At 42.9% G+C, this 72,089-nt stretch overlaps 2 protein-coding genes across 2 annotated transcripts; one reads left to right on the plus strand and one right to left on the minus strand.

Moving 5' to 3' along the window:
• Positions 1–25,228: 25,228 nt before the first annotated feature.
• SOX21 (SRY-box transcription factor 21) lies at positions 25,229–27,531 on the minus strand. Its single transcript, XM_081214489.1, has one exon. The coding sequence runs from the start codon at positions 27,436–27,438 to the stop codon at positions 26,608–26,610; it is 831 nt and encodes a 276-aa protein (XP_081070615.1). The 5' UTR covers positions 27,439–27,531; the 3' UTR covers positions 25,229–26,607.
• Positions 27,437–29,745, plus strand: LOC308605043 (uncharacterized protein; the record flags this gene model as incomplete). Its single annotated transcript, XM_081214703.1, has 4 exons — positions 27,437–27,725; positions 27,846–27,986; positions 28,288–28,829; positions 29,069–29,745. 4 exons carry the CDS (start codon positions 27,437–27,439, stop codon positions 29,360–29,362), a joined length of 1,266 nt encoding a protein of 421 aa, XP_081070829.1. The 3' UTR covers positions 29,363–29,745.
• Between the last annotated feature and the right edge of the window lie 42,344 nt (positions 29,746–72,089).

A 72,089-nucleotide genomic window follows, 5' to 3' on the forward strand; every position in this document is an offset into this window, starting at 1 on the left:
TGTCATGAGGAGGACTGGAGGGGAAGAGCAGGTCAAAGTGGGAGAGAGGATCAAAGGTTCAATTTGGACATGATGCTTGAGATGCCTATGAGCTGTGCAAAGAGAGAGAAATGTCGGGCAGAACACTGGATAAACAAGTCTAAGTTCTGGGGACGCGTCAGGGCTGGTGACTTGAGGACTGCAGGAATATGTGTGGATTCCTGCAGCCATGGGACTGGATGAGATCATCTGGACAGGGATGGCAGAGGGAGGCGATAAGAAGATGCAGTAGAGGTGTGAGGGAGGAGACGCAGCCTCCGAGGCTGATGGAGAGGGAGAAAGGAAACCAGCAGGGTGTGGTGTCTGAAAGCCAAGAGGAGAGGGTCCAGAAGGAGGGAGCGGGCAACGTGTACAATGCCGCAGAGGGTTGAGCAGCACGAGGACTGGCAGCTGACCATTGCTTGCAGTTGCCAAGTTGAGGTTGTTGGTAATCCTTGGAGCAGCATCTGTGGTGTGGGGAGGACAGCTGGCGTGCAGTGAGCTCAAGCAGGGGAGGATGGGGTTTAATTATAAGCAAGTCAGTGGCCGGTGGGTGGGGAAAGGCAGAGCGTTGTGGTGGTGAAGATCACTGTGGGACCTGAGGGCCCTACCACTGGGGGCTCTTTTCAAGAAAAATCATGCAGAGTTAATACAAAGTAGGTGTGAATGTAAATATCTATTTAGAATGAGAAATCATAAAATAAGTTATAAGTTTAAAAGTCTGACAAATCCCATGCACAACAAAATACAGAAAAATAACATTTTTATTAATTAAATGCCAGGTGCATCTCTATAATATTTTTCCTTCTTTTTTTGTCCAGATACACTTCTTTACATGATAGTGATTTTTACATAGCATGCACACACACACGTGCACACACACACACACACACACACACACAAGTAAACCTCTCTACTTACCCTGTAGAGCCTATCAATAGATGGCTAGAGCTCACTGCAGTCACTGGTGGGATTTCTTTTTCTTCTTTTCTTTTAATTTTACTGACAGGATTTTGAGTACTGCTTGTTAATAAGAGTATAAAAATCTCGGGGCTTCCCTGGTGGCACAGTGGTTGAGAGTCCGCCTGCCGATGCAGGGGACACGGGTTCGTGCCCCGGTCCAGGAAGATCCCACATGCCGCGGAGCAGCTGGGCCCGTGAGCCATGGCCGCTGAGCCTGCGCATCCGGAGCCTGTGCTCCATCCGCAACGGGAGAGGCCACAACAGTGAGAGGCCTGCATACCGCAAAAAAAAAAAAAATCTGTTTTCCACTGTCACCTGGGGCCTCAACTAGAGAGGCTGAACCAAATAGGTCAACCAAAGCCTGCAAAATACACTGAAAATCAAAGCTAGGAGAAGTCCTCTTTGATATCCTATTACACCAGGGTTTCTCAACCTTACACTGTTGACCTTTGGGGCCAGGTAGCTCTTGGTTGTCCGAAGCTGACTTGTGCATTGCAGGATGTTTAGCAACATCCCTGTCTTCTACCCACTAGATGCCAGTAGACAACCAATAATGTCTCTAGACATTGCCAAATGCTCCCGGGTGTGGGGGGTGGGCATAGTTGTCCCAACTGAAAGCCACTGTGTCACACTAATTGTGTGTGGTCTTTGGTTGCTCTTTCCCTGCTGTGAATTTGTGGTCCGGGATTATTTGGCTGAGGCCTGGCTTTTATCTCAACAAGAAGTTATGTAGGGATGAATGGCACCTCTTTGCCCTCTTCGCATCTCAGTTTTGACCTAGAACCTCTCCCTGCAGCCAGAGTCCACAGCGCACTGAAAAACTGAGAGTTCTTGGTAGACAAACCCTAGAGGGACACATTAGATCCCCAGAACCTTGACGAGTAAGGAGGTGTTGAGTATAAAACCCTCAACTAATGGATGATTAAGACTAAGGCATAACTGGTGAAAGTTGAACTAATTCTTTTTTTTTTTTTTAGTGACAAAAGCAAGCATTATTTTAGGCAGAGAATACATTTAACAAACTTGTTACTCTAAGAAGTGGTGCAGGTTGAAAACATAAATTAACTTTAAGAATTGTTGTGGGCTTCCCTGGTGGCGCAGTGGTTGAGGGTCCACCTGCCGATGCAGGAGACACGGGTTTGTGCCCCGGTCCGGGAGGATCCCACGTGCCGTGGAGCGGCTGGGCCCGCGAGCCACGGCCGCTGAGCCTGCGCGTCCGGAGCCTGTGCTCCGCAACGGGAGAGGTCACAACAGTGAGAGGTCCGCGTACTGCAAAAAAAAAAAAAAAAAAAAAAAAAGAATTGTTGAACAAAAGTGTGACTACTATTAAGGCAAAGAGGAAAATATGGACATTTGGAAGGAGCATCTTGTTTTTTTTTTTATCATGTGGAGTTTGAAATCAGAATCTTTTTAAAAACTTAATTAATTAATTAATTTTTAGCTGTGTTGGGTCTTCGTTGCTGTGCGAGGGCTTCTCCAGTTGCGGCGAGCAGGGGCTACTCTTCATTGTGGTATGTGGGCTTCTCACTGCGGTGGCCTGTCTTGTTGCGGAGCACAGGCTCTAGGCACGCGGGCTCAGTAGTGGTGGCTCGCGGGCTCCAGAGCGCAGGCTCAGGAGTTGTGGCACACGGGCTTAGCTGCTCCAAGGCATGTGGGATCTTCCCAGACCAGGGCTTGAACCTGTCTTCCCCGCATTGGCAGGCGGATTCTTAACCACTGCACCACCAGGAAAGCCCCTGGAGGGAGCTTCTTTAAACTTTTGGACTTAGAAGAGACAACCAAATCAAATGTCACAGTGAGATACCATTTCACACTCACTAGGACGGCTAGAATCAAAGAAACTGAAAATAACAAGTGTTGACAAAGCTGTGGAGAAATTGGAACCTTCATATATTGCTGGTGGGAATTCAAAGTGGTGCAGTCACTGTGGAAAACAGTTTGGCAGTTCCTCAAAAGGTTAAACATATAGTTAGTTACCTTATCACCCATCAATGCCATTCCGAGATACCCAAGAAAATTGAAAACATAAATCCACACAAAAATTTGTACATACATGTTCATAAAAGCATTATTAATAAAGCCCCAAAGTGGAAACAACCCAAATGTCCATCAATAGATGAGTGGATAAATAAAATATGATATGTACATACAATGAAATATTATTGAGCCATAAAAAGGAAAACATGTGACAGGGATGAACCTTGAAAGCATTATGCTAGATGAAATAAGCCAGACACAAAAGGCCATGTATTGCATTATTTCATTTATATAAAATGGACATAATAAGCAAATCCAGAGAAACAGAAAGTAGATTAGTGGTGCCCAGGGGATGGAAGGACGAGGTAACTGAGACCTACTGCTCATAGGTACAGGGTTTCTTTTTGAGGTGATGGAAATGTTCTGGAATTAGATAGGGGTGATGGTTGTACAACTCCTTGAATATACTAAATACCCCTGAATTGTACACTTTAAATGGTGAATTCTATGTTATGGGAATTATATTTCAATTTTTAAAAAAGGGGCCACCACCAAACCTAGAATTAGTAGGGTCCCTGAGAATCATGTGGTACAAACTTCACGTTTTCTAACTGATAAACCTTGAGGGTATTGGCCAAGAAATTATCTTTAAAAAACTAGTTTGAAGTGGATTCCCACTTACTTAGAGCCCACTGAGACTTGAGAAGCACAGCTGGCATTAAAAGCAGAATGACTCTCAGAAGAGGTCCATAGAGACCACCTCTGGAGGTCCATCATTTAAATAAATGAATATTTATTGAGGGCCTACTGTGTGCCAGGCACTTTTCCCAGTGCTGGGGGTACATTAGGAACTAAACAGGCAAAAAAAGTCCTGCCTCCATGGAACTTAGATTCTAACGTAAGTCTTCCCTAGACTTCCCTAGGACATTTTAGAAGCTGTGTTGTCAAACTAGTACACATTTAGAAGTCAAAACCAGTTTTCAGAAGGAATGGTTGAATGAACTGAGTATTTTCACCTTTAGAAAGAGAAGATTGAGGAAGAACATGATAACTGCCTTCAAAAGCCATTTGGAAGAGAGCTGTTTCATTCTCCACTGCTCCCAAGAGCAGTGCTCGCGTCAGAGGGTAAACGTTACAGAGAGGTGGATTTGGGCTCGTAAAGGAAGGAAGAAAACTCACGTTGTTGTGTACCTGCTTAATAGCAGGCATTCTGCTGGGTATTTCACCTGTGTTACCTCATTTAATCCTCACAGTATCCCTACAAGGTACTTGTACTTAAAGAAGTGGAAATGGAGGCTTAGCAAGGTTACGTAACCACCCGAAGGTCACACAGGTGGTCAGTGGCTGAGACAATGGTCAGACGTTTCCCTGGCTGACTCCACACTCCTGCTACCATGCCATGCTGTCTTCTCAACAGTTAATGCTTTCAAAAATGTGCACATTTGTGGAGGGGAAGCCTGCATGTGATGTAGAGGTGGACTGGATAACCCAGATACTTTGACCCCTCACAGCATACTCTCACACTGTCTCATTTGGCTCACTCTATGAAGATGGTTAAAGTGGTAAAATGAAATTAATAATAATCCACAGGAGTACGGGTCATTTGAGATAAAGTACTTGCAAAATCTAGCATAGTGACATCAGCATTAGTCAGCAAGCATTTACTGAGGATCTGCTTTGCACCAGGTCCCCAGATGTGACACCAGCATGGTCCCCATGGAGCTTACAGTTTTGTCTGACAGAGGGCACACCATAATATGTAAGGTCCAACCCCTTTCCCCCAGTCCCCAACCCTCTATGCAGGGCAGGCTACTATCCTCATTTTATACTCCTGTATTCAATCAACTGGCAAATTTTACTGGGTGGCTTCTGTGGGTCAGACACTGTTTTAGGCATTGGAGATAAAGCAGTGAACAAAATGGACAAAAAAAATCTCTATTTTATGGGACTTGCTTTGGTGCTTACAATAAACAAATATAGATAAAATACTACATTCAAAAGTGAAAAGTGCTATGAAGAAAAATAAAGCTTGGAAAGGGAATAAGAGAGTCCTGGGGAATTTGGAGGTTGCCGTTTTAAATAGGTGGTCAGGAAGGACCTCACTAAGTTTGAATCTTGGCACTAACTTTGAGGAGATGAAGGGTGAGCCATGCAGATATTGAAGGAAAGAGAACTTGCAGTTGAGGAAGGCCCAGGGCAGACGCCCAGAAGGCGGAGCATGCTAGGTGTGAGGGGGATGAGGTCAGAAAGGTAATGGGGAGCCAAACTGTGTAGGGCAGGTGAAGCATTATGAAGATGTGGATTTGCTCTGAGTGAGATGGGACATCATTGCAGCTCTGTCCGCTGTCTGGAGAAGAGGCTGTAAGGGAACAAGGGTATGAGCAGGAAGTTTAGGAGCCAGGACAGGTAGAAGGATCCCACCATGTTCACCCCCTAATCCCTGGAAAGTGGGAATATGTTATATATATATATTAAATGGCCAAAGGAACTTGGCAGATGCAATTAAGGTTATGAACTTTTATTTTTTTAGTATTTATTTATTCATTTATTTTGGCTGTGCTGGATCTTAGTTGTGACACATGGGATCTTCGTTGAGGCATGCGGGATCTTTAGTTGTAGCATGCACGTGGGATCTAGTTCCCTGACTAGGGATCGAACCCGGGCATCCTGCATTGGGAGGTCGGAGTCTTACCCACTGGACCACCAGGGAAGTCCTGAGGTTATGGACTTTAAAATAGGGAAATTGTCCTGAACTGTCCAGATGAGCCCCGTCTAAACACATGAGCCCTTAAAAGCAGAGTTTTCTTCAGCGGGAGTCAGAGAGATGTGGCAGAAAGAGAAGTCAAGGAGATACAGCCCATGAGGTGGACTTGATCATCTGTTGTTGATGGGAAACCATGAGAAGCAACTGAATCCTGCAACAATCTTAAGGGAGTTGGAAGATGAGAGTCCAAGTCAGTTGGCTTCTTGATTTCAGCCTTGGGGGAACCTGAGCAGAGAACCCAGCCAAACCCCAAGACCTCTGACCTATGCAACTATGAGATAATAAATGCGTGTTGTCTTAAGTTGATACATTGGGGTGATTAGGGCAGCACTAGAAAATTAAGGCAGGAGTTGTTGCAGTAATTCACATGAGATATGATGATGGTTTGGACTTCTGAAGCTAGATCCCAGAGGATTTCCTGATGGGTGACATGTAGGGCATTAGAGAAAGGGAGGAATCAAGGATGATTCTAAGGGTTTGGGCCTGCACAGCTGGAAGGAAGGAGATGTCATTAACTGAGATGAGAAAGATTGTGGGAGGGGCAAGTCTGGGTGGGAGGATGGAGAGTTTGGTTGCATCTATGTGAAGTTTGAGGGGCCTGTAAACATCCAAGTGGAAATGTCTAGGAGGTAGTTAGATAGATTAGTCTAAGTATTGGACAGGTCTAGATTGGAGAAATAAATTTGAGAATCATGAGCATGTAGCTGATTTTTAAAGCCATAAGACTAGATGAGATTACTGTGGTAAATGGAATTCTAACGTCACCCCAATACTATAGCCCTTTTAAAGTCTCCTCCTCTTGACTGTGGATGGAAGCTGTGAAATGAGATTTCACTCCTGTGCTTATGTTATGGTGTATGTCAAAACAGATCTTGTAAGTGTAATGAATGTTACTTTATTAGTCTGCTTGGGTTGCCATAACAAAATACCATGGACTGGGTGGCTTAAACAAAAGAAATTTATTTTCTCATCAATTTTATCAAGGCCCTGGAGGAAATAAGTCTGAGATCAGAGTGCCAACATGGGAAGAGCTCCTTCCTGGCTTATAGATGGCCACCTTCTCCCTGTATCCTTACATGGCAGTGAGAGAGGTGGAGGGGTTGTGGGAGAGAAAGATTTCTAGCATCCCTTTCTATTAGGGCACTAATACCATCATGAGGGCCCCATCCTCATGACTTCCTCTAATCCTAATTACCTCCCAAAAGCCCCATCTTCAAATACCATCACATTAGAGGTTAGGGATTCAACATATGAAGGGGTGGGGCACAAACATTCAGTCAATAACAGTTACTAATCAGTTGACTTTTCGTTAAATCAAGGGAGATAATCAAATGGGCTTGACCTAATCCCATAAGTCCTTTGAATCTGGCTCTAGAGGGCAGAGACAGAAGAAGAGAGAAATCTGAAGTAGGAGGGATTGCATGCATAAGAAATTCTCCATTGCCAGCTTTGAAGTTGGAGGACGGAGCCATGTGGCAAGAAGTATGAGCAGCCTCTAGGAGCTGAGAGCAGCTCCCCTCTGACAGCTTGCAGGAGAACCGGGGGCCTCAGTCCCACAGTCTCATGCAACTGAATCCTGCCAACAACCTGACTGAGCTTGGAAGCAGATGCTTCTCTGGAGCCTCGGAATGAGAACTCAGAGCAACTGACCCCTTGACTTCAGTTTTTGAGACTTGAGCAGAGGACCCAGCCACACCATACCTGGATTTCTGAGCTGGAAATGTGTGTCCTTGTAAGCCATTTAGTTTGTGGTAGTTTATTAGGCTGTAATTTTAAAAAACTAGTATAATCACTAAGGCAGTGAGTGTAGACAGAGACCAGGAGAGGCTCAAGACTTGAGCCCTGGGGCACTGTAATGTTTAAAGCTAGCTAAAAGAGGAAAAGCCAGAAAAAAAGAGAGAGAGACAGAAAGGAGTGGACAGGAGGAAAGCCGAGGGACAGCAGAGTCCTGGGGGCAAGTTGAAGAAAGTGTTTCTGGGAGGGGAGAGAATACTAGTCTATTCTGAGGATCAGTGAAAGGTCAAGGTCAAGAAAGGTCAACATTTTATAGATAAGAAAACAAAAACTCTGAGCCGGCAAGTGACTTGCTCAACGTAACATAAATGGAAATTTGTGGAACCAGATCTCTGGCTTCTAGTTTTGTTCTCTTCCATTCATACCATGTTGTCTTCATCCATACAGTTTTTGAAAATTTTTAGAAATTAAATTGAATTGAGAGGCAAGATATTTGTGTTCCATTTGTTTATTTATTTTCCAAGACAAATTCATAAAAGTATACTACAGGCGAGAGTACCAGAATCACAACTAACTGCTGAACAATCATCGACAGGAAGACACTGGAACTCACCAGAAAAGATACCCCACATCCAAAGACAAAGGAGAAGCCGCAGTGAGATGGTAGGAGGGGCGCAATCACAATAAAATCAAATCCCATAACGGTTGGGTGGGTGACTCACAAACTGGAGAACACTTACACCACAGAAGTCCACGCACTGGAGTGAAGGTTCTGAGCCACACATCAGGTTCCCAAGCTGGGAGTCCGGCAACGGGAGGAGGAATTCCTAGAGAATCAGACTTTGAGGGCTAGTGGGATTTGATTGCAGGACTTCAACAGGACTGGGGGAAACAGAGACTCCACTCTTTTAGGGCACACACAAAGAAGTAGTGTGCGCATTGGGACCCAGGGACCGCATAGGAGACTGAACCAGACCTACCTGCTAATGTTGAAGGGTTTCCTGCAGAGGTGAGGGGTGTCTCTGGCTCACTGTGGGGACAAGGACACTGGCAGCAGAAGTTCTGGGAGTACTCCTTGGTGTGAACCTTCCCAGAGTCTGCCATTATCCCCACCAAAGAGCTGGTTAGGCTCCAGTGCTGGGTTGCCTCAGGCCAAACAAGCAACAGGGAGGGAACCCAGCCCCACTCATCAGCAGACATGTGGATTAAAGTTTTACTGAGCTCTGGCCACCAGAGCAAGACCCAGCTCTACCCACCACCAGTCCCTCCCACCAGGAAGCTTGCACAAGCCTCTTAGATAGCCTCATCCACCAGAGGGCAGACAGCAGAAGCAAGAGCGATAGCTCTGCAGCCTGTGGATGGAAAACCACATTCACAGAAAGATAGACAAAATGTAAAGGCAGAGGACTATGTACCAGATGAAGGAACAAGATAAAACCCTGGAAAAACAACGAAATGAAGTGGAGATAGGCAACCTTCCAGAAAAAGAATTCAGAATAATGACAGTGAAGATGATCCAGGACCTCAGAAAAAGAAAGGAGGCACAGACAGAGAAGATGCAAGAAATGTTTAACAAAGACTTAGAAGAATTAAAGAACAAACACCTAGAAGAATTAAAGAACAAATAAACAGAGATGAACAATACAATAACTGAAATGAAAAATACACTAGAAGGAATCAGTAGCAGAATAACTGAAGCAGAAGAATGGATACGTGACCTGGAAGACAGAATGGTGGAATTCATTGCTGTGGAAAAGAATAAAGAAAAAAGAATGAAAAGAAATGAAGACAGCCTAAAAGACCTCTGGGACAACATTAAATGCACCAACATTCACATTATAGAGGTCCCAGAAGGAGAAGAGAGAGAGAAAGGACCGAGAAAATATTGGAAGAGATTATAGTTGAAAACTTCCCTAACATGGGAAAGGAAATAGCCATCCAAGTCCAGGTAGTGCAGAGAGTCCCAGGCAGGATAAACCCAAGGAGAAACACGCTGAGACACATAGTAATCAAACTGACAAAAATTAAAGACAAAGAAAAATTATTGAAAGCAACAAGGGAAAAAAGACAGATAACATACAAGGGAACTCCCATAAGGTTAACAGCTGATTTCTCAGCAGAAACTCTAAAAGCCAGAAGAGAGTGGCATGATATATTTAAAGTGAGGAAAGGGAAGAACCTACAACCAAGATTACTCTACCTGGCAAGGATTTTTCAAGGATTTTGTTGGAGAAATCAAAAGCTTTACAGAGAAGCAAAAGCTAAGAGAATTTAGCACCATCAAACCAGCTCTACAACAAATGCTAAAGGAACTTCTCTAAGTGGGAAACACAGGAGAAGAAAACGACCTACAAAAACAAACCCATAACAATTAAGAAATGGTAATAGGAACAAACATATCGATAATTACCTTAAACGTGAATGGATTAAATGCTCCAACCAAAAGACACAGGATCGCTGAATGGATATAGAAACAAGACCCATATATATGCTGTCTACAAGAGACCCACTTCAGACCTAGGGACACATACAGACGGAAAGTGAGGGGATGGAAAGTGATATTCCATGCAAATGGAAATCAAAAGAAAGCTGCAGGAGCAATACTCATATCAGATAAAATCAACTTTAAAATAAAGAATGTCACAAGAGACAAGGAAGGACACTACATAATGATAAAGGGATCAGTCCAAGAAGAAGATATAACAATTATAAATATATATGCACCCAACATAGGAGCACTTCAATACATAAGGCAACTGCTAACAGCTACAAAAGAGGAAATCGACATTAACACAATAATAATGGGGGACTTTAAAACCTCACTTACACCAATGGACAGATCATCCAGAAAGAAAATTAGTAAGGAAACACAAGCTTTAAATGACACAATAGACCAGATAGATTTAACTGATATTTACAGGACATTCCATCCAAAAACAGCAGATCACACTTTCTTCTCAAGTGCACATGGAACATTCTCCAGGATAGATCACATCTTGGGTCACAAATCAAGCTGCAGAAAATTTACATCATATGAAGCAGCTTTTCCAACCACAACACGATGAGATTAGAAATCAATTACAGGGAAAAAATGTAAAAAAACACAAACACATGGAAGCTAAACAATACGTTACTAAATAACCAAGAGATCACTGAAGAAATCAAACAGGAAATCAAAAAGTACCTAGAGACAAATGACAACAAACAAACAACAATCCAAAACCATTGGGATGCAGCAAAAGCAGTTCTAAGAGGGAATTTTATAGCAATACAATTCTACTGCAAGAAGGACAAAAAAATCTCACATAAACAATCTAACTTTACACCTAAAGGAACTAGAGAAAGAAGAACAAAGAAAAGCCAACATTAGTAGAAGGAAAGAAATCATAAAGATCAGAGCAGAAATAAATGGAATAGAAAAAAAAGAAAGCAATAGCAAAGATCAATAAAACTAAAAGCTGTTTCTTTGAGAAGATAAACAAAATTGATAAACCATTAGCCAGACTCATCAAGAAAAAGAGGGAGAGGACTCAAATCAATAAAATTAGAAACGAAAAAGGAGAAGTTACAATGGACACCACAGAAATACCAAGCATCCTAAGAGACTACTACAAGCAAATCTATGCCAATAAAATGGACAACCTGGAAGAAATGGACAAACTCTTAGAAAGGTATAACCGTCCAAGACTGAACCAGGAAGAAATAGAAAATATAAACAGACCAATCGCAAGTAATGAAATTGAAACTGTGATTAAAAATCTTCCAACAAACAAAAGTCCAGGACCGGATGGCTTCACAAGTGAATTCTATCAAACATTTAGAGAAGAGCTAACACCCATCCTTCTCCAACTCTTCCAAAAAATTGCAGAGGAAGGAACACTCCCAAACTCATTCTATGAGGCCACCATCACCCTGATACCAAAACCAGACAAAGATACTACAAAAAAAGAAAATTAAAGACCAATATCACTGATGAATGCACATGCAAAAATCCTCAACAAAATACTAGAAAACAGAACTGATCAACACATTAAAAGGATCATACACCATGATCAAGTGGGATTTATCCCAGGGATGCAGGGATTCTTCAATATACGCACATCAATCAATGTGATACACCATATTAAGAATATGGTGTATACCAATTGAAGAATAAAAACCATATGATCATCTCAATAGATGCAGAAAAAGCTTTTGACAAAATTCAACACCCATTTATGATAAAAACTCTCCAGAAAGTGGGCATAGAGGGAACCTACCTCAACATAATAAAGGCCATATATGACAAAGCCACAGCAAACATCATTCTCAATGGTGAAAAACTGAAAGCATTTCCTCTAAGATCAGGAACAAGGCAAGGATGATCACTCCCACCACTATTATTCAACATAGTTTTAGAAGTCCTAGCCACGCAATCAGAAAAGAAAAAGAAATAAAAGGAATACAAATTGGAAAAGAAGAAGCAAAACTGTCACTGTTTGCATATGACAGGATACTATACATAGAGAATCCTAAAGAATGCCACCAGAAAACTACTAGAGCTAATCAATGAATTTGGTAAAGTTGCAGGATACAAAATGAATGCACAGAAATCTCTTGCATTCCTATACACTAATGATGAGAAATCTGAAAGAGAGATTAAGGAAACACTCCCATTTACCATTGCAACAAAAAGAATAAAATACCTAGGAATAAGCCTACCTAGGGAGACAAAAGACCTATATGCAGAAAACTATAAGACACTGATGAAAGAAATTAAAGATGATACCAACAGATGGAGAGATATACCATGTTCTTGGATTGGAAGAATCAACATTGTGAAAATGACTATACTACCCAAAGCAATCTACAGATTCAATGCAATCCCTATCAAATTACCAATGGCATTTTTTACGGAACTAGAACAAATAATCTTAAAATTTGTATGGAGACACAAAAGACCCTGAATAGCCAAAGCAGTCTTGAGGGAAAAAAACGGAGCTGGAGGAATCAGACTCCCTGACTTCAGACTATACTACAAAGCTACAGTAATCAAGACAATATGGTAGTGGCACAAAAACAGAAACATAGATCAATGGAACAAGATAGAAAGCCCTGAGATGCACCTACAGTCAACTAATCTATGACAAAGGAGGCAAGGATATACAATGGAGAAAAGACAGTCTCTTCAATAAGTGGTGCTGGGAAAACTGGACAGCTACATGTAAAAGAATGAAATTAGAACACTCCCTAACACCATACACAAAAAGAAACTCAAAATGGATTAAAGACCTAAATGTAAGACCAGACACTATAAAACTCTTTGAGGAAAACATAGGAAGAACACTCTTTGACATAAATCACAGCAAGATCATTTTTGATCCACCTCCTAGAGTAATGGAAATAAAAACAAAAAAAACAAATGGGACCTAATGAAACTTAAAAGCTTTGCACAGCAAAGGAAACCATAAACAAGATGAAAAGGCAACCCTCAGAATGGGAGAAAATATTTGCAAACGAATCAATGGACAAAGGATTAATCTCCAAAATATATAAACAGCTCATGCAGCTCAATACTAAAGAAACAGACAACCCAATCCAAAAATGGGCAGAAGACCTAAATAGACATTTCTTCAAAGAAGACATATAGATGGCCAAGAAGTGCATGAAAAGCTGCTCAACATCACTAATTATTAGAGAAATGCACATCAAAACTACAATGAGGTATCACCTCACACCAGTTAGAATGGCCGTCATCAGAAAATCTACAAACAATAAATGCTGGAGAGGGTGTGGAGAAAAGGGAACCCTCTTGCACTGTTGGTGGGAACGTCAATTGATACAGCCACTATGGAAAACAGTATGGAGGTTCCTTAAAAAACTAAAAATAGAATTACCATATGACCCAGCAATCCCACTACTGGGCATATACCCTGAGCAAACCATAATTCAAAATGACCCATGCACCCCAACGTTCGTTGCAGCACTGTTTTCAATAGCCAGGTCATGGAAGCAACCTAAATGCCCATCGACAGATGAATGGATAAAGAAGCTGTGGTACATATATACAATGGAATATTACTCAGCCATAAAAAGGAACGAATTTGGGTCATTTGTTGAGATGTGGATGGATCTAGAGACTGTCATACAGAGTGAAGTAAGTCAGAAAGAGAAAAACAAATATCGTATATTAACACATATATGTGGAACGGAGAAAAATGGTACAGACGAACCAGTTTGCAGGGTAGAAATTGAGACACAGATGTAGAGAACAAACGTATGGAACACCAAGGGGGGAAAGCAGCGAGGGGGGGCGGTGGTGTGATGAATTGGGCGATTGGGATTGACATGTATACACTGATGTGTATAAAATTGATGACTAATAATAACCTGCTGTATAAAAATTAAATAAAATAAGATTCAAAAAAAAAGAGAAGAGAACTGCAGTTTGTTGGCAGATTGAAGAATGTTTTAATCAGTTCCAGCTGCTCTAACAAAATATCATACACTGAGTGGCTTATAAATAACAGAAATTTATTTCTCACAGATCTGGAGGCTGGGAAGTACAAGATTAAGATGCCAGTGGATTCAGCAGCTGGTGAGGGTCCACTTTCTGGTTCACAGAGAGCCGTCTTCTGGCTGTGTCCTCACATAGCAGAAGGGGCAAGGGAGCTCTCTGGAATCTCTTGGCCCTAATCCCACTCATGAGGGCTCCACCGTCATAAACTAATCACTTCCCACTGGGCATCAGGATTTAACCTATGAACTTGGGAGGGAAAGAAACATTCAGTCTATAGCAGAGAACAGTGAAAGAGGTCCTATCTTTCCTGATAAAACTTGATCAGAGGTTGGAGAGAAGTAGAACCAGGAAGGGAAAATGGCAGAGTATCCAGCGAGGAAGTAGAAAAACCAGGTGACTGTGGTGCCCGTGCAGCCAAGTAGCTTTTAGGAGGAGAGAGTGACCAACTCTGTCAAATGCTGTAGATCAAGGTAGATGAGAACTGACCGTTTGATTTAGGAAGTCACTGGTGACCTGGATGAGAGCAGATTTTGGTGGAGTGGTGTTGGAGGAGGGGGACAAACCCCACCTAGAGAGAGTTTAAGAGAAAAGAGGAAACAGGGAATTATAGATAGGGAATATAGTTATCTTTTGTTTTTTAATCAACTCACTGTAAAGGGGAGCAGAGAAGTGGTAGCTAGAGGGAAAGATGGGGTCATGAGAGGTTTTTTGTTTGTTTGTTTTTTAATGAGAGGATATACTGACAAGAATGATTTAGTAGAGGGAAATTTTTGACATTGCAAGAGGAAAGGGGAGAGATTCTCTGGAGCCATATCTAGTATGTTATGTGGTGTATTAGTTATCTCATGCTGAGTAACAAATCATCCCCAAACCTAATGGCTTAAAACAACACATGTTGGTTATCTCATGATTTCTGTGGGTTAGGGTTCCAGGAGCACCTGTTGAGGTCCCCTGGCTCAGTGTCTCTCCCCAGGCTACAGTCAAGGTGTCAGCCATGGCTGGATCATCTCAAGGCTCAACCAAGTGAGAAGCCATTTCTATGTCACTCAAGTCTACTGGTGACAGATTTCAGGTCCTTGCTGGCCTTCGGCCAGAGACACAAGGGCCTCTCCATGGAGCAGCTCACGGAATGGCAGCTGGCTTCCCTCAGAACAAGAGCTAAGAGAAAGAAAGAAGGGGAAGTCATTGTTTTGCAACTTCACCAGGAAGTGCCATCCCATCAGTTGGCCTTGTTTATTTGTTAGGAGCAATTCACTAGCTCTAGGCCACGCTCAAAGGGAGAGGTTTACACAGAGGCATGAATTCCAGGATGTGGGGATCACTGGGGGCATTTGAAAGGCTGCCTACCAGAGAGGGGATGAGATTTGTGCCCAAGTAGAGAAGCCAGCCCTCACCGGGAGTGAGGATTATTCATCCCATGGTCACAGGAGAGAAGGAAGCTTTTGAAGGCACACAGAAGCTCGTAAGTAGGTAACTGTGAGGGTGGGGGTGAAAGTATTTGCTCGTTAGCACTGAGCACCTTGGAAAATGGCAGGAGATGACATGAGGAGCCAGGGCTCCTTTTCCTTTGTTCCTCTGTTGTATCCTTGAGCAGAGCCAGAAGGATTCTCAATCCAGCACAACACAGCTCTCTACCCTCTCACATCCTTAACAATGAAGCATTTAAAGCATCACACCAGGATGTGCTAAGAGTTTTACTTACCTGAACTCAGAAAAATGTCAGAAAACCCACAAGGAACTATGAGCAGGAGAAGGAAACACAGAGGAGATGGGGAGAGAAGAAAAGGTGAGGCATCATCTGAGCGACCCACTCCCTAGCTGGGTTTTCAGGCATGGGTTTCTCCCATTGTCAAAAGTCATGTTAAACCAGAAGCCTTTTTGCCATTGAACATTTGTGGTTCAAGGGGAAAGGCTCTCTGATGGTTTGTTTTGTTAAAGCGGAAAAGTGAGACAAACATTTTATCTTCACGGACAGCATCCCCAGACCGATCTGCTGGCAGTCATGACAGAGTGGATTTCAACTTGGAGAGCGGGGTACACCGGAAACAGCAAATTATCAAGGCCTTCGGTTTTCAATGTCAAGGCTGTCAGGGGAGGGAGTCTTACTGTTGCTAAGAATATGGCAGGTTTCTTCCTTAGCTCTATACTGGGAGGCAGCAAGGTGAATAAAAGCGTTTAGGCTCTGGGGCCGCCAAATACGGTCTAGAAGCCCAGCTCCACTACTTACCGTGGGAAAACTCCACCCCGCCCCCCTCGCTTCCCATCTGTACAGAGGAAGTACTGGAAGGTTTTAGAGAGAAACTGGGGAAATGGCTCCCAGGGGGCGCCATTCACACGAAGACGGTGCTTCCTGACCCTGGACATCTGAGAGGCTCACTGGCACAAAACAGGAGCTCTGGAACAGCAGTTGTTACTGGGGGCTCATTCCCATCCCCGGATGACTTAGGGTTCTCTGCCTCGCTCTTACACAGACGAAATTTCTCCCACATGTATTCTGTCTGGCTCCGCTCCCCATCTTTTAGTCCAGGACCCCAAGTGCCTACTTCTCACCCACTCCAGACCTTCTCCTAAGAGAGCTTTCCCAGCAGGGAGCACTCCTTAGCCGACAGAACCATCCAGAATTCTCCAGACCTCCTCCAAGTCTTGTTCTACCTCCCAGAGCTGCCAGACCCTGTTCTTCCTGCAGAAAAAGAGCCTCCAGTCGCGGACTAGAGTGTCCTTTACATTCACTTCACTGGTGAAGTTGGCCCAGGACCTAGGCTGGGGCGAGTGGTAAATAGATGCCCCAAGCCTGTAGCAGCGGACAAGTCATTTTCACGAACACTTTTCGAGAAAGCCGCGGGCCCTGTGATCGGGTGCGAAATGGGGCTTGATCTCCCCCAAGCTTTAGCAGGAAGGTAAACCCTGCTCTTATGGGCCTCATTCTCTTGACCTCGGACAAGCTCTAGGGGAAAAAAAACCCCAAGGAGCGCGCTCGCTCTGGGTGGGAGCGCACCCCACCCACGGAAACCACCTGCGCGTCCTTGTCGCGCGAAGGGCGCCTCTCACCCTCCAGCGCTTCTCTGCGCCCCGCAGAGACAGCGCCCGGAGCGCGTGGCCCTAGGGGGTGCGGAAGTTGACTTTGCTTTGCTCGGGGGTCGGGGCGAAGGTGGCAGCCTGGGTGCGACGTGGGGCGCTGGCGTTTCCGCAGCTGCGTGAGTCTGAGGCTGGAGGAAGGCCTAAGGCCCACCGAGGCCTGGATCCGGCTAAATCCCCGGGGCCTGGGCCAGGGGCACGCCCAGCCTCCTCCTCCTGAGCCGCGGGGCTGCTCCGGTCCGGGGGCGCCGATTCAGGCCCGGCCCAGGCCTGCGGCCCAGTGTGTGCAGGCAAGGAGACGGACCTGGTGCCGTGGGCTGCGAGGCCTACTTGCACACTCAGCTCCGGCACGTCTCACAGCTGGCCAGGGCAAGACGCCCCGGCTCCGGGGAAACAAAGAGGCCCAAGGGCGAGTTTTCCGAGCGGGAGATGGCGGGGGCTTTGGAAGTGCACTGGGTGGGTGATTACTCCCCGCGGCCGCGCATCCGCTCGCGAACATCAGAAATCCACCATCTTCTGCGAGAGGTCCCCTCCCTCGAATCCGCAGCTCGACGTCTTCCTTCCCGCAGTGGGTCACGACCTCCATCCTGCGCACCCGAGGTCACGGTCAGGGCCCCCCGGTTTTGCGCAGAGACTCGCGTTGGGTAACCCTGGCCCAAAACTTGAGGGGTGAGGCGAGCACCCTTCGCGTCCCCCACCTCCAGGTTCTCAAAGTACGCACCTCTGTAACAGAGGTCGAGGCAGCTTTCTAGAAAGAGAGGAAACGGTATGCCAAGCCCCCGGGGAGTGGGTGCGCGCCGGTCTGTGCCGTCCGCCGTGCATCGGGCACCCAGGTGGGGGGCGTGTCCCGGGCGTGGGGACGCAGAATGACGGGCTGGCTCGGGCGACCTCTGTCCCCGCCGGATCATGAACGCGAGCCTCGCCTGTTCCAGCTCTCTGCGTCCGAAGAGGCAAGCGCGAGCGGCTGGGCGCCGCCGCCGCGGGCTCATGTTTATTCACGCCGCCTTAAACAGCCCGTTTGAATACATATTAATCAGCCGCTCTAACTACTTACTCAGGGCTAGGTTTGCAGGAGAAAAACGAGCCCCTGAAAAGGAGGAATAGCAAGTGGGCATCCAGAAGCGCAAAGAAGCCTCGGTCTGGGGCAAAGCTGTGGGCGCCTGTGTCCCCCTGGCCCTCGCGGCGAGCAGCCGGAGGCGGGGCGGTGGCTGAGGAGCCGGTGGGCCATTAGCTAAGGGCCTCTTTTCTGCCGCTGGCTCCTGTCTCACCGATGGAGCTGGGGACGAGCTCCTTGGTAGTCCTGAGGGTCTATCGGGGGCAGATTTCCCGGGAAGGAAAAGGAGCTTGAGTTTCACAGTCCCTCGCTGGCACCGACCCCTCTTCTAAAGTCGCCTCGTAATTGTGATTTAATTTCCTTAAGTAAGTTTCAGGCTGCAGGGAGTCAGTTTCCCACCGTGGGCTCGCGGGAGTTAATATCGTGGGGGAGAGGCTGGCCCCAATTTTCGAGATTCGTCTTTCTAACGTGACTCCCTCCATCTGTAGGAGGGGTCACCGAGTCTGGGTGAGGACACTTTCAGGACCCTCCCCTGCTTCCGGATCCCCCCGTGCCACGCGGAAGCTTCCAGAGCCCGCGTGATCATCGCCTCCCGGTGCCTTCCCTCCCCGAGGGGGCAGTCTCTTTTCCCAGTTGGGGCTGAGCCAGCAGGGGCTTTGCGGAGGAGGTAGGGTCGGGGGCGGCTGAGGTCCGCGGTCCTTCACCTCCTCCTGCCGTTCGGCGTGTCCCGTCGCTCATCAGCCCTGGCAGCACCTTCCCCAGGTGTTGAACCTGAGGGCAAGAGGGAGCGTCAGTAGTAAGGCAGCTCTTTCTCTCGCCCTGATTTTTTCTTTTATCCTCCCTTTCCTTCCTTCCTTCCGTTTCACCCGGCACCCGCTTTTCCTATGCTTCCCTGAAGAGGTTCTCCATGTCCCCTCCCAGGCTCTACGTGCGTTGTCTCACTCCCCGTCCCTGAGCCGGTCTGTGCAGGCAGAGGGAGGCCGTCTAGGCCATTGAGATGATCCAGTTCAAAACAAACACCATTACCAAAACTTCGGCCAAGTGGGAGAGAGCGAGGGAGAGCGGATGCGCAAACGACTGTTGGGCAGAATTCGCGTGTGTTCTAGAAATACAGTTACTTTTAAAAATATTAATAATAATAATTTTAAAAGACTTCGCGTGTGTTTGAGCGCGGTTCTAATCCCACACAACTTCCCCCGACTCCTGATGCCCGCATAGACCTTCAGTCTGCCGGAATCTCGGAGACTACTCCCAAGCTCGGGGTTTACCATCTGGTGATACATAAACCGGGGTCCGCTCCAAACCAGGTGTGTGTGTGTGTGTGTGTGTGTGCGTGTTCTTAGCATGTGCGCGTGCATGAGCTTTGGACATGAAATACCCACAGGGCAAATGGGAAAGGAACTAAAGAGTCCCCTGAGCTCAGTGGCAGTACCTGCAGGGGACTCCATGGAGGACAGGCTGGGTTCCCTGGGGATGTCACCGTGGTGACATTGTAAGAAGCAAAACGCTTACCCCCCACCCCCTGAGAGCCCTTTTAAAGGTACTCCGTCTTCTGCAAACATACTTCTCTCCACTCCTGACCTTATGAAAAGATGGCCCCCGTGGAGCAACCGATCTGAAAAGCCTCACTTGGTCTCTGTTATCCTCAGCTGTGCCTCTCCTTTCGGGATTTCCAGCTTTCTGCGAGTGGCTAATTACCTTGGGGTGATCCCAAAATAAAATGCTGGGGTGAGGTGGGTAGAGAGGAGGGTGCTCAAATGAAACTGACAATCCAGTAATATCATTTTGTGAAGAGAGACTGAAGACGTCCTCGTAATTTCCCTTAAGAAATCTGGTTTTACTGGTCGATCTCCGTAGGAGAACTCTTTGCCTAGAACCTTGAAATGAGTAATAGGCCATGTGTCTCCAACTCTTCGGCTAATATGATAAATACATTCAAGGAGAGCAACGGGGTGTTTACAATTAGGACCTAAACTTCTTCTGTTTGTCAGAAAGTCCCGAAATAACTCCTCCCCCAATCAAGCAAGGAGCCCAGAGGAGGTAGAAATCAGGTAGAGAAATCTTCAAAAGGAATTAAAAAACCAAAGCCGATTTTATTTCCTCCAGTCAAGTGTGAACGATGAGGCAGCCTCGGCAAGGGTGGTGGAGTCTACCTGACAAAGCGTGCAGTGAGGGGCTGGGGAGAGTGCGGGGGGGCGGTCACAAAAACGGAGGCGTTGAAGTCGTTGCCTAGTGGGTACCACTTCCCTGCTCTGCGCCGAGGCCGTTTCCAAAGGCCCAGTGGCCACCTGGAACCTGGAACAACAGGACACTGCCTCCCACAACTGCCCATCACCCCAATCTCTGTGCTTTTTATCTCCTCAAAGTGACTCCCAACGGGTTTATCCGGATAGAGCCCTTCGCAAGTTTTTCAGATTTGTCGGTTTCTAGGAACTTGCATGTTTTAAGTAGAGCCGAAACCGCGAAGGCTCGGGTTACACTTTAAAATATGCGAGGCTTCCGCGCGACCCCCGTCACGTGGTAAGGCTCAACTGCTTCTTTAAAAAGAAGAAGCGGGGGGGGGGGTGGGGAGAACACTGCTTTTAAAGTTCGGGACACCCCCCCCTTTTGTCTCAACAACTCAGAAGCAGTTGTCACTGCTTCTCAGAACCCAGCTTCCCGCAGGCCGTCGGGGAGGTCGGGAGAGCTGCTACTCAGAGCGCCCTCTGAACCTACGCGCGTTCGCAGAGACGTGTCAGCTGGGCCGTCTATAATTTGCATTATTCATTTAAGTTTGCGCAGCGCTGAAAGCCGCTAGAAAGTTCGACGGCTGGGTGGCCCAGCAGCCGGGCAGGCTTGGCGGTCAACCATTGAACATAAAACAACTGACAAGGTTACCGACGCCCGCCTCCGGGGCAGCGAAGGGAGCCTGAGGACAGCGCAGATTTCCGCGGGTTCGCGCCCTGCCTCCGCCAGCAATTCAGGCAGGAGGTTCCCTGTTGTGTGGGGTTCAGTCAAAGGCTTACAAGCCAGGAGGGGAAAGAGGGGTAGGAGCCAAGGGGAGAAGCCCGCGAGAAAGAGCTAAGCTTTAAGTGTATTCTAATTCTTTAAGGGGGTGGGTCCAATGTTCTACGCAGCCAGATGGGACTCCTCACAAGCTTTGGGGCGGATTTGGGGGTGAAGACAGAGTGAGGAATGGGGGGGCAGTAGTTGCTCGTCACTTGTTTGGTCTTCACATCTTTTCCAGCGGCCCAGGTAGGCTGAAGACAAAAGCCCTCAGGATTTGGACCGCTCCCCCAGATAAGGTGGAGGTTAGGGGCGGTGAAATGCGAAAGCCATCCTTTGTATGACTCCTCCCCGACATCCATAGGAGGCCAGGGTTCTTCCATCAAACTTACATGCGTTCATTCATTCCGCAACTATTCATTCAGCACCTACCATGTACCAGACACTGTGTGAGACTCTCAAAAACGCAGTATAAATGGAAAGCAGGCCCCAAACCCTGAGTCTAAGGATTGGCTCCCTGGAATGTTCTAAAATCAGAATGCATCTTGGAATGGCCAGACTCGCCGCTCCACGGATTCCAACGCTGGGCGAAGGGACACAGGACACATAACTTCTGCATAACTTTTACTTCTTTCCTTTTTTTCTTTTTTTAAAGTAGCAAAGGACCATTAATTAGAAGAATAATTACTGCTACCCTATATTATCCCAACCTGTTCAATTTCTATCTGTTGCAGACAATGCTAATAATGGCAATTATTGCTTCTATAAACACCCCGAGGCAGCACTATCCTCCCGCAGTGTGTGTGTGTGTTTAAAGAATATATATAAAAAGTTCCCCCGCTCATTTGCATAGCTTCATCTTTACCTTTTCCCATTCAGTCCTTGCAAAAAAAAAAAAAAAAAAAAAAAGCATATCTATTCAAAGCCCTTGCAAAAAGCATATCTATTCAAAGGGCATTTAGTCCATTTCTTTCTTGGCCGGTAAACCTATTCATCAATTGTTCTGCCTTGTAGATCGCATTCTAATGCTAATGTAGCGTGTTAAATATCTTTTTGTTCCCCTTTCACCGTTTTGTCATTCAGTTTATCCAGTTTTGGTCACCCATTTTATTTATTTATGCGCCTGCTCCTATTCAGGGGCTCATGTATTTTTTATTATGTTGTTTCACTGTCACGCAGTGTCAACTTAGTCTATTCAATGGGGGCTACTTGAAGGCCGGAGGGACAAAGCGTGTACACATTGCACCGCTATTCATTCCGGCCAGCTGGATCGGCTGAAAAAAAAACCTTGTGAAAAGAAACGCCTCACAATGGACACAGAAGAAGTGCACAATGCTAACAGTTTTCCAAATACCACTGATTGGTTTCTTCACAATGAGGAGAAAGCCGCCGCTTTTTCTTAGCTCCACTTCAACAAACAACGCTCTCACAAAACCTCCCAACCCTGCGTTTTGTTCCTGGACAAAACCCCCTCGACTGTCTAAACGCTCCCACTGAAGGACAAAAAAAAAAAGGATAAAAAAAACCTCTTTTCACTATTCCCCCCCCCGTTTCTTTTTCCTGCAAGACAGAAAAAAAGAATGGGGGGGGGGAGGGATTGTCAGTGAATTAATGATATCAGTCTTTTAAAAGAAGAGGGCTGACTTTTGAGATGCACTGGGCTGAGAGAGAAAGAACGGGGAGAGATTAATAAAGTTTGGTTGGCGCTCTCTCTGCCTCCGCTGGGCTGTGAGCACAAGAAAGACACGCATCCTTCGGGCGGGCCAGTTGCGGGAACTTCACTCTCCCCGAGGGTGCGGCGGCGGCGGCGGGGAGCGGCCGAGCCGCGCTCTGATTGGCTGGCGCGCGGGTCCCTCTCCTCTCAGGGAAGATGGTCGAATCTTCTCTCCATCTTGTGCGCCCCACGCCTAGGCTACCCCGAGCCGGGGAGGGAGAGAGAGATCCATGCTGTTTCGTTCTACTTTCTTCGGGGGTGGTGGCGGGGAGAAGAGGAGGAGGAAATTGTCAAATGAAGTGACAACGGCAGCCAGCCCCACTGCTCCCTGGAAGCCATCCCTCGCACGGCAGCGTCCCCCAGCTCTGGTCCTTACGGCTGCAACAGAACAATTCCACCTGTTTGCTCAAAGCCCGAGGGCAACACCCCTGGCACCTCGGGTGTGAGGGTTGTTTAAAGCCGTTAGGCAACCGAGAGACTACCTAAGGAATGTCGTAGCTTTTTTAAACCTTAAAGAGGAACGGAAATGTATTAGAGCAAAAAGAAGGAAGGGAAGGAAGAGAAGAAGGAGAGGAGAGAAGAGGGGAAAGAGATAGAGATGGAGAGAGAGAGACAGATCTCGAGCACGCAGCAGCTCTTTGCCTAGTCCGAGGGCTGTATTTACGGGTCACTTTGTGACCCTCACACACACACCCGGCCCTTTCTCCACGCCCTCTTGCCCCCGAGTCGCACCCCCTTACTTCTGCACGGTCTAACTCCGAGGGAGACTTTCTCCAGGCGCAACTTGTTAGCAAGACCACTGGAGTCGGGGCTGGGGGGGATAAACCAGTCCCCCCGGTAGGACTACTCAGACAGCCGCGCAATCTGTTGGCTGTGTGACCCCGTGTGCTCACGCGCGGCATCCTCCCCCCTCCCTCACCCGTCTTTCTAGTCCTGTTCTCGTTCATCAACACTCCGGAGCGTTGCTCCCAGAAAACGCCGATCATTAGGGAAAGGGGAGGGGACGGGAGGGGGCGGGGAATCTTCGGCCGGCGGGGCCGAGCTGGAAGGCTCTGGGAGGTGACTAAAGATTTAGGACTGGGGTGATTTCCAGCGAGCCGCAGGAAGTTCCGTGTTGAGAAGTGATGGGCTGCTACAAAAGGGAAAGACGAAGCCTTGAAAGGATTTAATTAACCGTGTCAGGGATAATTACCCCTGGACAGTCCAAATTAGTTTTGCATAATCGCTCAGAACCATATGAATTAACTTATAATATTGCAAAGAGCTCGGGGAATAACAGGAGAGGGATCGTTTTAATTAGTGAATCAGGGTCAAACCAGCAGAGCCTATTTTTCACATTTCCAAAACTTTTCATGGTTCTTAAAATATTATTCCGTTGGGGGAAAACAATGACTTTAAAGAGTTGGATCGCTTATAAAGACGTGGAGCTCCGGAGACGGTCTCTGTCTGTAGAGAAACTAGTTTAGGACTAGTTGAGTCTCGTATCTTGAGAATTTCTGTCTTGGTGGGGCGAAAATAAAGATGTCCCTACAGTTAATTTTTTTTTCTCTCTGATATTCTTCCTGGCGCCCTATAATTTCTTTTCTAATATTAAAATCCTTTACGATTTCAAACCTTTCTCCAGTGGAAACTTGTCCAGCCTTGGAAATTCAACCCTCTCCATTAGAATTTGTTATATTTCTATTTTAATGCCACTAGCATGACAGAATAAAGCCTTAAAGAGGCCCAGAGTTGTAAAATGTCGTTAGCAGTGATTATCCTTACAACTAAACTCTTAAGGTGTAAATAAGGAATATGCCAGAGATACACGAACAAATTACACTGATTTAAGCGGTGGAGCTCTCCAACTAACAGGATAAAGTGGTCAGGCAACTTTCTCCTCTTAAAATGTTACTGGAAACTAGTGAAATGCTTTAAACGGTCTGGATGTTTTCAATGGGCTCCGTTCTACTGGTTCATGAATGCCTTCCCTGCCCCCCTGCCCCCCCCCAAGATAATACAACTACTTGGTTTTTTTTTTTATCTTCTTTCCTATTCACGATTAAAAATGTGATAAATCAGGTTTTTGGCTCTGAATAACAATGGCTTGATTTAGATTTCCTAGTAAATCTATTCAAAAGTGAAACAAAGGCTGCCTTTGGAGGATACCTTACACTTCACCTGGACCAGGCACGTAAGGGCAATTCAGATAAAAATCTTGTTAGGAACTCAACAAGAAATAAAGGATTTTCTCTTTTCCCTGGTTCAGGCTTTATTTAAACTCTTTGTTCAAAAAAAATGAACAGAGTGATAGTCGGATTCTAATTTACAGATATAGCTTAGACGTCTAATATTAAATTAGAAGATCACACAAGAAAACCATTTACACATAAAGGTTAAAACCAATACTTAAACTTTTTAAAACTTTATATTACATAAAGCCAAAATGAAACTAAATACATGTTAGCCAACTTCATTCACAAACATTAGTCAAAATATATACATTTAAAAAGAAAAAAAGCTACAAATGAGGTTCTTTTCTCTAAAATGTGTTTTATCATATTTTGCAAATGAATTGCAGGTGATCTAAAAAATAAGCTACTTAGGGAGGGAAGTCCAAAACACATTTAAACGGTTTGAGTTGGAGAAATGCTAGCTGAAACAGAGAGGCATCTGTCAAAACAATTCTGGTTTTTGTTTTGTTTTGCTAAATAATAAATATATAATTACCACTCAGACAAAAAAAGTCTGATTTAATCTTAGATAAAATTGCGGTTCTGAAATAGTCCCGCAATTTTTAAAAGTTAACTGACATTTGTTCAAAATGTTTTAGAGTCTAAAACCGACTCAGATTTAGGGCAACGCAAATAACACATTTTCAGACTTAATGTTTTCAAGGACATATACACATTTACAATCTTCAAGTGAAACTCAAGTCATAAGGGGGAAATAGGAATAATGCCTTTTCTCTTTCTGTGTAAACTGTGTCAAAAATCCAAGCGAGTGGACTCAGGGAGACTTCTAGCGGTTTTTTGTTTGTTTGTTTGTTTTTTAAGGGAGAAAATCCAATTGACAACTTTTCATCTCACACATATTTCTTGTTTGCCGTCCTTGCTCTTGAGAAAGAGCTCTTGCTCTGATTTGCATATGCTATGATAAACAAAAGAAACCGTGATCATCTCACACACAAAAGGCCAGATTCGAGCCGGTCACTGGTCAAGAATGGATCCGGCCTGGGGGTTCTGCTTGAGAGAACAGAGATTGGCAAAGTTCAAATGGTACAAATAGGGAGCAAGGCTGTTCAGAGCCATCCCGCTCCGAGAAACTAATGACACAGATCAGCTTTTCCCTTGTGCCAACCATTTCAGACCCAACATTTGAAAAGAGTGCATGCAACAGCGACCAGGAGAAAAGAATAATAACAATAAAAGAAAGATAATGGGAAACAAAAACAAAACCGACAATAAACTTCCAACAAAGAAAGCTGGAAAGCCCAACATATCCAAAAGTTACTCCTCCACCTCTGTGGGCCATAACGCAACAGGTTCCGAAGTGCAAAGCAAACATCAACTGCTGCGAGATACAACTGCCCTCTTTAAAGTTGTCTGCCGGGGGTGCAGGTCTGAAATGACCCTGTGAATTCACACGCACACTCGCCCGCGCACTCGCGCGCTCGGCCACTCGCGCCCCGACTGGTCTCTCTGCCTCCGCCTGGCACCTACACATCTTATGTACATACAAACCGGGGCCCCCGTCGCGGGAGGGCGCTCGGGGAGGCCGCAGAGCTCGTACCTATACATATGTACACGTGCGCACACCGGTCCTCGCGAGGCGGCCCCGCGGGGTCATAGCGCGGCGGCGTAGGCCGCGGGGTAGGGGTCCAGCTGAGGCTTGCCCATGCCGGGCAGTAGGATGTAGGCGAGCGGCGGCTGCAACCCGGGGCTGGGCCACGCGCTGCAGTTGCACGGGATCATATAGCCCGGGTTGCCCGGGCTGGGGTGCGAGTGCGTGTGCCCCCCGGCGGCCGCGGCCGCCGCTGCAGCCGCGGCCGCCGCGCCGTGGAAGGCGCCCGCGCCCGCGGTCGGGTAGCCCAGCGACGACGCGTACGGGAGGCCGGACGAGGAGGACGAGATCTCTGCCATCTTGGAGCCCAGGTCGAGCAGCGAGTAGGGGCTGCCGGCGGCGGCGGCGGCGGCGGCTGCGGCGGCGGCGGCAGCCGACTGCGGGAAGAAGACGCGGGCGGCAGCCGCGGCGGCGGCGGCGGCCGCCTTCTCGGGGTTGGCGAGCAGCGACTCGGGCACCAGGCCGCCACCCGCGCCCGCGTGCAGCCCGGCGCCCGCCTTGAGTGCCGGGTGCTCGGCGTCGGTCACGCCGCCCAGGCCGTAGGGCACAGGGAAGGCGAACTTGTCCTTCTTGAGCAGCGTCTTGGGCTTGCGCCTCGGCCGGTACTTGTAGTCTGGGTGCTCCTTCATGTGCATGGCGCGCAGGCGCTTCGCCTCGTCGATGAACGGCCGCTTCTCCGATTCGGTGAGCAGCTTCCACTCGGCGCCCAGGCGCTTGCTGATCTCCGAGTTGTGCATCTTGGGGTTCTCCTGGGCCATCTTGCGCCGCTGAGCCCGCGACCAGACCATGAAGGCATTCATGGGCCGCTTGACGTGGTCCACCGGCTTGGACATGCTCTCGCCGTGCCGCGGCTGCAGCCCGCCGCCGCCGCCGCCGCCCGCGCCGTCGCCGTCGGCCCGGAGGAAATCAATGTTGGCCGTCCGCGGGGACCCTTTCGGCCCGCCGCGCTCGCTGCGCCCCACTTCGCACCCCGGCGTCGCTCCCGCCCGGGAGGAGGGGGCCGGGGGACCAGCCCCGGGCCGCGCCGCTCCCCTGGTCGCCCTGCTCTCTCCGGCCAGGCGCTCGGGAAAATCCTCTCCGGGGCGCGATAACTTCTCGGCGGTGTCCCCACCCCACGGGGGCAGCCTGCCCTTTGCTTTCTTTTTGTCCTTCCTCTCCAGTTGCGTTCGCTCGCGAACTCCCCGCAGGTAGCCGCCACCGGGCAGCGCTGTCCCCGTCCTCGGTCTTTTCTCTGTTAAAGGCACAGCAGCCGGGAAACTTGCGTCGCGGAGGCTCCACCAGGTTGAGCAGAGGAGTCAGCCGCCGCGCGCTGCCAAGTGCCAAAGGGGGCTCTCGGCGGCTGGAGTGTTTGGGTTCTCCTCGGTGACTTTCTCATTTGACAGTAGCAGATGGGGGTGGGGGGAGGAGGGGAGGTGGCCCCGGAGGAGGAAGAGGAGGGGGGAGACGGAGGAGGGTCCGGGCGCACCAAGGGAACGCAGAGCGCAGCAATGGATATAAATACAAATACTGCAGCACCAGCCGGTCTTCCTCACTCGGGGCAGGCAGGGCGCGTTGACGGGAATCCCCCTAGTGAGCTGGGGTTTTGCGGGGAGAGCTGTCCGCGCCCCAGCACCTGCCTCGTGGGTCTTCCTCTACGGCTGCCGGTCGGGGAAGGAGGTTGGATGAGGCTTGAGCGAGCCTAGGATCTCCGGGCCTCAAAGGAAATCCTCGTGGCTCGCCGAAGCGCCGCGTCTCGCTGTCCCTCGAGCCATGCCGGCTCCGCTCGCTCCAAGCCCCTCCTGGCTCTCCGGCCGACTCGGGCTCCCGGAGCGCACCGGGCGTGGAGCGCGGCCCGGCTTCCGGGCAGCGCGGCGGGCCCAGCACCGGCCGCGTCCCCTCCTCGGTCCTCTGGGCCTCCGCCCGGGACTTGCAACTAACTTCGCCCAAGTTTCCTGCGCCGGCGCCGCGGCGCCCCTCTCGGCGCGCTCGCCTCGGGGCGTGCGCCCGCGTGTGCTCCGCGCCCGGGGCCCCTCTCTCCTGGCTTCCCCGGCGAGAGCCTAGAGGGCGGAGGTGCGGGGTGGGGGAGGGATTTAAGGAAGACGCGCCATCACCTCAGTTCGCAGGTCCGCGCTGGGGCTGCTCCCGATTCCCGCAGTCCCGCAGCACAGGGGGCCCCTCCGCGGCCCAGGCCGCCAGTCCGCCGCTCCCGAGGCGACAGGAGCCCTGTGCACGGGCTCAGGTGAGTGTCGCTACCTGCGTGTGCACGCGCCCGGAGCCGGCGCTGGGTGTGCATGTCCAGCCGCGGCTGAGTGTGTGTATATCTGGGGCCATGAGAAGGAGGTGGAGCCCAGGACTCCAGGAGGGAGGAGGGCCCCGCGGAGCCTCCTTCCGCTCCCACACCCCCAGGACCGCGAATTAAACAGGATCCCCTCCGCCCCCCTCACACTCCTCCTCCCACCCCTTTTCACTTGAGAGCCGGTTTAGGCGAGTGGAGAGTCCGGAGCGCGCCGCCGAGTTTGCGCACTGTTTGGCGTTGGCAACCCCCTAGCGTCATCCCGGCTACCCTGGCCGGCTGGAGCAGCACTGGTCGCGGCTGTGGGAGCCTCTGCCAGGAGGAAGGAGGCGCGCACGGGGAGGGGTGCCTCACGAGCTTCGGAGGAAGAGGGGACCCACCCTAAAAAATGCTGGAGACTTTTCCTAGCAAGAAAGGGCTCATTTTCCTTGGAGGTCCAGATGTTGCTTGCAGCAGATGCTTCCCGAATTTTCTTGCACTGGTGATGCATCCAGTCAGAGGTAGTGAAGTGAAAAATAACTGAGGAGGGACTGAGCGTGCTCTTGGCAACCCTTTCGAAAAGGACCTAGCCCAGGCATCCTTGGCTGACTATTCCGATCTTTTAAAATTTGGGGGATTTGTTTTGTTTCTGTTCTAGGCATCAGCCATCCCTATGCTGATCTCTTCAAGGTACAGTTAACTCACAGTATCTCACTTAAATGCACGGATAGGGTGAGGTGCTCAAAATCAGTAAGATGTATAAAACGTTTCTCTGAAAGACAAAAGTGAAACATACTAATCACTCTACATTGGAATATTTTTATGCTGTTAAGCACAATTTTCTTTAGTAAGAGCAGTTTTTTTCTTTATATTTGACATCATGCAAAAATCAAGCAGCATGATTTTGTTCGCATATTTTCCGGACTTCTTGGCATGCTGCAGCTCACTTATAGCATGCTCAGTCTGGAGATTCCATTCACCAGTTGGCCGGCCCTTCAGGGACAACTTGCTTGCCTTCTTTCTTTGGCAGTTTGGATCTGACCTAGCCATGTGGTGTGTACAAGCAGGAAGTTCTATAATCAGTTAACTCTTTAAGTCTTCCCAGCACTTCACGTTCAATTCATACACAGACACATATGCAGACACAAAGTACTGATTGAACTTAAATAAAAAGTTGTTAGGCCATCAGTTTTAGTTTAAAGTTAGGTTCGTTTTATAGCTCATTTTAATAAAAGAATAGTGATTATTGCTTTTCTTTTTTTTAGCTGCTGTGAGGACCTATAGAAATGCAAATCAGCAGTGAAATGTATGGGAGTGGCTATCTTTCTTAAGATAGATACCACACTGCAAATGTTTACTTTGTATCAGCCCTTGTATTGCTAAAACAATTGGACTGATTTCTTTAGAACCATATTCCTTTACAGGCTCTATAAAGACTCTCTGTTGCTCACAGACTCTGGGTGGAGCAATGTTAAAACCCTGGCAGGTGCAATTACATAGACTAGAATATTAAATATACTGTTTTGTGATAATAAACTAGAAAAGTATCATCCCTCAGCTTTTAACCTACTAACTTGTATGATAGCTTTGACACAAAAATATTACACACTGTCATACAAAGAGCATATGTATAAGGATGCAAGTTATGAAAACTGTTATTCATTAAAAACATTGTGAATCAAGTTGAGTCTAATCCCGAAAATTATTTTGATATATACAAAAGGATAAGGATTGAGAAAAAATTTTATATTGGTGAGTTAAATTATTATGCATTCTTTTCAAATTTAAGTTTAAAAATCAGTTGCAATAAATTATTAACATGAAAAGAAATGTTTGCATATATGGTTGAAATGTATGCTTGTTTGTGCGATATCTTATAAAAATAAAATGCGTAAGCTTCCTGGGATATAGTTTCATAAATTGGGCAGTATCGCCTGTTTAGTGTTATTAAATGAACCAAATCTGAAAGTTCTTAAGTCCATGAATGTTGAACTGTGGGGGGGGAAAGGTGTTCCCATACCTAAGAAGAAAACGGCTGTTTGTGTGCTTGTTTGTTCTTCAACAAATGAAACTTCAAAATAGGAGAGATTTGGTTTTTGGGGGATCAGTATTCTTGGCCTACAGCCTTCCCGTCCAGGGAGAGACCTTCACAATGAGCCCTGCGTGAGGGGAAGGCAGCAAAGCATGGCTGTTATTAACCAGCCTTCACACCTCTTGCCCGAATCTGGTTGAGCCTTTCACCAAGTAAGTTTCCTTGCCGTTCTCTTTCTTATATACTGAAATGACTGTTTAATTTTAGTGTCCACAGACCTTCTGTTTGAATTGATAGAATGTTATCTATTTGTTCTTGTACATTTTGATCTAAAAGTGAAAAAATACCAAGATTTCGGAAAGAGAGTAGTCTGTGTGAGTGAAGAGTGAAGGAAAAATGAATTGAAAGAGAATTAGAAGTTCTATGGGCTTTATATTGCCAACTCAATCGTGAGCACCCAAAGAACAGTGGACCTCGATCAGTGGAGTCTGTGCGGGCTCTGTATTTGCCTTGTGGCCAAGGAATACCCGTGATCACGAATATATCTAATCAGAAACAGAGAGGCAGACACTCGCTCAGAAAAAGTTTGGGGGTCTGTGTAAAGTCAGTTTCTTCTTTTCCCCTTAGGTCCTCCCTGTAAATGGTCTTTTTTCAATTCTAAAACTTTCACTAGGAGGCAGCAATGAGGTTGTTGGGGGAATTGAAAAAAAATACCTTGGCAGCACCAGACTGACTGGCTTTCTTCCTCTTTCTCTTTCTCTTCCATAAAAGAGGGGAGAATATCTGGATCCCAACAGAAGACAAGGGATCAGAGTGAACGAAATCATTTTCCTCCATCCATTCCATCTCCATTTTCTCACTGGATTTTCACCCAGATGGCTCATTGTCACATTTTTCTAGAACCATGGAGGTGAAACCACGGCAAAGAAAGCAAACCAGTGGGGTACTGAGAAGTGACCAAGTGGAAGTGACAGGGTGGGAGAGGTGATGCCTTCAAAGTGCAGGGGCCAAGTCGTGGCACCTGAAGCACTGGGAACAGACAGCTGCAGTTAGAGAGCTTCGGGCTCCTGGTCTTAAGCAAGTGCACGGAAAGAATTCGTAAGCTTTCAAACCTGCCTAGAAAAGTAATACAGCCTGTTTGTCCTGTTAAGGAGGAAATGAGCAAACTGACAAAAGCCAGTCTCAGGCTTTTGTCACAGCTCCTACTAATCCTACTCCTAGTAGGATTAGTTACTACAACTAGTTCCCTAGTTGTACTCCTATCAGCCCCACCTCCATCAGCCTCCATAAGGGGAAAAGATCCCAAACACAGGTCCACATAAAGCCCAAGAGATGAGGAATTAGGTCAGGCAGTCCTGGTTAGAGCGAATGGCTGCAAGAGTGGCCCTTGACTGGTTTTCATCCTTGTGAGATTTCTGTCCCTTTATTCTCACTGCTCCTGCCATACTGGGAAGCTGGGACTATACAGATTAATTATGAGAATGCCTTTCTTCATTCCTCCTTAGCAGTACTCACTCAGGCTGGCTTTTTTTTTTTTTTTTTTTTTTTTTGCGGTACGCGGGCCTCTCACTGTTGTGGCCTCTCCCGTTGCGGAGCACAGGCTCCGGACGCGCAGGCTCAGCGGCCATGGCTCACGGGCCCAGCCACTCCGCGGCATGTGGGATCTTCCCGGACCGGGGCACGAACCCGCGTCCCCTGCATCGGCAGGCGGACTCTCAACCACTGCGCCACCAGCGAAGCCCCAGGCTGGCATTTTCTAAAAGAGCTTTACCTAGATGACAGAGCAAGAAATACAAAATAAAGAACAGCTCGCTTTCACCCCTTCCTTCCCTCCCCCCTCACCACCCCCCCAAATAAAACACCTAAGGGAAAAAAGACAATACAAATAATCCAAGACAGACAGCTTCACAAAGTACTGATTTCAGATTCTGAGAATCCTATAAAAGCTATGGAGGGATTGACTTTTCTCTAGGATCAGTGCTTTTTGTAAGTGGGAGAGAGCTAGCCGTGAACAAAACCAGAAATGAATGAGGAGGTCTGGCTGTCCTGCTTTCCAGCTTCCAGATTGCTCTGGCCTGTGTGCTCCTCCCTCCCAGATGCAGTCTCCTATCTAAGCATGAGTCTGCTTGGTTGAGCAGTTTGATTATAACTCTCATTTATTGAGTTCCTGAGATACTACCCCTTTTACATACACTATCTTTTTTAATTTTTAGGAAAATCCTAGGAGGTAAGAGTTACCTCAGTTTGCAGTTGGGGAAGAGAGCCTTAGAGCTGATGAATAAGCAACTCACCCAAAGTCACACAACCATAAGTGGAAGAAATGGGATCTGAACTAAGCTGATGCTCTTTACCACCACCACTCTGAGTCCCAGCTGAAGGCTCAGCTCCTTCCTGGCTCAGATTCTCGGTTCCACCTACTTCCTCAAGCCTTCTGTGACTCACTCAGTGCTGCGCAGCCTCTGTGTGGGGTGCCCAATGGTAATCTCTTCAGTAATGCATTCCAAGCCCGTAACAACAGCACCCCAACGTCCAGTTCTGGTGCCGGGCAGCCAGGGTCCCCCTGGCTCTTGTGGTTGTCAGCACAGGTTTGGTCTCAGCTGTAACTCACTATCCCTCACTCCCCGGCTTCCCACTGCAAACACTGAACAATTGCCAGCGCCAAACAGAACCCAATCTCTACCTTTTTTCTGATAGCCAAGGGCTGCTAAAAGGGAACCTTATAACAATGATATCTAATCTCAGTCTGTATGTTCCCCTAACCCTCGTTGTCCAACCCACCCTCTCTCCTTCCCTCTTTCCTTCCTTCCCTCATCCCCCTCTCTTTCTACCTTTCTTTTGTAAGATCCAAGTACACAGAATTGTTTTAATCACAATTGCTGGTGTGCATGATACACTCTCATAACTGCTCCATCAGTGACTTTCTTCCTTCCTCCCTCTCTTTCTTTCTTTCATCACGTAATAAATACCTATGAATCTACCATCCAAAATAAAATCTGCTGGTAAACCTATATTAAATCAAATCCTCTCCCCAGAAAACTCTACACTTGCCTTCCCTAACCCAATGTAACAATTTTCATTCCCTTGATTTTTAAATTTAGCTATATAACTTTTCTCATCTATGTGTATCCTTTAAATGTATGTTTTTCTTTTTGTTTTAACTTTAAATGTTATTATAAGTTAAACTTTTGTATGTAATCTTTATTGATTAACTTTTTTCATTTAATGATGTTGTTTGGATTCACTGTTACTGCATGTCACTGAGTTTATTCATCTGCTGTCTAATATTTAATTGTTGCAAATATACCACAGTGTATTTGCTTATACTCTCCTGATGATGAGCATGGGGGTTGTTTCCAGTTTTTAACCATGTGTACTTGCTGCCATAGGCATTCTTGTTCATGTCTACTGTTGTATACATGCAAGATATTTTACAAGCAAAAAATTATAAAAATGAGAAACTCACTTAGTACTGTACCCTTTTCCCAAGTGTGTTCCCTTGTGTTTCTGTTTGCTTTTGGTTTTTCTGCAGGCATTCAGAGAGGTTTTTTAAAAAACTATTTTGTCCAAAGTTTATGGTTCTTATCTAAGGGAAGGTTGGTCATATAGGAGCTATTTCTCCATTTCCAGAATCCATCTGAAATTGATTTCTGTGTGTAGTATAAGACTTGATTTCTTTCCATATGGACACTCAATTTTCTAGAACCATTCATTGTAAAGACTGCTTTTTTATACTGCTCACTAGTGCTCCCTTTGCCATATGATGTGAGTTGGGTTTCTGAGCTCTCTACTTTGCTTCATATTTTTCAATTTTTGCACTATCCTAACTCTGGCAGAGCAAGTACTTTCATTTTCTTCTTATTCAAAAGTATCATGGCTATTCTTGGCCTTTGCATTTCCATATAAACTGTAGAAAAGATTGTCAGGTTCTAAATATTCTTTAAAAACCTAAATTTTTTAAATTTTTTATTAAAAAATTTAAATTGAGGTATAATTGACATATAACATTGTATTATAATGGGAAGGAGGGTCTCCAAACTCTTTTCAGATGAAAACATAATGATTTGATACTTGTATATATTGTGGAATGATCACTACAATAAGTCTAGTTAACATTCGTCACAGAATATAGTTCTAAAATTTTTTTTCTTGTGATGAGAACTTTTAAGATTTACTAAAAGCCAAATATTTTTTAAAGCCTTTTAATTAAGATTGTTATGAATCTCTAGGTTGATTTAGGGAGAACTGACATCGTTACAAATTCAACACTTCTAACCGATGAGCCTAGTATCCTTCAGTTAATTTTGTTATTCTTTAATTTCTCTGAGTAACATCTTACAATTTTCTGGTAGAATTTTTACTCATCTATTATTCCTAGGTTTTAAAAGTTATTTTTTGATACTATATAAATAGTGTGTTTTTAAGGTTATAAGAAGATAATGTCTTTTAAATAATTTTCTTTTAAAAAATAATTTTATTTTCTGTTTGTTGGTGGTATACAATTGATTTTTGTGTATTGACTTTGCAAGTGGCAACCTTGTGAAGCCTTTTTTTTTTTTTTTTTGCGGTTCGCGGGCCTTTCACTGTTGTGGCCTCTCCCGTTGCGGAGCACAGGCTCCAGACGCGCAGGCCCAGCAGCTTTGGCTCACGGGCCCAGCCGCTCCGCGGTATGTGGGATCTTCCCGGACCAGGACACGAACCCGCATCCCCTGCATCAGCAGGCGGACTCTCAATCACTGCGCCACCAGGGAAGTCCGTGAAGGCATTTTTAATTCAAGTAACTTATTTGTAGTTTACTTTGGATTTTATACATACAAAATCATATCATCTGTGAATATTGAGAGTTTTCTTTCTTCCTTTCCAATTCTTATACATACTATTTCTTTTTCTTACCTTTCTGCACTGTCTAGACTCTTCGGTTCATTGTTGAACAGTAAGGTATAATAGTAGGTGATCTTATCTTTTTCCTGACAAATGTATGGCATAGTGGGAGGGAGGGTCTCCAAACTCTTTTCAGAGAGTTTGGGGCTTCTTTTTTTTCTTTTTTAAGAATTTGATTTTTTAAAAATATTTATCTTATATTGTTTAATTTTTAAATTTATTTATTTGGTTGAGCCAGGTCTTAGTTGTAGCAGGCAGGCTCTTTAGTTGCAGCCCGTTGGTTCCTTTAGTTGCAGCATATGTGCTCCTTAGTTGTGGCTGGCAGGCTCCTTAGTTGTGACATGCATGTGGGATCTAGTTCCCTGACCAGGGATTGAACCCGGGCCCACTGCATTGGAAGCACAGAGTCTTAACCACTGTGCCACCAGGGAAGTCCCAGAGCTTGGGTCTTTTAATGATCTAGTCCAGTGCTAGTCACACTGCCACCCAATCACACACATCTATACATTTTCCTGGAATTCTACTTGGTTGTGCTTTTCTTAGTTTGGACAGTTACTTGACCAATCAAACCACCCAGTCTTTCTCTAGAACAAGATCTCCATGTGCTTGGGTCCACGAAACCTGCATACTAGAGGAATAACTCCATTGGTATAAATTTCTCCATCCTCCATTCTTTTATCAGACAAGCAGAGGTTTTTGCCAAGTATCGTTGCTTACCACCTGCCAGATTGCCATGCTAGACTATTTGCCCCAACTTGTTTTTATGCCACTGTGCTATTTTGCATTCCTTGCATTAGGAAACCTGCAGCCTCTGTACCTGCACCACTAGGCGCTGGGTTGTGGGACCAATTTCCCCTAGTTTTTTGTGCCACCTAAGGGGAGGGTGACTGCTTGGTCCAGCCTTAGCTCTCAGTGTGCCTAGGAGAGGCCACGCCCCCCCATCCGTCCACATAGTCCATTCCTAAACGGGGACGTTTGCTTTACTCAGCAGCATAATGTTCCCTTTCCCTAGAGACAGGGTAAAATACCCCAGAAGCAAGCAAATGTGATAATTCCTTCTAATTTTTGAGACTTGAATGTGGTAAGAGGGCACAAGGTAGGAATCGGAAGCATTAAAGGGTGGTGGTTTGTCTGATAGCAATCGGCATCCGATCATTCCAGCTGCCTGAAAAGCTGACTCATGACCTCAGTGGACTTATCGCCCCCCCCTGGTATTTGTAGAGCTGAATTGTATTTTAATGCTTTGTTTGTGCACTAAAGTGTTTCTATGCACTAACTTCCTAGTTGACGTGTCCTTTTGTTCACTATCAGCCTCCAATTTCACATTCCAGGCCGTAGTCAAGAGTGGCCAGGCCCTACGGTCACAGGCATGCCTGCAGCGCCGCTTTTCAGTGCACTTTGAAAACAGTATTTGACGTTTATGCCTGTACATTGTCTGCTAGCAAATAAACCCATTGCTGTTAAACAAAGCTCTGTGTTTGATAAAAATTTGTCTTGTTTATTTACTCGAGGCAAAGGGGGCTTTCACTGTGTCACAGGGCTTGCTTTTTAATAAAACTCTGCCTCTATTATTGGGGCATATGGGAGTGAGTTAAGAGGCTGGCAACAGCCTGACAAGAAAATATTATCCGATTGATTCATTAATAATAATTTGAAGTTGCTTTTTCTATAAATGTACCTCCAAGAAGCTGATTGACTACACCCAGCTTTACGCTTCTCCATACCCTGGACCAACTATTATTCTAGTGTCAGTACTTCTTGGTGCAACTATTAACTCATTACGTGTTTCCTTACCTAACTTGAAACATACTAAGGGCAAAGACCATATCTTATTTGATCTTGATACCTTAGTACATAGAGAGGCTCCTCGTATTGAATAGGTGCTCAGTAAATTGTTGAATGAATGAGTCAGCCACATGCTCTAAGTCTGTGTGTGCACAGCCGAGGAGAGGTTGAGGATTTAACTGCATGATTCAGGTCCAGGATTATTAAGCTAATCTTAATTAATTATTTAATTAGTTAATCTTAATGAAGTCTAGAGTAGTGCTGGAAGTGAGACGACTTAAGTAATGTTTTTGATACCCCTAGTGAAACTCCCACATACTTACCCTCTATCATCAGGATATTTCAAGTATAATCTACTCTGTGCCACCCACAAATAATTTGGTCATTATTTAAGTCCTTAATCTTAAATTGCTATTGAGGACATGTCTGTAACAAAGGCAACAACTTTTAAATTTGACTATAGAAGTTGTTTCACCTCTGGTTTTTAAAGTTCCTTGACTATAAAAATGAAAATTTACAGTTGAATTAAATCAACATACACTCTTATATTTTTATAAAATGAATGGAATACTTAAATGACTGGTGATTGTATCTGATGTAATACATTGGATTTGCTAAAAGAAATTTTTTTTAATGCATTTGGATCTGGGGCAATGAATCCTCAAGGAGCTCTTAAGTATGTCAGACTCTCAGGTGTGCCAAGAGCAGCCCCTTTCCAATACCACATTTGAGTCACAAAACGGGCTTGGAAAGAGGGCAGGTGAAGAGTGACAAAGATTTTTGCTCTGAACTTCTGCTATGGACTGCATTGAGCCGTATCCTCCTCAAATTCATATGTTAAAACCCCAACCCCCAGAGTGGCTGTATTTGGAGATGGGTCCTCTAAGGAAGTAATTAAAATTAAATATGCTCATAAAGGGGGGGCCCTGAGCCCATAGGATTAGTGTCCTTGTACGAAGAGACACCAGAGAGCTTCCTTACTCTCTCTGAGTGAACTTTGAACGAAGAAAGGCCATGTGAGGACAAAGTGGCTGTCTGCAGGCCAGGAGGAGAGAACCCTGATGGAACTTTGATCTTAGATTTCCCAGCCTCCAGAACTGTAGAAAAAAAAAATTCTGTTGTTTAAGCCACCCAGTCTGAGGTATTTTGTTATGGCAACCTGAGCCAACTTAGGTTCTATATATACGCTTCTGTAATGTTTGATATTTTACATCAAAAATTTATTTTTGTATTATTTTTGTCACACACACACAAAATAAATGAAACTCCCACCCACTGACAACTTCTCCTCACCCCAGAAATTAATGTTCTCATTCTGGGGTAGAGAATGTCCTTCATTATCCTCAAATTATGCTGGTTCCATTGATAAGTAGAGAATAGTTTAGTGACATAAACTGAGAATTGGTCATGTTTTTTTTTTTAATAAATTTATTTATTTTTGGCTGTGTTGGGTCTTCACTGCTCTGCCCAGGCTTTCTTTAGTTGCATGAGCAGGGGCTACTCTTTGTTGTGGTGCACAGGCTTCTCATTGTGGTGGCTTCTCGTGGCAGAGCATGGCGTGTGGGCTTCAGTAGTTGTGGCATGTAGACTCAGTAGTTGTGGCTTGCAGGCTCTAGAGTGCAGGCTCAGTAGTTGTGGTGCACAGGCTTAGTTGCTCCATGTCATGTGGGATCTTCCCGGACCAGGGCTCAAACCCATGTCGCCTGCATTGGCAGGCAGATTCTTAAACATTGCGCCACCAGGGAAGACCCTGGTCATGTTTTTGATCTTTTTTTCTTAGATAAGTAGAGTTCTGGGATTCTGAGCTGGGACTGAGGGGCTCTATCTAGGAGTACAGGCATAGTCTTTGAGGCAGGACTGTGTTTGGGTGACTCTGCAATGCTTAAGGTAATGATCAGAGAGGCAAAATTTGTTTGTATGGGGGTGAGTGAAGAAAGCTACTATGAGCATTCACTCACACTGCACTACTTTTCAAGAATTATTGCAATTAAGTCTACATGGAGTTGGGATGACAGGCTGAGGAGTAAGTGTGTGAATCTTTATTTTTGTGTTACCACAGAAACTTAATTGACTGCTTCCAGCAACCTGTGCTCAATGGCTACAGACTTTATGATAGATTAAAAATTGAGGCAAATTCTTTGTTACTCCTTCATTAAGAAGTGAAGTCTGATAACTTACCCTATGAACTTAGGCTTACCTTAGCAACTTGCTTGGTCAATAGGAAACAGCAAAAGGGTCATTCTGGGACTTCTGAGTCTTGGTTGTAAGAAGCCTTGCAGCTTCCACCTGGGTCGCTTGGTCTCTGGGAGCCCTGAGCTGCCATGCAAAAATTCACATTAGTCTGAGACCACCTATTTAGAGATATTCTGTGATAGTCAGTACCTGTCAATTCAAACCTTCTGGACACTCTTGGATCCTCCAGAGCAGCTCATCCACCAGCAGAATACCACCAAACAACCTATGCCACACCATGTGGGACAGAAGAATCACCCAGCTGAGCCCTGCCCGAATATCTGACCTATTGTACAATATCATGATTTATAATAAAATGCTTATATTAAGCCACTAAGGTTTGGGATAGCTTGTATGCAGCAGTGGATAACTGGGACGGCCTTCATCTGGACATCAAAGTCCAGAGGTACATAATTAACTAAACAAACCAATTTACTACTTTGCAAGTTGATTCTGCTAAATATTTCTTAGTTCCCTTTAACCCAGAGAAGCCAGATTTAATAAATCAATAACAATCAAAGGAGGAAGCCTGCAGGAGAAGACTTTTTCTTGGTGCAAGGGGAATGGCTCAACAGCTGGAGAAATTCTGTAGTTGACAGCCCATGCCCCCACCCTGATGAAATTAAAGCCAGTTTTGGGGGGAGGAAGAGGGAGAAGCTAAGATCCCCTATGCATACCTGGGGTCTCTCTGTGGTAATCTCTTCTGGTTCCCAATAATGGACCTTAATTTTCAATCCTGAAAAAAAAAAATTAGCCTTTCGTCAGTCACTGCCTAGATCAAATTAAGTATTCTCTTCCAGATTTTCTGGGATTAGCCAGTCAGGCATAAACCCTTTGCTTTTCACAAGGAGAGAGGGCAACTTTCTATGACCCACATGTCACTTTTCACCTGTATGATTATAGTTGACAGGAAATCCTTTAAAAAAATCAATGCTCCAAATCTAGAGTATTAGGATATCTAAATTATAAAGATGAACACACAGACTTCAAATATTGTATATTCCTTGGTAATATTATTCTAGTGTCAGGGAGATTCTCTCAACATAGCTCCAGTTTTAGAGGTTATATTCAGGATTACATTTCTTCTTCTTTTCAAGCTCTTAATTTCTAATTTTATTATTTTGAAATATATATGAATAAATTCTCTTCATTGAACTGAGAAAATAATATTTTATGAGAGCCAATTACACATCTAACAATGAGATATACATATTTTTAAATAGAAGCAGAAAACATCACTAGAGGACACAAAAGCTTTACCAAAAAATTAACATGTAACAATACATTTCAATGATATTTCTTTGGTGGGGTTCCACTCCCTTTGCTTTAGCCATGATCTTTTGCTTTCATCTCTTTTCGAGGATATGTTGCTTGAGGAAAATATTAGTAATGTCTGCAGAGATGGTTTAATAAATTCCATAGCTGACTGAACTCCTACTCAATCTGATGAATCAGTGGTTTTGTGGTTTCTGACATCAGCAGAGTCCATCAATTAAAATACATACTGCAGTTAATGAGTTTTTAATTATAAACACTCTGAATAGGACACTATCATACAGGATAAACAATATGCGTTTAAAAGGCAGATAGGAGCAGCACAATATAAGGAACACTGAACTGGGAATCCAGTGATCCTGTTTGAGTTCCACATTGGCTTTGTACTCATTGCTAGCTTAATGTTTGGAGCCTCCGTCTTTTCGTCTGTAAAATGAAAATAGTAATACCTGTCTTAGCTAACTCATAAGGTTGTTGTGAAGATTAGAATGAAATGAGGCAATGCAAATAAATAGTAAAGTGTTATTTTTTTCAGATAAAATATCTCTTACCTAGCCAAACCAAGAGTAGAATCAGAGGTGTATCTGGCTGAACTGGGGGAGTAAGGGAAGAAGCTTGATAAGGAGAAATCTCTTGAGGTTGAGTTGGCTAGAACCGTTCATGCTACTTTTTCCCACAGGATGTTTGCTTTTACTTTATGGCACATTATAAGGCTTGTTTACTCTATCTCCTCCACACTCACTGATTCTCAACACCCTTCTCTTTCCCTAGCTCCAGAACTCGGTCATCTATCAAAGTGAATTATCATGTCATAGGAGGAAGATGGGTTTTTTTTATAATAACTTTTTTAAAAATGGAAGTATGGTTGCTGTACAATATTATATGTGACAGGTGTATAATATAGTTATTCACAATTTTTAAAGGTTAAACTCCATTTATAGTTATTATAAAGTATTGGCTATATTTCCCATGTTGTACAATATATCTTTGTAGCTTATTTTATAGCTCATAGTTTATACCTTTTACTTCCCTACCCCTCTATTTTCCTTCACCCTTCACTCTCCCCACTGGTAACCACTAGTTTGTTCTCCGTATCTGTGAGTCTGCTTCTTTTATGTTATATTCACTAGTTTGCTGTATTCTTTAGATTTCACGTATAAGTGATATCATACAGTATTTGTCTTTCTCTGACTTATTTCACTTAGCATAATGCCCTCCAAGTCCATACATGTTGCTGCCAATGACAAAATTTTGTTTTTCTATGGTTGAGTAGTATCCTATTGTATATATATGTTTAATTATATATATATATCACAGCTTCTTTATCCATTCATTTGTTGATAGACACTTAGGTTGCTTCCATATCTTGACAATTGTAAATAATGCTGCTGTGAACACTGAATGCATGTATCTTTTTGAATTAGTGTTGTTGTTTTTTTCAAATATATAGCTTGGAGTGGAATTGCTGGGTCACATGGTAGTTCTATTTTTAGTTTTTTGAGAAACGTCTATAACATTTCCCACAGGGATTGCACCAACTTACATTCCCACCAACATTGTATGGGTGTTCCCTTTCTTCTCATCCTCACCAATATTTGTTATTTGTGTTCTTTTTGATGACAGACAGGTGTGAGGTGATATCTCATTGTGGTTTTGATTTGCATTTCTCTGATGATTAGCAATGTTGAGAATCTTTTCATGTGCCCGTTGGCCATCTGCATTTCCTCTTTGGAATAATTGGTAACCATAAGTTTGTTTTCTGTGTCTGTGAGTCTGTTTCTGTTTCATAAATAAGTTCATTTGTGTCATATTTTAGATTCCACATATAAGTGATATCATATGGTATTTTTTAAATTTTATTTATTTATTTTTGGCTGCATTGGGTCTTCATTGCTGCACACGGGCTTCCTCTAGTTGTGGTGAGCGGGGACTACTCTTCATTGCAGTGCCCGGGCTTCTCATTGCAGTGGCTTCTCTTATTTCAGAGCATGGGCTCTAGGTGCACGGGCTTCAGTAGTTGTGGCTCACGGGCTCTAGAGCACAGGCTCAGTAGTTGTGGCACATGGCCTAGTTGCTCCACGGCATGTGGGATCCTCCTGGACCAGGGCTCAAACCCATCCGCTGCATTGGCAAGCAGACTCCTAACCACTGTGCCACCAGGAAAGCCCCTATCATATGGTATTTGTCTTTCTCATTCTGACTCACTTCCCTCAGTATGATAATCTTTATGTCCATCCATGTTGCTGCAAATGACGTTGTTTCATTCTTCTTTATGGCTGAGTAGTATTCCATTGTGGATATATACCACATCTTCTTTACTCATTCATCTGACATTGGACATTTAGGCTGTTTCCATGTCTTGGCTATTGTAAATAGCACTGCTGTGAACATAGGGTTGCATGTACCTTTTCGAATTAGAGTTTTCTCTGGATATATGCCAAGGAGTGGGATTGCTGCATTACAACTCTATTTTTAGTTTTTTGAGGAACCTCCATACTGTTTTACATACTGGTTGCACCAATTTACATTCCCACTGAGAGTGTAGGAGGGTTCCCTTTTCTCCACACTCTCTCCAGCATTTGTTATTTGTAAACTTTTTAATGATGCCATTCTGACTGGTATGAGGTTTTGATTTGCATTGTGGTTTTGATTTGCATTTCTCTAATAATTAGTGATGTTGAGCATCTTTTCATGTGCCTATTGGCCATCTGTATGTCTTCTTTGGAGATATATCTATTTAAGTCTTCTGCCCATTTTTTGATTGGGTTGTTTGTTTTTTTGTTATTGAGTTGTATGAGCTGTTTGTATATTTTGGAATTTAAGCCCTTGGTGATTGCATCGTTTGCAAATATTTTCTCCCAGTCCATAAGTTGTCTTTTTATCTTCTGCCCATTTTTAAATTGGGTTGTTTGTTTTTGATGTTGACTTGTATAAGCTGTTTATATATGTTGGATATTAATCTCTTATCAGTCAATCATTTGCAAATATCTTCTCCTATTTGGTAGGTTGTCTTTTTGTTTTGTCCATGGTTGCCTTTGCTATATCCTTTAATCAGGTCCCATTTGTTTATTTTTGCGTTTATTTCCTTTACTTTAGGAGATGGATCCAAAAAAATATTACTGCGATTCATGTCAAAGAGTGTTCTGCCTATGTTTTCCTCTAGCAGTTTTACAGTATCCAGTCTTCCATTTCAGTCTTTAATCCATTTTGATATAATAACTTCTTTATTAAGATATAATCTACAAACCTAAATTCACCCATTTGAGGTGTACACGTCAATGGGTTTTAGCATAGTCACAGAGTTGTGCAATCATTACAACACTCAATTTTAGAACATTTTTATCACTACAAAAAGAAAACATATATTTATTAGGAATCACTCCCATTATTCCCTAGCTGCCTCACCTCCACTCAGCCCTAGGCAACCACTAATCTCTTTTCTGTCACTATAGATTTGCCTATTCTGGACATATCATATAAATATAGTAACTTAATAAGTGGGGTTTTGTGAGAAGCTTCTTTCACTTAGCACACTGTTTTCATGCTTGTAGCATGTTGTAGCATGTAGCAATGGTTTATTCAGTTTTATTGTTAAATATATTCCATTGTATAAGTATACCATATTTTATTTATCAGTTAATCACTTGATAGACATTTAGGTTGTTTCTATAATTTGGCTATTATGAAGAGTGTTGCTATGAACATTTATGTAGAAGTTTTTGCGTGGACATACATTTTAATTTTTCTTGTATATATACCTAGGAGTGAACTTGCTGGTCATACGGTAACTCTGTGTTTAACCTTTTGATGAACTCCTCATCCACAAAATGAAAATAATAATAACTGTCTTAGCTGTCTATTTTCCAAAGCAATTGTATCATTGTAAATTCCTATTAGCAGTGTATGAGGGTTCCAAGTTTTCCACATTCTGGTCAACTTATTATCTGTGTTTTTGATTACAGTTATCCTATTATCCTAGTTAGTGTGAAATAGTTTGTCATTGTAGTTTTGATCTGATTTGCATACTTTGTATAATTTCAAAACTTTAAAATTTATTTTGGATTATTTCATGACCTATCATATGGTATCCTGGAGAATATTCCATTTGCACTTGAAAAGAATGTATACTCTGTTGTTACTGAGTGGGGTGTTCTATAGATGTCTATCTGGTCTAGTTAGTTTATAGTGTTGTTCAAGTTTTATATTTATTAATCTTTTAGTTGTTCTATCTATTATTGAAAGTGGGGTATTAAAGTCTCCAAGTATTATTGTTGAATTGTTTATCTTTTCCTTCAATTCTGTCATTTTTTGCTTTATGTATTTTGGGCTTTGTTGTTAGGTACATACATATTTATAATTGTTATATCTTCCTGATTTATTGACTCTTTTATCATTATATTATATCTCTATTTATATTTCTATCAAAATTTTTTGAAGTATATTTTGTCTGATATTAATATATCCACTCTAGTTTTCTTATGGTTGCTATTTGCATGATGTATCTTTTTCAATCCTTTTAACTTGTTACCTATTCGAATCTTTGGATCTGACATGTATTGCCTAAATACATCATATACTTGGGTCTTTTTTTTTTTAATCCAGTCTGACAACCTCTGCCTTTTGATTAGATCATTTAACCAATTAGAACTTAATGTTATTATTGATATACTTGAATTTATGTCTGCCAAATTACTTTTTATTTTCTATATGTCTCTTGCCCTTTTGTTCCTCTATTCTTTCTTAACTACTTTCTTTTGCACTATGTGAATATTTCTAGTCTAACATTTTAATTCCTTAAATTAATTGCCTATTGGGATGGGGCTAAGAGAGGGTATATGTATAAATCTATCACCACTATTATGTGAATTATTCACGCATTTTTATCAACACAAAGGGAGATATTATTAGATAAATAATAAATAAGAGAGAGCACTATTCCTATGGCATGAAAGAATGCAGAGAGGAAATACAGATGTTATTATATGAAACAGGAAATTCTGCTTAAAGGTTAAAAATATTATGATTGAATGCATTGAGAATTAACTTAAGGAGGAATATTTGTCTGTGAAAAGCTGACATATAATTTATAAAAAACTACAAGAACTCAAATTATTAGTAGATGCAATTATTTTCTTAGTGCTGGTGTAATTTATCAGTGTCCATGGAATTATACGGAATCTCCAAGAATAATATTTCAAACTTAGAGGTAAATTCTAGATCTGCCTCTGCCATTATTTCTTCACTCAATTTTTTTATTCATTATGCTTAAAACACTTTGTAACTATAAGGAACTATATGACTTTTCTTAGACATACTATTTAACTTCTTATTCATAAAATGAAAGGATTGGATTTGGTAATCTCTAAGGATATTTTTCCTGCCCTAAAATCCCAAGATTTTAAATGACATAGTTGAAGTGATCACTTCTTCATTAATTCAGCAAATATTTCTTGATTATCTACTAGGTGTGAAGCATTGTTTTAGAAACAGTGAACATGGTAGACGTAATTCCTGCCTTCATGAAAGTATCGTACATGTAAACAAATAATAAAAAGAGTGATGGCTTTTATGAAAGGGAAAGCATAGTCTGCTGTAGGATATAAATCAGAATTTTCTAATCAACCCTGGTGGAATAGGGGATCTTTCAAAGAAGATTTTCCTGAGGAAGTGAACTCGATGCTCCAACTTGAAGGATGAGTAAGAGTTAACTGAAAAGAGACAGTGTAAAAGGGGATGGTATGGGAAGAAAGTTCTAGAAAGTGGTAAAAATATGTTCGAAGCCCAGGGACAAGAGATAGCCTAAGGGGTTTGAGGAACTTATAAAAGTCCAACATGGCCAGAATTCAAGACCAAAAGTGGATAGAAATGAGGTTGGACGGGAGGGAGGGAGACCACAGAGAGCCTTATGTCAGTTGCTTAAAGAGATGGTTACTTCACCTACAGACGATAGCAGGCTATCTAAGCTGAATTGGATTTGTCTTTAAAACGATGACACTGGCTGTGGAGCAGAGGGTAAACTGGAAGTTTATGAAGTATCTAGACGGTCTGCACTGGGTGTGTGTGAGGATGGAATGAAGTGAATGATTTGAAAGATATACAGAAAATTAAGTGGATAATGTTTGCTAATAGAATGATGGGGAAGCTAATTAATAACTAATAAATTAAAACTTTACTTCATGCCTAAAATCATTTAATACACCTTATAAAGATGCTTACAACTTAACCAGACAATATATGTTTACATGGTTTCTAAAATGAGGACAAGGAAAAATAAGAATAAAAAATGTACCAGCCTGGAAGATTAGTTCTTGAAATAAAAGCCCTAAACTTCTATTTTTTTAAAAAGAAATGAATACCAAATGTGGGAAATTTGGGCATATTTATGATTATCTCAAGAGCTGAGAGGCAAGAAAATGTATTTGCCTGAGGAGATGGTTTTTAATAATAGTATAGCTGTGTTTCACCTCAGTGTGCATGCTCAGGTGTGAAGGAACTGCTGCTTCTCTTTATTTTCCATGAATGAATTTGATCTTGGCTTTGAGGACAGCCAGGGTGGCAGAATGTGAACATCAGTTGTTCTGGGGGTCTCATCAAATTCTTGGGTTGTATGCAGTGCCATTCAACCCCTCAGATCCCTCTGTGACTTCCATGCTGTGTCTGGGACTCAGGGGTCTGAGTCAAGTATGGGACTTGGATATCAGTCAGGTCTCATCAGGAAAGCAGAAGCCACACTAGGTTGTTCAAATAGAAGGGACTTGATATGGAATTTGTTTCACAAGTGATGAAAGACTGAAAGAGCGAACAGGGGTCACTGAGAAAACAGACATACTTACTATAGGAAGCCACTACTACCCCTAGCACTAGAAAAATAAAAGGGAAATGGGGGTACCAGGATCTAGGAGCCTGGAAGGGGTCCAGAGTCTATTCTCAGACTTCTGAGTGGGAGGTACCACGTGGAATGATGAAGCTGGTGTTGGTAGCATCGAAAGAAAATGAAAGCTGAGGCCAACTGCTGTTGCTGGGGTCATGTTGACAAGATCAAAACAAGACGGGGGGAGATTATCCCCCCCTCCTTCGATCTTTCAATCTGCCCCCAGAGCCTCCTATGGCAGAACATAGCAAGGATGCCAGATGACAGAGGAGTCTGGGAAATGAAATTTGCAGAATCCCAGTTTCTGTATCACAGGTAGGAAAATATAAGGGTGATTCAGAGCTGAGATCATTAGGTAAATAACAGGCTTACTAGGGGACCATGTCCCTGGCGTTCTTGCTGCTCCAGGACTCATGGGTTCTTCCCTTACATGCAGCCCATCCTCTCTCCCAACCTGAGGTGACTCCTTTCTGCCACTGGCTTTTCAAAGTCTCTTAAATCCCTAGGAAAGTGCCTGTTTCCTTGCTTTTTCCAGTTTCTAGAGGCCACCTGCACTTCTTGACTCTTGTCCATGCATCCCTCCAACTTCTGCGTCCATGGTCACATCTCCTTCTCTGACGCTGCCTCTTCTGTTTCCGTCCTTAGAAGGACTGTTGCGATTACGTTGGGCCCACCCAGATAATCCAGAATAACCCTTGTATCTCAAAGACATTAACGTAATCACGTCTGCAAAGGCCCTTTTGCCATGTAAGGTAACATATCCACAGGTTCCTGGAAATAAGCTTTGGGTGTCATTGAGGGCAATTGTTAACATGGCCAGCACAGTGAGAATTATGACTGTGGCCCTCGTTGGCTGCTCTGCTTTATTATAGAGCAATATCTCAGTTTTTATTTTTCTTCTCTGTGTAAGGAGGATAGAATGCAAACATTTACCCTCACCTCCTGGGAGATCTGTCCTAGAAAGAAGAACTAGTCTTTCGGATGTTAATGATTCAGGCTCTGGTTCTAATGGATAATAACATTTACTGTGGATGATTGCAAGGAAGGAGAGAGCAGGTTGAGGGGCGTAGAGTATGGAGTAGGTATGGCAAATAGTTCAGGGCTAAGCCAGGAACAGAGAAATGTTCTTAAGGTAAGCTCTGCTCAGCTCAAAGGGTCTGAGTTGGCTCAGAGAAAAATAGTAAAACTTGGGCTTTGTCCTAATCATCTTGATCATCATGCCATCTAAAATTGTACATGGAATACAACATAGAGAATATCAGAAAAAGAGAATGCACTCTCCATAATCAATGTGTGATTTGGGGAGTGTTTGGCTATTGGGAAGCATTTTTTTTTAAGTTCATTCTGTTACACTCATGTGGCTTATAGGAAAGCATTGTGTCACATGACTGGCACGGATATGCACCATTTCCATGGTGACTGGATACAGGAAAGGGTATCTGGTGTGGAGAACATTCACACTGTTCCCTGCACAGAAAGAGCTTAGTCTTGTGCTTGATTGAGAATGTGACAACACAGCTGGCTACTGATGCGAATGGCTTGAAAGCTTTTGGCTTCTCTGAAAATTACAGTGAAAAAATCCTGTTGCCATATATCTTAAGTTTTGTTATGATAATTGTGACATCTGAACCAATTGTCTTTCTTGTATTTTCTAGACAGTTTTCTGCTCCTTAGAATGTTAAATACTTAAAAGTTTGGACAAAAATCCAGATGCCTCTCTATTCAAAAAATGAATTACTGGTGCTAGCACCCATAAGGGCCCGCCTGGCTTCCTCTCCTTCCATTCTTTTAACTTGAAGCTTAGGCCACTTAACCCCCTACCGGTAGGTTCAGGTCAGTTCCAGAGTCTAGAATGAATTCTACTCCTAGGCAAACGTTAAAAGCCATTTCATTCCTTATTTATTTATTTTTTTTTGCTTTTGGTTCTTCTCTGACTTCCAGTTCTCAGCAGTCTTTACAACAACAACAATAATAATAGCTACCTGCTATGGACAGTGTTTATGTCCTCCCAAATCCCTGTGTTGGAGTCTTAATCCCCAGTGTGGTAGTATCTGGAGGTGGGGCTTTGGGTAGGTAATTAGGTTGAACAGTGGAAGCAGAGGCTTAACCACTGGACTGCCAGGGAAGTCCCAAAAGTAAATGTCTTTTGTTTAAGCCATCCAGTCTAGGTATTCTCTTACAACAACCATACGTAGAAATACACTACCATAGACCAATCAGCAAGGGGAATTCATCAAAGATTCAATTAAAGTCATGAATGCAAAGGGATTTCTTTTTATTGCATTGAAGACAGATAAGGGTGAGGAGAGAGAAGAATTTAAAAGATACTCAGATAGGCTTCCTAAAGTTTAGTTCCCCAAAATAACTTCTTATGACCATCCATCCCACTGTCAGATTTCTGGCAATGGATATCTACAGATTTTTGTGATTCTTAAGAATTTTTCTCATGGATCAAAACTCAACATTTTCCCTGGTACCAGTGCTGCTATTTTGACTCAAATAATGAGTATATTTTTGCAAGAAGAAGATAATTTCACTTATTAATGGCCAACCAGATGTTATCATTTATTTCTACTTATTTTAGGGCATGTATCACGCTTCTTCTCCTCCTCTTTCTTCTATATTATTGAGAACTACATGTTGAAATCTGTGCTAAAAGTTGTACTCATATGAGCTCATTTAATACTCATAACTACTTTAGGAAGTATGTACTTCTTTGTACTTTTTTTTTTTTCATTTTGCAGATAAGGAGAACCAGACTCTGAGAATTTAGGTTAAAAATTCTAAAAGACAAGAGGAAAAGCACAGCTCATACTGTTTACATAGGTTAGCTCTAAGGTCACCCATCTACCAAAGCCTTGACAATTAGATAATGAGCTACAGTCATTATTCTTTGCTGACTCCTTTGACAGAACTATTGACCAGGGTGTGGCCAGACAGGCAAACAAACTGTCAGGGCACGAACCAGATGGTCAGTGGGGAAATTTTCCTTCCTCAGTACAGAGGCGTCTCAGGGAAAGTGAATCCAGGCGTTACATCACAGCGTTCTTCAGTACAGCCCACAGCTTCCACCCTGGAAAGACTGGCAGTCAGACCTGTCTTTGAAGAGACAATGATACACACTGAATGCTGAGACACTTTTAAAGACAGAAACACCAGACACATGGACTTAGAGGTTAAACTGTTGTAAGGAAGGGTATGGAAGCCTGGAGTGAGGATTAGTAGCCATAGAACAGATAATCTCACGTTCTATCCACAAGGATTCAGGATGGTCTAACAGTCCCTAGGTGTGCACGCGTGTGTGTGAGAGAGCTGCAGGTGTGAACACCTATTGAAGGTGTTAACCTTTAACCCCACAGCTAGTGTGTGTTTAATCCATTACCAACAAGATGTCTGGGGAAAGTTTTGGTTGCTTGGAAGCTAAGGTGCATGGTCCTGGAACTGATGGAGTGCTAGACATGTGCCCCGTGATGGTACCAGTAAAGGAAGAAGCTGAGAACTGGCTTGAGGAATGGCAGCCACGTGACCCTAGTGCTTCTGTCCCCTAATAATTGACCTGGAAATCATCACCGTCCTACCTTTCCTGTCAGCACCATGGGGATTCTACTTCTGGCCTGGAAGATTGTCAAGAGTTTTAGCTATTGTTTATTTTTCATTCTTGTGTTACAAAAATCTTCAAACAGAAACAAAAGCAGAGAAAATAGCACGACGAGCCTATCATCAACTTCAATAATTATCAATGGGCTTCCCTGGTGGCGCAGTGGTTGACAGTCTGCCTGCCGATGCAGGGGACACGGGCTCGTGCCCCAGTCCGGGAGGATCCCACATGCAGTGGAGCAGCTGGGCCCGTGAGCCATGGCCGCTGAGCCTGCATGTCCGGAGCCTGTGCTCTGAAACAGGAGAGGCCATAACAGTGAGAGCCCCGTGTACCGCAAAAAAAAAAAAAAAAAAAAAAAAAAAAAAATTATCAACATTCTGCCATCTTTTTAATCTAGTTATCCCACATTTTTTTTCTATAGTGTTTTAAAGCAAATCCAAGAGATCATGTAATCTCTCAAGTAATAATACTTCAGGATGTGTCTCCAAAAGATACATACTTTTTTTTTTATCTCAGCAGAACCACAATATCTTAGCACATTCAACAAAATTTGCAATAATTATTCAGTGTAACTAATACTCAGTCTATATCCATTTTCTCTAAAAAAATTTTTTTTTAGTTGCAGATTTACTCAAATCAGAATCCCAGCAAGCCTCACATGTTACATATGATTGCTTCTCTTTAGTATCTTTTAATCTAAACAGTTACCTTCCCTCTTGTTTTCATGTTACTTGTTTATTTACTTTTTCATGCTGCTTATTTCTTGGTTAGTTTGTTTGGAGAGGAAGTGGGACTGGAAATGAGAGCCAAACAACCTGCTGAAATAACCAAGTTCTTTTTCCATTTTTAATTTTAAATCTTTAAATGTCTGTTAAAAAATTTATTTTGCCTATTCACATCCCAAATATTATGCACTTTGCCATCATATAGCCACTTTAATTAGACTTCGGTTAGTATAGTTGTATTATTTTTGACACCCAGTTACAACTGCTTGAAAGGTACTTTTTACGTTCTGCAAAAAAGTTTTGGTAAAGTGATTTGGGTACATTGCCACATCTTTATAACCCCACTTTTGTTCAATTCCCCTGAGGGTATTCAGATTTAACGAAAAAAACCCCACAAATAATAGCGTTTAACCATGCTACCCTTTATTGATCCAAATTCCACCAAACCATTTTGGTATAGCAGTGGTCACTGTGTTATATTTTCTTAATTTGATGACATTGATGTCCCTCTTCAGATTGTTCAGAAAAATATTATAAGCAAATAAGACTGCAAGGCAGATGGTCTCTGAAACACATACATGTGTACAGGTATCAAATGGAACTCCTGCTAAACTGATGATATATTTGGATTTGATATGGAGAGATTAAAAAATTGTCAGGAGTCACTTATATGCTGAACACAAAACATGACCATGATCTGCAGAGACCAAAACCCTTATTTAGCACTTCCTTCATCACCATCACAAACACGTGACCGTTTCATTCCAATGTGTACTGTATGGGTTTACTCCCACTTTTATAGCCAGGATCTATCTCTGATGCAGTTAGCACCTATGTTTTTATGTCATTTGAGAAGTTTTCAGACCCTGAACTTTTCCTTCTGTTATATTATCCAGTAAAGTAAGGAAACCAACGCAACAGCTGAGATGTTTTACTTTCACTCGATTGGCTTCCATTAGGTATATCATTATTGATCAAATAACTATAATGTATATACTATATATATGCTACTGGCAATATACACTTAAAATATATCTGAACTTCCTTATTTATAGGGAGTTGAGAAAGAGATTGTGGAAAAGCCAGGAGGTGCAGTTCAGAGGCATCTTTCTCTTCGGCACTCTCCTCCTTATCTACTCTTCTTGTGTTTCCAGTATGTTAGGACAAAGAGATTTAACCTGTACACTAGGAAGCGCAGTGCTGTTGAAAGCTGATGAGATGATGTTTGTTACAACTTCATTCAGTTATGGCGTGGCAGGGGGGTTAAAGGATGAAAGAGAATAATGGAAGGCTAAAAAGAAGAGGAGGGGGGCTTCCCTGGTGGCGCAGTGGTTGAGAGTCCGCCTGCCGATGCAGGGGACACGGGTTCGTGCCCCGGTCCGGGAAGATCCCACATGCCACGGAGTGGCTGGGCCCATGAGCCATGGCCGCTGAGCCTGCGTGTCCGGAGCCTGTGCTCCGCAACGGGAGAGGCCACAACAGTGAGAGGCCCGCGTACAGCAAAAAAAAAAAGAAGAAGAGGAGGGTCAAGAGACTGTGTGTAAATAATGAGAAAACCAATGGAGACAAGAAACACGAGGAAAATACTGTTAGTGTGGAGCTGAACTTTAGAAAGAGGAACTCAAAAGCTCACTAACAAAAGTTTGCATAAATTGCAAATATTGGATTTGATTAGAAGATAATCTTTTCTAAATCATAAACAGACTTCTCTTTATTTTATTATAGTATTTTAAAGTTGCATTGTGTTCACTAGCTCAGCTTTTCATTATTCTTTTTTTTTTTTTTTTTTTTTTTTTGTGGTACACGGGCCTCTCACTGTTGTGGCCTCTCTCGTTGCGGAGCACAGGCTCTGGACGGGCAGGCCCAGCGGCCACGGCTCACGGGCCCAGCCGCTCCACGGCATGTGGGATCTTCCCGGACCGGGACACAAACCCGCGTCCCCTGCATCGGCAGGCAGACTCCCAACCACTGCACCACCAGGGAAGCCCTTCATTATTCTTAAAAAGAAAAAAAGTCAAGGAGTATTTGCATTGGTTACAAGGTCACCTTCTTTTGTAGATATTATTTTATAAATGCAACCTTGGCTATCTTTTACTATTGTTATTCACATCAAGTAATAAAGCAAAATATTAAAAGGTGACGTTTTGCTATTTCACATTATATTCATTCATTTTCACCTTTTGTTAGACAAACATACATATGCACACAGATCCTGATGCATGGGCAAATCATTTTCAACCTTGCTGACCTTGAGAACTTGGTCTTGCACTATTTTTAAATATTTTGGTTACTATTTATAAATAATCTCTTCTTTAGGTATACTCCATGATTTCTTCTTTACATAAAAATTAAATAATAATTTGTATAAACTATAAGTTAGAATTGGACATTTTTAACATAGCCAAGGCTATAAAGTTCAGTTTACGCATTCTTGAGCTAATCATAAGCCAGTTTTCAATACTCTTGTGTTATAGAAGGATTAAATTATAGGTTTGCAGTAGATTCGGTTTCTTTGTATTATTGTATTTATACATCTGGTTGGTCTATTGTCCATGTTCTCCATACTATCTTATAAACTGATTAGGACATAACTCCTTCTCTATTGTATTCATAAGAGCCCATCATAGCATCGATTTAAAAAGCAAAATTAAATACCTAATATCGCTGGCTTAGAAAATCATTGGTTCTCAATTGCTGTATTGTAATTCTGTCTATAGATCTACCTACCTACATTGAGCTTTAAAAAGAAAATGCAGTTAAAGACACAGATTGCCGTGAAAGAAGAATTATATTCTACCAACAGTAGTGAGTAAAGTTTCCCCATTCCTGACCCCAGATAGGCCATCTTTGAGCCTCATTATAGAAAGACTTGGATGATACTCTTATGTCTTAATACAACACATAATATATAAAAGTATGTTCACAGATCAGTTGGCATTTCTTTGGGCTTCAAGAAACTGAGCCTTTGTGTCCTAAAATTATAGGTACATAATCCGTGAATCTGCTGTGTGGCCAAAAAAAAAAAAAAAAAAAAAAAAAAGGTGAGCATGCCCTTTTTGTTTGCTGAAGACTCAATATGCAATATGAAAGCAAACTGTTAATATTTTACTAAGCGATAAAATGTCATTCAAGTGATAATACCCTTTACCACTGAACAGTTTCTGGCTTTCATGTTTAAGAAAAACAAACTAGAGGGCCTGGTTAAGTCCAGCTAAAGGTAAGGGGGCTTTGAAAGCGCTTCCTTACAGTTTTGGGGTTCTAAGTTGGCATACCCGAATATGCCAATTTAGAACTGCAAGCTGGGCAGAAATGGGCACCGGGGAAAGTTTGGGTATGTAGGAAAATATGCCTAGAGATTGGCCTGATTTACAAAATCCAGTGTCATTTTCATTTGAAAACAGCGAGAGTAAGAGTTTAAAATATTCCTGGTGTCCCTCCCCTGGGCTTCCCATAGTAGCCAGGCCTTCTTACTCCCTGTGATAGTTTCCTTACTGTCCCTCTGCCCTGTTATTCTATGAGCTCCTTCGGGGCAAGGACCCAGTTTATATAAGTAGCCCAGTCACAGTGGTTGGCTCAGTGCCTGGCACTTAGTAGGTGTTCATGAAATGTTTGTTGAGTGAAGGAATGAATATAACGAGTTTCTCTTGAGATATTCTTAGACTCCCGTCTATGAGCTCCATGGACCAAACCCTTCACTGTTCCTAGCACATCACAAATACTCAGAGGTTTGTTGCTTGATTGACTTGAGAGAAGCATCCACAAGCATTCAGATTTGTAGACTGGAAACTAAAAGCGACCAAGAACTTACATTTAACATGCTTTTTTTTCCTATGACTTCAAATATCCAAATATAATTGTCGCAAAGGCCTTTTAGATTATCCCTTAGGTACACTTACATTCTTAGAAAGCAAGTGTAGGGATCAAAATGTTGCCTGTATAATTAGCTTATACTGCTTTCCTTGGCTGCATAGAAAGTCCGGAAAATTATGAGTACTGAGAGGTATAAAAAAGAGGTTTGCACATTTAGTCATAAATCACCCATATTATTTGATTTCTTCTCAGTCTTCCTCATTTCTCCTCTCTCCCTCATTTCCTGTCCCATAACCCTCCCTTCCCACCCTATCTCTTGTCTGCTTTTGCCTGCAGGAGCTTCCCTACCTATGAAAATGTGCATTGGACCGTGGCCTGTATAGTCCCTGGAATTGTTCTCAGGGTGAAAAACCTTCATGAGTGTTAGAAACAATTAACATTTCCATTTACAACTAGACCCCAAGCTTTATGAGTAACAAAGATGTAAATTTATTTTAACCTTAAATCTAAAGTATAATTTTTGTGTGTGGGAAACCAGTAGTGGGAGACTAGTGTGATTGGGAGATACATTTCAATTAATTCTTCCACCAACACCTTATCTCTTCTGCATCAGAACCTTTTATAGTGTTAAAATTAACAATTATGCAGCTGATGGCTGGCTAAATCCACCAGGGGACTGGAGAGAGCCTCAGATAACACGACACATATAAATCATTCAGGAGAACAATTCATGAAAGAAAACTTATCTGTGTTTGGGATGACATTGGAAGAGCTGAATAGGAGTCAATTTGAAGACGGGACATTTAGTCCCATTGTCCAGCTTTTGCCTTTTTTCCTTTTTTTCTAATTGTGTCATAATATACATTTTTAAAATTAATTATCCATTAGTGGCAAGATAAATGTCTCTTCTTGTGCTGAGGAAATAGCGGCCTTGGTGTACTTCACCTGAATAGCACTCATAAAGAAAGCTGTTACCAGATAAAGTGGCAACCGTTCTTTGAAGAAGCACAATGAAGGGTGACAGGCAAGCCCTTGTTTACCAAACTGAATAGAGGACTAGCGGACTTCAGCCCACCGATCAGTTACATAAGCAGAGGAACCAAGTCTGGAATGGTGTTACACTAGACAACATACATCACCAAGTAGTAAGGACTTTAGAATGTAACAGCCCATGAAAACTGGGTGCTAGGGAGTACCAAGCACTATTTGCAGGGTTTATCCCCCCCACACACAATGGTTGGCAAGCATCTCTAGAATTGACTTCATGCTTAAACCTTCAGTCACCATTAAAAGATGTCTATGTCAAGACTTTTTATAAATGTCTTGTTCCTGATGCGGGGGAAAGAAATATGCATGTGTACATTCTGGAACAAACTAGAATTTAATAGGACCAATTGCCAGTTACTACAGTCTTGCAAGTGATCTGTTTCATTTATTTATATTTTATTTAAAATTTATTTTTATATACAATTTATTTCATTGATGCTTTAAAAAAATCACATCTATGTGACCTTGATTCTTTTTTTTGCCTACTGGTTCTGAATTTCATTTTTATTTATTTATTTTGTATTGAAGTATAGTTGATTTGCAATATTATATTAGTTTCAGATGGACAACACAGTGATTCAATATTTTTATCAATTATACTCCATTTAAAGTTCTTACAAAATAATGGCTATATTTCTCTGTGCTGTACAATGTATCCTTGTTGCTTGGTTCTGAATTTTAAACTTCACTCATAGTTAACAGAAACATTTAAGGTGCAGTCTCCACATATGGAATTTTTAACCAGTTTAAAAGCTTTAATAAGCACTGGAGTGAAAAATTTGTTATATAATTTTCATTTCTTTAAAGTAACTTATTTTTTTCCCCTCACTTCCTTGCTACTAACATGCAGAAGAAATAAAAATCACAAGAGAAGAAAAAAAAGATATGGGTTTTTGACATGGTTCAATAACCATGTCACAGTTTGGTGAACTTTCTGCTGTTCATTATTCTTTAGTGAAATATGAATTATAGTTGCCTTAGTATTTATTTGCATCCAAAAATCCTGAAAAATTTTATTGTTTTGCAGTCCATTAAATTGTGTCTAAAAGTGCTTATAATGACACAATATTTTTGTTTGTTTGTCTGTTTGTTTGCAGTACGCGGGCCTCTCACTGTTGTGGCCTCTCCCGTTGCGGAGCACAGGTTCTGGACGCGCAGGCTCAGCGGCCATGGCTCACTGGGCCCAGCCGCTCCGCGGCATGTGGGATCTTCCCGGACCGGGGCACGAACCCATGTCCCCTGCATCAGCAGGCGGACTCTCAACCACTGCGCCACCAGGGAAGCCCGACACAATATTTTTAATCATTTGCTTTGATGAGCATATCCATTTTAAGTTCATTCTGGTATTTAGTTCTTTAGGAAGACATAAATGTTTGTGATCAAATGTTGGCAATCAATGGTGGTGCAAAGATGTCTTTGATTGTGTAACACGCTCATTAAAATGTAGAAAATAATGGGCAGGATGTAGACATAATGATTGCAGAGCAGATGTCATGCAGACACTAACAGTGTGACACATAGGAGAGGATGGACAAGAATAGAGAGAAGACGAATCCAGAGTGTTTTATAACAGAAACTTCTCTCTAAGCAGCCCTCCTCAATCTCCCCATCAGCCTTTCAGTGAAGAGAAACTGAAGGTGAACATCAGAATCAGTTCTGCAAGTTTTAGATACTAAGATATATTCTTATATACTAAGTACACATATAGATATGACAATATCATATATGTAATAAAATATCCTTTGTCCTTACAACATACATTGTAGCTTGAGTCATTTGCTATGGATGATTCTTTCTGTTGTTTCCATAATTTCAAGGTTAAAATACTCCTCCAGGTTTTGTCACTAAAGAATGGTTAGACTGGGTAGATCCTGCCAGATCTCTTCTTCTCTCCTTTGCCCAATGAAACCTCTTCCATATAGGTCTTTCTGATCTCATACTCTATTCAAAGATGATTTTTTTAAAAATCTAGGTATAATTTACGTATCATCAAATTCACCACTTTCAGGCCTGCAGTTCAGTGAGTTTTGTATATTCACAGAGCTATGCAGCCTTCATCACTATCTAGTTGCAGAACACTTTCTTCACCCCAGAAAGAAACCCTTACCTGTTAGTGGTCACTCCCCATTTCCCCCGACTCCCAGCCCTGGCCACCACTAATCCTCGTTCTTTCTCTGGATTTGCCTATCCTGGACATTTCACATAAATGGAGTCATACAATATGTGGCTTTTTGCATCTGGCTTCCTTCACTACATGCTATTCCCCGTGATAGAGTAGATGAAGATAAAAAGGAAGAAAACCTTTCTGCCCCCGTGGAGGTCATAATATTGTAGGACAATCAGTCTTGATAAACATACACTGTACACAGTACACGCAACACGTGTTCTTCTTGATTCTGTCTCCATTTTCTCTGCTGTACTATTTACAAATACCAAATAATGGCCCCTATTACGTTATTGCCAGGGTGACATGGCCTGCATAACCCAGAACTGGGATCAGGCTACACAAGGCTCTCATCTTTACCTTCAACCGCATGCTCAGTTTTTACACTCAATTTCTCTTTATTTCTTAGTCAAGGGTCAAGAGAAAATAAAGACCCAGGATGGATTCATAGGTCAGTTTCAAGTTGCCTTTAATACAATGGACAGACTCACCTTGCTTCCCTGTTCCCATTTTTGTTGCCCATCCACTCACCAAATGTAAAGATGCTGCCGACACTAGGACACATTATAACACGTCATCCCAGAGAGTCATCTTCTTGTATGATCTTAAAGACAATATTCTGATTTGTCTAACAAAGTTGTCCCTTAAAAATTCATACGGGCTTCCCTGGTGGCACAGTGGTTGAGAGTCTGCCTGCTGATGCAAGGGACATGGGTTCGTGCCCCAGTCCGGGAAGATCCCACATGCCGCAGAGCGGCTGGGTCCATGAGCCATGGCTGCTGAGCCTGCGCGTGCGGAGCCTGTGCTCCACAACAGGAGAGGCCACAACAGTGAGAAACCAGCGTACCACAAAAAGAAAAAAAAAAATTCATACAACCACCAAAAATTCTCTCTTGCCTCCTTTAAAATATTCTGTGAACATCTTTTATAACTCAAGTCAATAAAATTACTTTCTTCACTCATAATAGTTATAAAACTTCCTGTAGAGAACTTGAAAATAAATTATACAGAAGAAAATAAGAATCACCTATAATCCTGTCACCTAAAATAAACTAATGTTGGTATTCTGTGTTTAATTTTACTCCCTTTTCTTGCACATATATTCTTGAAATTCAGTAAAAATTATTGAATGTCTTTAACGTGCAAGGGGGAAATCAGTGGTAGATAACAACAAATCTCTTAAAGTTTGGCAATTTATAAAAATTAGGATCACATTGATTATAGGGTTCCTTCTTCCCCACAATAAACATTAGGGCAAGTGTATCTCCCTATATCTTAAAATATTCTTCAAAAACCATGACTCTTCATATCTGCATAGGAGTGGGCCATAATTTCCAGACCATGATTCATTTAATTTCCATTTTTTTCTATGAAAAATAATGCTATGTTAAAAATATGTTGAATAAGCTTTTATATAAAAATTTGGAAGCACTTGTAATTAAATTCTTAGAACAGATTGCTAAGAGGATTACCAAGTCAAAGAATATTTTTTGTTGTCTTTCAGCATATCTATACATATTGCTATATTACCTCCAAAATATCATGCCAATTTTACTGACTTTGACAGGAATGCTCTTTTTCCTATTTCCTTGACAACACTGTTGTAATAATTGTAAACACTTTAAACTAATTTCATAGGCAAAATGCTATCTTTTTAAAAAAATTTATTGGGCTTCCCTGGTGGCGCAGTGGTTGAGAGTCCGCCTGCTGATGCAGGGTACACGGGTTTGTGCCCCGGTCCGGGAAGATCCCACATGCCGCGGAGCGGCTGGGCCCGTGAGCCATGGCCACTGAGCCTGCGCGTCCGGAGCCTGTGCTCCGCAACGGGAGAGACCACAGCAGTGAGAGGCCCGTGTACCGCAAAAAAAAAAAAAATTTATTTAATTTTTATATTTGGCTGTGTTGGGTCTTTGTTGCTGCACACGGGCTTTCTCTAGTTGCAGCGAGTGGGGGCTACTCTTTGTTGCGGTGCGCGGGCTTCTCATTGCAGTGGCTTCTCTTGTTGCAGAGCATGGGCTCTAGGCGCGTGGGCTTCAGTAGTTGTGGCACGCGGGCTCTAGAGCGCAGGCTCAGTAGTTGTGGTGCACCGGCTTAGTTGCTCTGCGGCATGTGGGATCTTCCTGGACCAGGGCTTGAACCCGTATCCCCTGCATTGGCAGGTGGATTCTTAACCACTGTGCCACCAGGGAAGCCCCAAAATGCTATCTTTAATTATTGGTAAAGTTGAATGTGCCTGGTTCACTTCAGACATCATCTTATGCAACACTTTTTTCTCTCAAGTCCACCCCGCCCTTTTTCCCCTTTCCTCTCTTTTTTCTTCTGCATGGTGAGACTGGATACCTTGAAAGTTAGCTTTGTCATTAGAAATAAAGTTTTGACAATTTTTCAACATGTTAAATTTAAAATTTTTTGTCTAGTTATTATATTGAGAGTGAACAATTTTCTGGGCCCCTGACAAATTTTCCACTTTTTAAGAAACTGGCTTTAGCTGTTATCATGTATGAAGTCATATGTGCCAGTACTTAACACACTGAGCAGTCCTTGTCACATAGCAGACATACCCAAAATGTGAGTTTCCTTCCTACCTTTCCTATATTAAGATGCATCTATTTCTCCCCATGAGACCATTGTCTCATTGGCAGAGACTCTTTGTTACCTGACTTTGAAACTCCAGCACCCTGCCCAGGGCTTGGTACAGAATCAACCTTAAATACCTATTTGATGCTTGAACAACTAGAAGAATGAATAAACAATCAATGAATGATATAATTAGAAAAAGTAGTGTAAGTCCCATTTTTTCAACCTTAACTACTATTTGTCAACACATTTTACTACTTCTGCAGGCCCACTTTTCTATACTTGTGTTCCAGACTATTAATATATGTATCTAATTCCATTCTCTTTCAGATTGACTCTAAATATTTCATGCTTCACAGGTTACTTTTAGGTTACTTCCAACTCTGTTATCATTTTCCCAGACACATCTGCAACTCCTTTCCGTGTGTATGTTTGTCTTCGTACAGACCTGAGTTATAGTACGTGCTTCAGTGAGAGTTGTTGAATTTGAAATCGGATTCTTTCGTCTTCCCCAGTTCTTATTATTGATCCTATATCTTCTTTACCTCATTTTATGTATTTTGAACAACTACATTTGCACAACTGCATTCCCTTCATTCTCTGTACCAAAGCTTACATTGTTTCTCTTCTAGGATGGCAGGCTTATACTAGCTTTTAGACAGAATATTTACAAAATATTAACCTTAAGATGGGCTGCATCTTTAATTATTATTCATTATTAAAACATTCTTTTACCGTGTTTTGTGATTTCAAAGAGCTCTCCAAATTTCTTTTTGCCTTCCTCTTCTTAAAATTAGTTTGGGCATCACATCTCTTCTCCCCACTTAGCAGTGTGCTATTTCCTGTATTTCTCCTCCTTCTGGGACTCAGACTGTTAGACCTGCTTCTCATGGTCTGTGGGCTTTCCCTTTATTGATGGCTTCCTCTACCCTCCCCCTACCCCCCCACCTTTGCTTCTCTTCCTTTTCCTTCCTTCCGTTTCTCTTTTGGGAGACTTCAGACAAAGCTCTTCCATCTAAGGAAGTGGTTTGTATCTTGTTCTCAGTAACACTTAGGTACCTTCTATCTGTTGTTTCCCTGACTAGTTTCCATACAATCATTTGTGTTTCATTTTCTCCCATGTCCCTTCGTGAAATCAAATATAAAATATATTAACCTTCCCCACCCTCCAGCCCCATTCTCTTCAACCTGTTTCCTCCTCTTACACCCAGGGAATTTCCATGCACTTCTTTGGCCTTCCGTTACCTGTTTTGGTTTTCATTTTCATTCTGGGCCCTTAGAGTTGGCCCAGCAGACCTGCCTGAGCTTAACAGAAAACCTGTGTCATTTTTTTATTACAAACAGCAGACACAGTCCCACAGCGAAGACATTCTGGCAAAGGAATTTGTGTGTGTGTGGTTTTCTGTATCAACTTTAATCTTTTGCTGACTCTAAAAGCCAAACCAAATCAAACAAAACCACAAAACAACTCAAAACTGACAAGTTTTTAAACAGTAATAGTCTCACTTGCCTCAATTCTATTTTGCATCTGTATTTCCCTGCTCCAATCAAAAGGTTACCATTATTTTTACTGAAATTATTAATGCAGCAAAGATATCTTTCTATTGAGGTCATGATGTTTTCCATGCCCACAGTTTTATTCCTGAAGAGAATAAATTGCGTTCTGAATTATTTGGGCTGTATTTCCAAAGTACTTATCCTTTTCTCTCAATGCCGTATCCAAAATAAATGCTTGTATTTTTTCCTGACCGTATGAATCACCTGTTAAACGCTTTGTTTCCTGGAATTTGAATTGGAAAAGTTCTTATTTAAAGAAAAAGCTCAATAAGTTTTTGTTGGATGAATGGGTAAACCTTAATTTATCTCATGCCAGTTGTAACAATAATTAATATCTTCATCTCTGCCACTAATACATCATCTTTACCACAACAGTTAACATTTACTTCCTATGTGCCGGGGACTAACCCTTTAGAGGCATTATTTAATCATAGTAGCTGCATGTAACTTTGTTTTTCTTTAGAATAACTTAATTTAGATTTCAAGACCCTGTGCTGTTACGATTGTAATGCTTCATCTCAGACACTTCAGGGTTCCCCTCTTTTCTGGGGTCATTTCTAAAAATCAAGGTTGTGACAGACACTGTTTTTCAACCAGTATAACTCCCCCAACATCCTTGTTAACAAAATGCTGGTATACTGGGCAGCAGAGTGCCCAGCTAATTATTCCCCTTCTCTGCCTCCTTTGCAGCTAGAGTAACCAATTCTGGTCAATGAGACGTAAAAGAAAGCCAGCTGCTGGCTCCTCTCTCTCTCCTTTCTGCTTTGATCTTAGATGTAATGCCTGGAGCAGGGGCAGCAATCTTGTGACCATGCAGGAAAGACCCCAAATTGCATTATTGAACTGTAGAACCAAGTTGAGTAATCATCAGTTTTTGGACTTCCTATTATGTAAGAAAAATAAATGCCTATTTTTTAAGTCCCTGAAATTGTCTTTTATGCTTCTTGCAGCTGAATGTATTCCTAAGTAATATAGGAGGGTTGTAGAGTGCTATGGTTGCAAGGGTCCTATCATTCTTCAGCCACTGACACCTCATCTAGTCCTATATTGTCATTTAACACAGGCCATCACTGAGATCCCTTGTACCTGGCTAATGGTTGTTTTAAACTCTGCAAGTTTCTGTTCTAGTTCTTTGCCATGGTGGTGTTGGTGGTAGTAGGGTATCATCTGTTTCTGTGCCATTCTGGGATATGAGAATATTTGCAAAGCTGGTTATAGCTCTGTGGTGGACTATTACAATGGCAGCTCCCACTTAACCACTCTATTAGGTATTCATGCCATGTGTACACCTTTCCCACATTGACTCTAGGCTTGGCCTCACGACTTGCATCGGCCAATGGGAATTTAGCAAGCATAGTGTGCACAGAGGTTCAATAAGCTGCTTGTACATTGGGGCTTGTCTGCTTGGAGTGTTCCCAGTCACCATGGTCTAAGAAGCCCAGCCCCACAGAGAGGCCAATGAAGGAGAACTGAGACACTTCAGTTGACCCTTAGCTGAGCAACCAGTCAACAGCTTACACAAACCAGCACATGTGCGAGTGGGCCGTCTTGGGTATTCCAGCCCTGCTGAGCCTCCAAATGACTACAGTCCTATTTGAACCACGTGGACCAGAAGAATTGCCTAACTGAGCCCAGGCAACCCATAGAATCGTGAGAGTAATTAAATGCTTGGTGATTTAAGCCACCAAGGTTTGGGATGATTTGTTACCCAATAATAGATAACTGGAAAAGGTCCCTTCTTCCTAGATCCACCATGATTTAGAGAATTGCAGTATTATGATGACTAGCACCTTTATAAAATTTTTTGAAAAAGATAAGTATTTGCTTTTGCATTTTTGCTGCAAGGCCTAGTTATAATTTTTTTGTGTGTATGGGACACAAGAAGCCTGATACATTCATGAGCCAATGCAAAACACTACCTTTTCTGTTTTATTCTACTTAGCATTTATATAGTGCCCATTATCACAAAGTATAGGTGCTTTACAATATTATTGTTTAGCATTTATATAACACTTTTTGCTTTCAATGTGTGCTACAAATTAATTTTTATATTTGCAAAGTATTTTATAGTCATTTAAATTTTAGAATTATTTCATAACCTTCCTTGTAGAGGATAAAATATATAACCAACATTGGGCCCAATTTATATGTTCCCTGAGAATGTGCATATGTTGACTGTGTAGAGGTCTGGGTCCAAGGCAATGAGTTGAAATGGGGCATCAATGTCATCGCAACAAAGGTCATACCAGAAAATCTGAATTGAAAAAACAAGTCCCAGCCAATTGTACCCTTCAAGCAATATTTGATACAAATACCCCAGAAACCATAAATATATTTGTACAGCAATTCAAGCTAGAGGAAGTGCACTGTGGTAGACCAGAGCAAAAGTTTTGGAATAAGACAATTGGAGAAAGTTTCAACCTCTCAGATTATTAGCTTTTTACCCATAAAATGGATGTTGATAAGTGGGGTGACATGAGTAAAAACACTTTGTGTAGACCTGATACACTGAAAGTGCATAAAAAATTAGAGCTATTCTTATTATTAAGATTGTTACTAAGATCTTATTGTGTACTAATTAGTTGAGTTTTATTTTATTTATATATTTTTTTGCGGTACACGGGCCTCTCACTGCTGTGGCCTCTCCCATTGCGGAGCACAGGCTCGGCCGCGCAGGCTCAGCGGCCATGGCTCGTGGGCCCAGCTGCTCCGCAGCTTGTGGGATCTTCCTGGACCGGGGCACGAACCCATGTCCCCTGCATCGGCAGGCGGACTCCCAACCACTGCACCACCAAGGAAGCCTCGAGAATTAATTTTTTAGTGGCACAAAGCTGTCTTGGTTTGAAGGATGAAGAAATGCTTCAGCCTTTTCAGGTGATGAAGGTGCCGTATAGTAACTTACCATCTTGTACGCTCCACAAATGACCACAAAGGGTGAATCCATTGCACGGTTTCCTAAACCTATGGTCTACTTTGTCAGCAGAGAAAAGTATCTGTCTTACTCTGCTAAAGAACACTTTTCTTTACCATTATGAAAGGAGATGTGGTCTAGGATTTCTCCATGGAAGGGAGGAAATGGCATCTGGCCATTCCGGTGAACCATGGCTACCCTGCTATTCCCTGGGGAGTAGAGATTTTCTTCCTTTAACAGCAGGGTCACCAAGATAGTAGTATCCTCTTCCTAACCATGCCAGGAGTGGCCTTGGCATTAAAATTCCCTATTGCCCCAAGAGCACACTTAGCTGGTGCCTTCAAGGTTAAAGGAGGAAAATGGACCATCTTCCCTCTGTTTCTGACAAAAAGGAAGTTGATGAATGGCTGTTAAATGGCTGTTTACACCGCCTTAGTGGCAGGGTTATCATCTGAACTCAATCTTACATTCTATAAAGGCATATTCTTTACAGAGCTGCACAAATAGTTCTCCTGTATATTCTTATATTTTGAAATTATGCACTTAACAGTACTGCAAAAATGCTCAGGCTTGTTCCCAAACCATTTGTCCAGTTGCTTGGTCATAGCATTTAGGGGCTTGGTTTCCTAAGAGAAATTCATGTTTTCAGCTTATTCTCAGATATAGCAAAGCAGAAATCTGGGCTTTAAAAAAAGTTGTGTGCTTCTGAATGGTTTTGCACTTAAAAAAAAAATCTTCAAGACCGGAAGTCAAGCAAGAGGGAGGAGATATGGGGATATATGTATACGTATAGCTGATTCACTTTGTTATACAGCAGAAGCTAACACACCATTGTAAAGCAATTATATTCCAATAAAGATGTTTAAAAAAAAAAGTCAACAACAGCAACACCAAAAAAAAACTGGAAGTCAAGTAGAATGATAATGTAGAAACGATCATGTTTCCTCTTTTTTTCTTTTCTTTTAGACATTATTAACCAAAGGTGGTCAATTTTCTAAAATTCATATATACTTTCAAAGAGCAACATGAAATATTGGGTCCATGCATTTGTTTCAGGAGGACTGGCCGTCTTTAGAAGGAGTAGTTCTAAGGACCCTTGAAGTTCTGTTTCTGTTTTGAAATTTGTTGGTTCTGAAAAGCTGTGAAAACATTTGTTTGAATATTTTGTTAATTCTTATACAGATAATTGATAAAACCCCCAAACCTTTCTGAGGTGTTCTCGAATCACTAGACTTCATCTTTCTCAGGCATTTTCAAATCTTCTACTGAAGGATCTGGCCCTTGTGTCATTCTCAACTTCATTCTCCCCTCAAAATAAGAACTTTAGAGAAAAACATGAAAGGTGAAAACTAAACTAAAAAATCAACCTTGAACTGTGCTATGGGCATAAATATGAAGTGTCAGGTGAGGACAATGTTCAAGCTTGCTGTGCATTTGATGCTTTCATAAGATCCTAAAGGCTGATTCCTCACCAAGTAGGGCAGGAAAACCTGCATAATTGGGGGGATGTTTCAGTAAGAGCTGAAACACAGTGGAAAGAGGAAGAACTAGAATTTAAGAAGTGCTAATAAGGAAGATTTAAGAGGAAAAAAAAATGATAGGAAAAATGTTTGAAGTTAGAAACAAATTGATACTTGAATACGATGCACGTGAAAGGGAAAAATGAAGCCTACAAAAGAGGTCTTAAAGAAATGTGGAATAGGGGCTTCCCTGGTGGCGCAGTGGTTGAGAGTCCGCCTGCTGATGCAGGGGACACGGGTTCATGCCCCGGTCTGGGAAGATCCCACATGCCACGGAGCGGCTGGGCCCGTGAGCCATGGCCGCTGAGCCTGCGCATCTGGAGCCTGTGCTCCGCAACGGGAGAGGTCACAACAGTGAGAGGCCCGCGTACCACAAAAAAAAAAAAAAAAAAGAAAAAAAGAAATGTGGAATAGTTCTGGAGATGAAATGTTATATAAATATTGCTAGTCAGTTATAATCAACCATGGCAAAGACATATGTTTTGTAACTGAAAGAACTGACAAAAGCAAAACGACCAACTCAGCATTGGGTAAAGGGAATTGGGGAAAAGAACATTTATTAATTGCCAAAAATTAAATAAATACATGGAAGGGGGCTGGTATTCAGGATGGCTGAGACAAAATACAAGGAGATCATGGATGGCATGAAAATGTTGAGAAAGTAGAATAAATTCTAAATCAAAAGAACTTGAAAACAATAGTCATCCCGCATTGGAGTTATGCTGGCATTAAATAAGGACTATTTATCATGAACAGTTATAGCCAAATTCAGCAAGACTTAGAAAAAGAAGAACCCATCAGCAAATAAGTTCCAAAGAACAATGTCTGTGGCAGTTAGAGGATACAGATAAAATGCTTAACACCATTCTTATCAGGTCAGTCTCCTGCTGAAAACCCTCAGTGCTCCCCACTGCCCGCTGCTGAAGGAACCCACCCTCAGGGTGTCTGTACTGAAGCATCCGTCCTGCTCCTCCAGGAGCTGCCATTTCCACCAGTGAGAACCCTCCAAACTGCAGAGCCACGGTCGGCACCCCCTGCTCAGGGCTCTTGCCTTCGGCCTCTTTTTCAAGATCTGTCCCTTTACCTGGAGTAAAGGCATCCGTCCTCTCCTCATCCCAGCCTTTATATCTCGTATAGCAAATACATCTCAGATCACATCCTCCGCTATTAATTTGTTCAGCAAATACATACAGACTGCCTGCAACATACCTGGAACTTTTCTAGACTCTGGGACACAGCGGTGAAACAACAGGCAGAAATCCTTTTCTTCATGGAGCATATTTTAGTGAGGGGAGAGTGAAGAGACATCCCGTCAATAAATAAACAAGTACAATACTATTCTTGAAACGTTTCCCTACCTCTCCTGTATTAGTTTCCATGGCTGCTATAACAAATTTCCAAAAACTGGGTAACTCAAAACAACAGAAATTTATTCTCTCACGGTTCTGGAAGACTGAAGTCCAAATGGAGGTGCTGGCGGGACCCCATTACCTCTGGAGGCTCTGGTGGAGGATCCTTCTCTGCCTCTTCCAGCTTCTGGGAGCTGCCGGGATATCTGGAGGCCACAGCACTCCAATCTCTGCCCCGGCGGTCACATTGCCTGCTCCGCTTTTTTGCGGTTTCCCTTTGCTTCTCTCTTACAAGGACACTTGTCATTGGACTTAGGGCCCATTCTAAATGAGATCTGGATGATCTCATTTCAAGATCCTTAATGACATCTGCAAAGACTCTTTTCCCAAATAAGGTTACTTCCCAGGTTCAGAAATTTGCAGTAGATACCTTTTGGGAGGGCATTTTTTGGACTACCACATATCCAAAGTTTATGTAGAAGGAGTTTCCAATGTTTTTGAAAGCACACAATCCACTTATTATTCTTATTATTTTGAAAAATCAGATTCTGTTTTGTATATGGCCGTCTGTGGCCTTGTTTTTCATCTTTCTAATCCAGCAGTTCTCTCTTCAAAATAGATTGCATTTCCTTTATGTCGTTCCCCACTGCTTCCACTCTGGTCCAAACAGCATCGTTTTTTTGTCCATATTCTTGCTGTAGCTCCTCTCTGCCCTCTCTCCGTCATCTCACTCCTCTACAGATGTGGTTCCATGGCCAGAGTGGAAGCTTTCCCAAGAATAGACCAGAGCCTCCGCAAGTCTCTCTGACTAATGTCACCTGCTCAGTCAGATATGCTTCCTGGGAAGACCCTCGTTAACATTCAATGCATCATGATCAAAATGATTATGTATTTGTGGTTTATAGGCTTACTATCTGTCTGCCCTCGGTGCACTGGAATAAAAGTGCCATCGAGCACTTTATTTTCTTGAGGAAGTTAAGTGGGCATCATGAGCGTAGAATTTAAAATGAACTTCGCTGGTAGCTGCTAGACGCTGAACCAAAGCAGGCTTGTTCAGGCATCATCTCATCTACAGTTGGGTGAGAGGTCTGTGCCCTCCAGGAGGATCGCCCTGCAGCAGGGCAGGATCCTTACTCAGCACACAAGCCCTCAATAAGGCTTACAGCACTATCCTCCCTTAGGCTGGGAAGGGGATTAATACCCTTTGGAAACATTTGCACAGGTATCAAATAAGGAATTTCTGGCTGACCTTTAATCAACATAAATTTAAATAGTCATTTTATCATTTGAATCTTCAAGCAGTCGGGCGGGTTTGACTCTAATTTGTGGTTCCTCCAGTGTGGCCCCCAGATCAATGCCATAAACATCACCTGGGAGCTCCACAGAAATGCAGATTTGCAGGGGATCCCACCCCAGACCTAGTGAAAGAGACGCTTTGGGGATGCAGCTCAGCCGCTGTGGCTTCACAAGCCCTCCAGGTGTTTCTGATTCTTGATAAATTTGAGCACCGCTGCTCTGATTTTAACCACTCTCATTGTGTTAGGCTAGTTTTAATCTCACCTTTATTATTTGAGTATTAAGCAGCCTCTTGCGATGTCACACCCTCTTTTTTTTTTTTTTTTTTTTTTTTTTTGCGGTACGTGGGCCTCTCACTGTTGTGGCCTCTCCCGTTACGGAGCACAGGCTCCAGATGTGCAGGCCCAGCGGCCATGGCTCACGGGCCCAGCTGCTCCGCGGCATGTGGGATCTTCCTGGACCAGGGCACGAACCCGTGTCCCCTGCATCGGCAGGCGGACTCTCAACCACTGCGCCACCAAGGAAGCCCACATCCTCTTTCTTTTACTCATTGAAACTCCTTGGAAAAATGCTTTTCCAAATAGTTATATATGAATATACATATGCAATATATATTATGTAAATAGTATGTGAATATATGTAATATATTTATTTATATAGGACAGAAGAAAACACTGATACATACCAAGGTGTTGTCTGCGAATAACCCAATTTAGGTGATCTTTATTTTTTTCTTTACATCTAGAAAAATGTAATAATAATTTTTATTTTTTAAAATTATTTTTCTCTGCGCCACAAATAAGTTGATCTGAAGAAGCTCTTTCCCTGAGCATTCTTTCTTTAAAGTTACATTAATTTTTAAAAGATTATATGGGGCTTCCCTGGTGGCGCAGTGGTTGAGAGTCCGCCTGCCGATGCAGGGGACGCGGGTTCATGCCCCGGTCCGGGAAGATCCCACATGTCGCAGAGCGGCTGGGCCCGTGAGCCATGGCCGCTGAGCCTGTGCGTCCGGAACCTGTGCTCTGCAACGGGAGAGGCCACAACAGTGAGAGGCCCGCATACTGCAAAAAAAAAAAAAAAAAAGATTATATGAAAAAAAAGTGAAAAATAAAGGGCTAATCCCCCTACTTTAAAGAAAAGAGAAGGAAAAACCCAGTGATCTATTCGAAAAATGAACAAAGAGACCAAACAGATAAATACAAATTGTCCTTAAATATGTGAAGAGATACCATCCACCCCCATAATAAGAAAAATATAGATTAAAGCTATGTTTAAATACCATTTTAAATTTATTAGATTAAATTAAATACAAAAGTTGGACAATATACATGCTGGCCAAGGAGAGAAACAGAATCTCACAAACATTCCTGGTGGAAGTTCAAAATAGTACAACTACTACTGGGGTTAATTTGACAAAATCTATCAAAACAAATGCAAGTCAGACAGAGAAAGACAAATACCGTATAGTCTCACTCATATGTGAAATCAAAAACAAACAACAAAAAAACCCCAAAAACCAAGCTCATAGATACAGAGAACAGATTGGTGGTTGCCAGAAGGGAGGGGTGGGGGGGAGAAATGGGTGAAGTTCTCTTCACAAGAAAAA

The sequence above is a fragment of the Mesoplodon bidens genome (assembly GCF_964165515.1).
Source record: "Mesoplodon bidens genome assembly, chromosome: 17".
NCBI classification, from domain to species: domain Eukaryota; kingdom Metazoa; phylum Chordata; class Mammalia; order Artiodactyla; family Ziphiidae; genus Mesoplodon; species Mesoplodon bidens.

Excerpts from the sequence above, each read along its gene's own strand:
- SOX21 (XM_081214489.1), bottom strand. The coding sequence starts at position 27,438 with ATGTCCAAGCCGGTGGACCACGTCAAGCGGCCCATGAATGCCTTCATG.